The sequence below is a fragment of the Triticum urartu genome, chromosome 5A (genome assembly GCF_056163025.1).
Source record: "Triticum urartu cultivar PI428250 chromosome 5A, HENAU_Tu73, whole genome shotgun sequence".
Classification (NCBI taxonomy): Eukaryota; Viridiplantae; Streptophyta; class Magnoliopsida; order Poales; family Poaceae; genus Triticum; species Triticum urartu.
The window spans coordinates 518,207,200-518,279,288 of NC_141877.1; the positions used below are offsets into that span (position 1 = coordinate 518,207,200).

Here is a 72,089-nt window from a genome sequence, read left to right on the forward strand (position 1 = left end):
TAGCAGCACAAAGATTGAACTCAGATAGTACCGGTCAGTGTTGCCTAAGACACTGGCGTTGCGCTGTTTCCAAAGCGACCAAAAGATGAGCATGACTAGAGAGTCGAAGCTCGATCTTTAATTCTTTGGGATCCACATCCTTGATGTGCCCACCATTCCTCCAGCGTGTGGCCAGTACCTGGTATGGCATGTCGTTCTCAATCCTACAGGATTTGTATGAGTGTTTGATTGTGTCCAGGAAAACGTAGGATTCTTCACATGTTGGAGTGGATGAATTATTTTTCATAGAAAGTAGTACAAGTGAATCCGATGCAAAAAAATCCATATGGATTGCAATCATATGAATCAAACAACCCACAACCCCAAGAGAAAAAAATCCTAAGGATTAGAATCCTCCAAAATTCCTTTAGAGATCCTTTGAATCAAAGAGGGCCTTATTATGGTGGATGCTGTAAGTTTGGTTTTGTTTCCGCAATGAGAATGGAGCCGTGGCGGAGCGAAAGTCTCCTGCTGCCCCCGAGCTCAAATGAGCTCGGGTGAATAGTAAAATCGCAAAAACTTCAAAAAAAAATTAAATTTTTTTGTGACAAACATTGACAAAATTTTCAAATGCATGCAAAAATTTATCATGTAATCACATTCCTAGAAGGCGTAGCAAAAAAAAGTAAAATCAGTGCTCCAAAATGCTTTTAAAAGTAGCATTTTCAGAGTATCGATTTTTTTCTACGTCTTCTAGACATGTGAGTCCATGACGATTTTTTGCAAGCACGTGAAACTTTTGGCAATGTTTATAACAAAAAAAATCACATTTTTTTATTTGAATGTTCACCCGAGCTCGTTTGAGCTCAGGAGTAGAAAGTCCGCGTCCCCGTGGCGGAGCCCTTTTTGATCGGGGAACAAAGGAGATCAGATGTGCACTGCCACTACATGACATGCATACACCCTTCCGATGGATGTGCATTGCCAGGGCACCGGACAGGCGACGTGCCGTCTGGGCACTTATTTAGAGGTGCCCTGCTCCCCCAAAGGTTCGCATCTTCGCCTGGAAACTTGCATCCAATTGTCTAGCCACTTGGGCAAACAAAAAATCGAGAACACTGGAGGTTACTGATACATGTCCGCTGTGTGCGATGGAACGAGAGGATACGTTCCATGTCTTCTGCAGGTGCCCCCGAGCTGTGGAACTGTGGCGCGCCATGTCGAAGCATTGGTGCCTACTAGACCTGAACTCTCTCAGGCCCACCGGTGTCGAGTGGTTGTTCGACGTGTTGTACCCCATGCAGGCTGATGATCGCATGAGGGTCCTTTTGGTGCTGTGACGCGCCTGGCATATCCGTACCGAAATTGTCCATGGAAAGAGGCCACCCCCAGTGGAGGTCTCATGCCGGTTCCTGCTCAGCTATGAAGCGTCCCTAGCTGCTATTCAGCGACACCCGGACGGGGACCACGTGAAGGGCAAGATGGTGCTTGTGCCCGCTGCAAGGGCGGCACCGGGAATGCATCAGGACACCACGCCATCACCGGATAGCAAGTGGCAAGCCCCGGCACCTGGGCGGGTTAAACTGAACGTCGATGGGTCTTACTGTCCCGCTTCTGGTGGTTTGGGGGCAGGCATGATCTTGAGAGATAGCAATGGAATGATCATTTTCTCGGCGTGCAGAAACCTACTTTCTTGTGCAGATCCTGTGCAAGCAGAGCTGGTGGCTTGTCTGGAGGGCCTCAACTTTGCCATGCAATAGTCACCATTGCCGGTGGACGTGGAGATGGTTTGCCTAGTCGCCGTCCAGGCTATCCGGTCGACGACAGATGACAAATCAAAACATGCGATGATGATTAATGAGGTTAAGCGACTTCTTGGTGAAAGGGGAAGCTCGATTGCTCATATTAGTAGGAGCCAAAATTGTGTTGGGCATAGACTAGCTATGTTTGGTCGGGTAGAAGTTAGGACTGCCGTTTGGTTAAAATCTGGGCCAGCTAATGTATCGGACTTGTGTATGAAGAAGGATCTTCCTCCAGGCTGAGCAAAGAAATTCCGTTTCACCCCGCAAGAAAAAAAAGGCAGCGTGCCAGATGAAAAATTCAGTCCGGTTTGCGGTGTTTGGTCGATCCGGCGCGCGTGCAAAATCGCTTATGGCCTCCTTTGGTTTGGAGGAATTTTATAGGATTTTCATAGGATAGGATTTCTATAAGAAAAATTCCTTTAGAGCTCTTTGGTTTGTAGGAATGAAATCCTATTCCTATGGAGGAATTCTTCCTATCCTCCACATTTTATAGAAAAATAAACATTAGCCTAGACTCAATGAAAAAAATCCTATAATATGAATCAAAAGGCATCTTCTTTTTTATTCCTATGCATAGGATTTGAAATGTATGTCATCTCATTTTCTATGACTTTTCTATTCCTATGATTTTCCAATCCTATGAACCGAAGGAGGCCTATGCGTAGCGTAGCGTATCCAGCCGAGTCTCCACAGATATCTTGGTTTCGTTGGGGCCAAGCCAGGTCAACCACCCGATTCTCCCTCCTTTTAATACTCGAATCGCAATCTCATCAAAGGCACTTCACGAATCACCGGCATCGTCGCGCGCGCTAGCTAGCTTTGGTGCCATCGATAATTCGACTCCCCGCATTCACATGGCGCCGCCGGCCGTCGTGGGTTTCTCCGACCTGCCGACGGAGGCGCTGGACGAGATCGCCTGGCACTCCGGCCCTCTCGACAACGTGCTCTGCTCCGCCGTCTGCAGGTCCTGGCGCCGCGCGCTCAGGACCGCGCGCCTCGGCCGCCTCCAGGAGCCGAACCGCCCGCACAGCATATTCCTGCATACCGAGGCGCGCGAGGTCGTCTTGGAAGTCAGCTCCATCCATCGCCGCGTTCCCGCTGCCTCGCTTCACCGACTCGTCACGCAGCTGGAAGCAGCAGGAGGAGCTCCGGACCGAGCTCCTCTCCAATTACAAGGACACGTTCCACAAGGCGGCGCTCGCTCCGGGGCGCCGGCTCGGCACCTACGCCGTCATGCTCATCCACAGCGACGGCCGCGGCCTCTCGTTCCTGCGGCCCGGGGACAGTTCCTGGAGGACGGCGCGCTCCGCGAGGGCCACGCCGCACAGGTACCTCGACGTCGTCTTCCACAAGGGCGCGTTCTGCACGCTCAGCAGCTTCGGCGAGGTGAACGCCTGGACGCCCGACGGCGGGGGCGGCCTGCGGACGAGGCGGCTCACGGACCAGCGACCGGAGCAGCTGGCGTGGGCCGTCCTCGCCGAGTCCGTGTCGCGCCACGACCTTCTCATGGTGAGCACCATGGATAGGCCGATGTGCTATGAGCGCCGGCCGCTGTGCTGTCCGCGCCGTCGGCAGCACTTCGAGGTGTCGCGCTGCGACGAGCGCCAGCGAAGGTGGCTCCCCGTGAAGGACATTGGGGAGACGGCCATCTTGGCCGGGAGCCAGTGCAGCCTGTGCCTCTCCACGCGAGGCTCCCCTCGACTCGCCGGGAGCAGCAACCACATCTACTTTGCCTCGGACTGTGCGACGAGCAACATCAAGTGTGATTACGGAAACCCTGACTACTACCGGCTGCCGATTGCGGCCGAGAGCTTGGCGGGTAGGGAGATATCCGGCTGGACTTTTTTTTTTGAAGGGTATCCGGCTGGACTTGGTTTCTACCTTACGTTGCACGATTAGACTATGGAGCTTCTTGAGATGTCAAAAAGCTTGCCAGCGGACCGCGGCCAACTTTGCGCCAGCTCACTCGGTCGCGCGCTTGCTTTGCCAACGGTTTTTTTTTCTTTTTCTTTTGCGGTTGATCTGGTAGGAAAAAGCGGTCCGGTTTTAATTGTCATATCAAAAAATACTTACGGATTTTTGAAAAGTTCTAATTTGAAAAAGTTTGCAAATATGAAAAAGTTCATGAATTTGAAGATACTGTAGTTCATAAGAAAAGTTCAATTGAAAAAGAAGTTTGCGAACTCAGAAAATTTTCATGCACAAATTAAGGAAAAACATTGCGAATTTGAAAAATGTTCACAAATTTGAAATAAGTTAATGAATTTGAGAATGTTGAGGAATTTGAAAGAGAAGGTCATGAACTAGAAAAAAGTTCAGGCATTTAAAAAAAATCACGGATTTGAAAAAAATCATGACTTTTTACAAATTTTTAAAAAATCGTGTATTTAAAGAAGGAAAAAGAAAAAAAACAAAATTAAACCAAATAAAAGCAAAAGTAAAAAAACACTGAAAACTGACGAAACCTTCTAGCAACCATAATGTGAGAAGAAGAAAAGATGAGCATGTGGTATGAAGAATTAAATGGGACAAAGCCCAAGGTTTAACCGGGTTTGCACCTTCTTCCAAAACAATAGAAAGTAGCGCCTCAAGCGTTGATTAGGGTTTGCCTTCCTAACCGATTTGGTTCCTGTCCATTATCTTCTTTTCCTGTTCGAGGCAACTCGTAAACGGCGTCTTAAGCGCCCGTTTCTTCAATTTTCGCAAGCCGGCGCACCCCAATCCTCCTCCCCCCCCCCCCCCCCCCCCCGCGTGTGCACGCTGAGTCGGCCCATTTACTCCTTTTATGTTTTAAACTACAAGAAAGTTTGTGTGACGTGTGATTCGAACCCATGACTTCCTCGATCAGTGTAAGCCGACATAAAAAACCGGCCACGACAGCTTGTGTTATTATTTACATCTTTTTTCCTATTTAATCCTTTTCTTTATTTCCCAGTTCCTTTTTCTTTATTTCAAAATGTGTGAACTTTTTTATCAAAATGTATGGAGTTTATTTCAAATTGATGAACTTTTCTTTAAATTGATGATTTTCTTTTCAAAAACCTTTCTTAAATTTGATGAACTTTTTGAACATTGATGGTTTTTTTATTTGATGACCTTTTTTAAAATTGGATAAACTTTTTCAGAATCGATGAACTTTTTCAAATTTGATGACCCTTTTTCAATTTTATGAACTTTTATAGAAAATTGATGAAGTTATTTTCAAAATAGAGGAACTTTTCATGAATGTTGTGAAATTTTCTTAAAAATGATGACCTTTTTCCCAAAATCGATGAACTTTTTCCAGATGGATGAACTTTTTTCCAAAATCAATGAAATTTTCTTCAAATGGATGAATTGTTTTATAAAATCCATAAAATGTTTTTTATTTCACATTTTTTCATAAGTATTGAAAAAACAGGCAATTTTTCCTACCAGATCAACAACACAAAAATGAAAAACTAGGTTATTTACCGAGAGAGCGAAGCTAGCGGGGCATGGGAGCGAACTCTGGTGGGCTGCGGCCCCCTTGGGGTGTGCTTGAGCACCGACACACATTTCTGGCGCTGAAGGTGCCCTATAGGCCCTCGCAAAAAAAAGAAGGTACCCTATAGGAGCACCCCTTATTTGATTGGCCTAGTTCAGTCAATGATTGTTGGGTGTAGTTGGTTTGGGTTTGTTTGATAGTAGTTGTGCAGGGCATAAAAACAAAGAAAAGGACAATACATGTCATTGTGGAAAGAGAATATCAACGGGTCTAAAAAGGCCAACTAGTGGAAGGAGAATTGGGCCACCAAGGCCCAATAGGGGAGGCACCCCTTTTCCCTTGGTGGGAGGCCCAATTGGAGAGAGAGGGGGGGGGACTCCTTCCCCCCTTGGCTGGCGCAAGGGGAGGGGAGTCCTCCCCGCTCCCCTTGTGGCGTCCCTCCTCTCCTCTAACCTACATATAGTAGAGGTTCTCGACACTTTTGGATACATAAATTTTGGAGCCTCCTCTAGTCATAGTTCTAATTAATCTAATTAGGACTAGACCTAGATCCTCTAATATTCATAATTAGAAGCCCATTGTGGTTCTAATCTCCTCCCTCTAATTCTCTAGCGACGATTAGCTCTGGACAGCGAAGCGCTGCCTGATCATGAAGACCATACGCTTGCAACCAAATAGAGATGTCGTGCTTTTGGTCTTCCATTCGAGGGATCGTTCATCTATGGTTCGAGGGACTCCAAGTATGATCTACACCAACTCGTCTAGTTCTGCTACTACTCGAAGTCGGTAATGATCGTTATCCTAACCGTTAATGCATCTTCATATTGTTCCTGGGTGATCGTAAGACGAATTTTTCGTTTTCCACTATCCCAACAAAATGCAGGTTTGCCCTTCTCAGTTTATAGACAATATTTCTGGCGTTATAAATTTTAAGTTGTTATTTTTCCCTAATCCTGGTTTGTCAGGGGGTATTTGCTGGGTATGTATGTTGATTTCTTATCATATTTTGGAGGAGGATATAGGCAATTTTATGTTAGATCCTTGGTCATGTCTAAAATTACTAGTGAGTTGTGTACTTTTATGTCTGTGTATGGTGTTGCCCAGCCTAGAAATAAAGACATTTTTCTTAATAGAACTGGTCCATGTGCTTAACAGTAGAACCTTACGTTATGTGGTCGGGTGATTTTAATATCAATAGAAAAATTAGTGAGAGTGGTAGGAGGAAAAACTTTCTTAATTGTCTAATACAGAATAATGAGTTGAACGAGTTAGAGTTAGATGGTAGATGTTTCACTTAGTCTATTATCAGGAGAATCCCATTATGGAAAAATAACATAGGACATTAATTTCTATAGAATGGGGAATTTAATTTCCTATGGTATTTGTTAAGACCTTGCCTACAATTTTGTCAGATCATACTCATTTGGTCATGGATGTTAATACCACAAAAGTACAGAAAAATAATATTTTTCTTGTTGGAATTACGTTGGTTTTAGGCCTAATGTAGATGAAATTGTGATTAAATGTTGGAATACCATTTTTCGGCAGTACTAGATGGATAAATAGCAGAACAAGAAAAGAAATCTTAGGTGGGTGTTGAGAGGGTTGAATATATTAGAGGTAATATCACCAGGAGTCATAAAACTTGCGCTCAATGTTCAGTTTGGTGCTAAAACTTTAAAAATACGAATTTATGGTCACATAACTTGTCCCCGCGTGCATATACGGTGCTTCCTCTCGTATCCAGCCACATGGCGTGCCAGCCCGGTGATGGCCCACTTGTCAGTGGTTGGGAATGCACAAGGCACTAGGTGACCATAGCACGCTGGATTTTTTACAGAGAACTCCCTCACAATTTATTTAATGCGCACAAAGCCCTCAAATATAATGAAAAAAGATGGCACACATGGGGTTCAAACACGGGACCTGTCAATAAAATAGTCCGCCATACATCATTCCATCAGTGCCGATTGACGTTCAACATGATCAACTAAAATTCGTTTAATCACAAACAGAAGCCCCAACGCGAATTGAGTGACAAAAAAGGGTGGCCCAGCAGATTCAATCTCTCAACCTCAAGCGTGGACACACTGCAGCTAAACGCTACACTAAGTACCAACCAATGCCTGTAAAGAGAGAAGCCCGATTTTATATATTGTCCACGACCACTACTCGTATTCAGGTTCTTTTTCTCTCAGACCGAATTTTCGACAACTGATCAGTCCCCAGAAAATTTGGCGGTCCCCCGAAAAAATGTTGTCGCCCGAAATTTTGAATTTAAACAACAAAAACAATGTCAAATATAATAACTTTTGTGTGCATACAATATCCTAATGGCATAGTTAACTTAGTGGCAGGGGCCGCGATTCTATTCCTTGTATTGTGAAATATTTTTTTCTTTATTCATGCTCGTTTATAAAAATGGTCTCGAACTATAACAATGAATTGAACATGCAAACTTCTATATAAGAGAGGAGTTGAGCTGACCACTGTAACAGGCGTCACTTTCTTTTTGCTAAATTAAATATATTTAGATGATAAAAAGAATTGAATTCAAAATTCATTTCAAAATTTTGGTAGATAAAAACTGGAATTGCCAAGATATTTTGAAACCCGGATTTTTTCCAACCCTCTCGAAAAAAATGGAACAAAAAATTCTCGCTCATGACAAAGTTTTGTACGCTATGGATTAAACATTATACATTTTGAAACAGTTTTCTTAATTGCTTTTTGGTGAAAAAAGGTGAGATTTTCCGGTATCCAGTTTTTACTAGCCGAACATGGGAAAAACAGAATCTAGGAAGAACTGCGTCTAATATAAAATCAGGTTTACCTCTTTACAGTAAGGAATATGTAGTTGGTGTAGTGGTTTGCTTGTGCATGGATGTACCCGAGGTGTATGGAGTTAAAATCCCTGCGCGTGTACTTTTTATTTTCATTTTTCACACCACCTCATGCTGACAAGTGGGACACACAGAGGGGATTATGCTCAATTAAATTAATTAAATACAGAGCAAGGGTGCTTCTGCAAAGAAAAAATGCGGCGACCTGTTTCGGTCACTAACAATGGGCCGTAGCCACGCTGGGGTGCCACGTAAGCGCGTGATACGTCTGAGTATGACCAAAATGACCGTATTTGCACAAGAACGCAAGTTGAATGACCACAAATCCGTATTTTTAAAGTTTTAGCACCAAACTGAATATCCAACACAAGTTCTATGACTTTCAATGATATTACCTCAATATATTATGAGACGAAGGGAGTAGCTAGGGCCAAAGGGTAGCTTAGCAGCCATGAATTTGCAGCCCTAACTGATATGGACAGCGAAGTAGTTCCTGTAATAACCAACTAACTGATGTGCCCGCAGAGAAGCATGTGGAAATTTCGTGACCCGAATCCGGGTAGGATGCGATCGACACAAAGCGGTGGAAATAGTCGGCCTCTCCACGTTTCCACCACATCCATGTATTGCCGCGACGGCGACGCAAACCCAAAACGTGTGCTGTGCTTTTCAATCCACCGCACCCAGCCCTGCCCCCCGATCAATCTGCGGTTGTCAACGCTCATCGGGGGTACATATATACCTGCCGTGCGCCACCGCTTTCTTCCCTAGCTACTCCAGTTCGCTTTCTCCCAAAGTATTCTTTTCTTCGCACAGAGCGAGACAGAAAGAGAGGCCGAGATGAAGCTGGTGTGGTGCCCGGAGACCGCGTCCCAGGCCTTCATCGCCGGCGTCAGCGCGCTGTCAGACTCCGAGCACGGCCCCGCGGGGTCGGCGGGCGTCGCCGAGCTCGTCTCCGCCATGGTCGGGGGATGGAACGCGCAGCTCGTCGCCGAGGCGCCGGAGGTCTCGGCTCCCGACTCGGCCACCACGAGCCTCGCCCTCGCCGCCGCCGCCGGGCGCACGGGAGGCCGCTACGCCCGCGTGCTGCCGGACGAGGACGCGGACCGGTCCATGGCGGAGCTGGAGGGCGTGGACTTCTTGGTGGTCGACGCTCGGAGGCGGGACGGGGCGGCCGTGCTGGCGGCGGCCAGGCCTGGGCCGAGAGGGATGGTGGTGGTGCGCCACGGCGACGGGAGGCGGCCTGGCACGAAGGCGCTCGAAGCGTCCATGGCGGCAGGCACGAGGGTAGTGCGGTCCGTGTACCTGCCGGTCGACAAGGGCGTCGAGGTCCTCCACGTCGGCGTAGGCAAGGGGCCGAGCCTACAGTGCCGGCGCAGCCGGAGCGCGTCGAGCCGTTGGATCCGGCACGTCGACCACAAAACCGGCGAGGAGCACCTCTTCCGCCGGCCGTAAATTCAACCGCTAGCTTTCCTGTACATCAATCGGTGGTTGTAGACTAGCTAGGTGGCCATGGTCATGGTGTCCAGATTCTTTGAATCTGCCGGCATGTTTAAGCTAAGAGGGAGGGAAACTGCGGTGAGCCATCGTGTAAATAAATAAAAATAACCCGCCAACTGGCTGGTTTTCTAGCTCCAATGTGAATGATCTTCTTCTTGCTGCTCTAGAAGAGTTCCTTCGATGTGATACTGAATCATCCATCCATGTTGATGATTTCCTAAGTTCAACATCGTAGTTCATCGTTTGCTTTAAGTGTGTTCTTTGTGTTGAACTTAGTGAAAACATCTTCAAAACGTAGTATAACCGATCTAACTAGAAGGTGCCGCGCCACTCTTTATTCATAGTGCCGACAACGTAAGGGACCTCTCACTTCGACGAGCCAACATAACCCCCCCCCCCCCTCCCCCAACCCCACCCCATCCCACCAACCCACACACAGCGACCACAAAAATCGATAGAGACCATCACCGGCCCTTTCACACACATGCCAGCCATATACACATGCAACTCACCACATCCCAACAGTGCACATGTACTAGCACCGGCACGTAAGGCGCAAAGAACCTTTGACACACATGCTGACCATGCACATAGACAACTCATCACATCCCGGCAACGCACTCACACCAGTATTGTCACGTAAGACGCAAAGAGTCATACACACGCCACACATACTTGCAAGTAGGCACAACCCTACGGAGTTGATCATCCACTTACGGCCGGGGCCAGCGGTGCGCTAGCCCCAATGCACCCCAATCTTTTTCTAGGGGGCACTATAGTTCAATCAACATTTAAGAATTGACTAACTTGATGACTATGATAATAAATATTACCGTAATTGGCTAGCTTCTAGCTCCACTGTGAATCATATTCTCTTTGTTTCTCTAGAAATTAAGTGCATTTCTTCCAAAATTACAGTATAATTGATATGAGTAGAAAGTGGTGTGCGCTTTGCCGCACCGCTCTTCGTTCGGGGGCCCTTTTTGTTGTCATATGTTTTCTTTCTTTTTGTTTGAGAGGTGTTGATGACATATGCAGACGAGCAGAAGGTTGGCGACATAAGGCAACAACGCATGACCGCCATCCACCTACCCACCCAAAGCTGTAGAGATCAATGCCGTCACATTTTATACACGTATCAATCATGCACAGAGGCAACTCACCACGTCTCAGCAACACACTTGTACCGCCGCTGCCACCTTTTACACATGTGCCGAGCACAGAGGCAACTCACCATGTCCCGGTAGCGACACGTGAGACACAAAAAGCCATGCAAATGCGGGTGATGGGCAGGGTATATGGCATGCCACACATATCCGCACGTAGCCCATTGATACGTCTCCAACGTATCTATAATTTTTGATTGTTCCATGCTATTGTATTATCTGTTTTGAATATTTTATATGCATTAATATGCTATTTTATATTATTTTTGGGACTAACCTATTAACCTAGAGCCTAGTGCCAGTTTCTGTTTTTTTCCTTGTTTTTGACTTCTACAAAAAATGATTATCAAACGGAGTCCAAACGGAATAAAGCTTTACGATGATTTTTGTTGGACCAGAAGACACCTACGTGGCTTGGAGAGAGGGCCAGAAGAGTCACGAGGAGGCCACAAGCGCCCTAGAATCATCGTAAAGCTTTATTCCGTTTGGACTCCGTTTCATATTCCTTTTCTGTAAAAGTCAAAAATAAGAAAAAAAAATAAAAACTGGCACTAGGCTCTAGGTTAATAGGTTAGTCCTAAAATAATATAAAATAGCATATTAATGCATATAAAACATTCAAACCAAATAATATAATAGTATAAAACAATAAAAAATTATAGATACGTTGGAGACGTATCAAATAGAATTACAGATCCATACCTAGTAAGGAGATATTGAGAGTGAGAGAAACTGGCTACTACCATTGCTGACGGATGTGCGGATATTTAACAATAAGAATAAAAGCTTAGTGCAAAGGCTAAACTAACATCCAATGCTAAGCAAACTTATATATTGAATATTATTTTAAATGACAATATCTAATTAATAAGTTAGCATCACGACATAATATATCTATTTTGTGCAACATTCGGAATTTAGGGGTCAAGAAGTACAAGTGGGCCTTTGTGGCCAGGACTTGTGTGATTTTAGGACATGTGGCAATAATCCCAGAACTTTGGGAAATAAATCCTTAAGCTTGCAAACTCTCTCTCTCTCTCTCTCTCTCTCAATTTCCTTTTATAAATTACGAGGACACTATTTTGGAAACTATCAGTTCTAGTTGTTGACTTCCCCACACGAATATGAGAAAACATATTGTATCCACTCTAAAGAGTACGGAATTATCTTTTCCATTGTACTCCCTTTGTAAACTAATATAAGAGCATTTAGATCACTAAAGTAAAATAGTGATCTAAACACTCTTGTATTAGTTTACGAAGGGAGTACATGTTTCTTATTTGGCACCGCATGAGAAAACTGTGTTGGTCCAAAATTTAGATCTCTTGGCAATTTGGATTGAGTGCAAAACACTCTTGTATTAGTTTACGAAGGGAGTACATGTTTCTTATTTGGCACCGCATGAGAAAACCGTGTTGGTCCAAAATTTAGATCTCTTGGCAATTTGGATTGACTTCAACTCTTCTTTCCTTCAATTCTCTTGTTTTTTACGTCTCAACCCAAACTGTAACATATCAAAGAAGGCTTTGGTAGTCTCCTAATGGTCATGTGAAAGTAAGATTCCACCTACACTTGGGCTACGTGAGCTTAATTTCTCAGGTACACCAATTTCTGGTTGTTATTGAAAACTCCTTGTGCAATCGTCACCTCCAAAAACATTATTTCACAAGGTAGATCGTAATCATGCACTGTTTGTTTCATTTGATAGTAGACTCGTACTTTATAACTATTCATATGTCGGTGCTTGAATATGTTTGATGTTGCTACCGACCTTCCTCTCTCTCCTCCCGCTGCACATGACCACATGAGCATGCCTCATCTTCCCCTTGGGCGTGTAAAGGTCAACAAGTATTCTACAAACATCATAAAAATGTAGTAGATGTGCTCCTTCATATATAACATGTGTACCCCCTCCAATCCAAAATAAGTGTCCTGGTTTTAGTTCAAATGTTGTTGCAACATTTGAACTAAAACCACGACACTTATTTTGGATCGGAGGGGGTAGTAAACAAGTTTTCATTGTCATTAGGCTTAGTACAAGTTTTCAGCATATTTCTACTATTGAAGGGGGGGTTGGCAGTGTCGCCTCCACTTCCCACCTGATTTTCCTCCCACGTTCCCCACCCCCTTTGGTTTCATGTTGTTTTTTTTTAACCTGAACCGATGGCATACAAAGTAAAAAACTAACATAAATATATTCACTTGGAATAATCTAAACCAAATCGATACTTTCCCAAAACCTCCTGATGCATTAATTCAATCAAATCAAACCAAATTAATCTTACCAAAATCTCAACAAAAATCAAAATTTGCCTTGCCTTCTCCTACCTATACTCTCACCAAATTAAATATTACCAAAAGTGATGTAAGGTATATGTCGAACAAGATTGAAGTTGCACCACTAGAGTATGTGCCGGTTGCAACGCACGGACAATTAGCTAGTTATGATAAATGCTAGTGGACATGATTACTCCTGCATCAATGCTGTTTTTTAAATGCAAGGCAGGAGCTCTGCCAATTTCATTCAGATAAAAACCCCCAAAATACATTTGATGATACCTAAAAGGGGCATGCCAAAAAAATGCACCATTTTGCACACAATATCTCATACACGTGATACTCAACCATTTATCTGATACCTACGCGTACCACTCGATGTAGAGCTTGTGATACCTTTCTTTTGGTTGTGGCGGTGGGGGTGGGGAAGGGGGGGTATGTTTCTTCTTTCAAGCACTGTAATCATTCTTGCCAATTAAGCTCATGGTGAGCTCGGGTGCAAATGGCGGTTGTTCACATGGATGAAAATATGTTTAATGTTTATAACGTTCCAAAAAAATGAAGTATTTTATAACTTGACGACGAGGATAACCATGAAGGCATGAATGCAGCGCGTACCAACTCACAAGGATGACTAGATCAGGGTGTAAGTTTGTCTCGTTGTGTAAACAACTGGCTGGCGGCCGGCAGCTAGACTTTCCTGTCTTAGCGCCACATTTTCCTCCTTTTAATAAACTTCCAAGTTGCAGCTTACAATCGTCACAGGGAATCTTTCATAAACATATTACTTACTTGCTAGCCAGAGAGGTAATAACTTGTTTGACCTCCTTATAATACAGAGACGTGTTACCAATATTAAAATTTCCATTCCTTCTTCTTTCAACTCTTTCGGCAGCTGCTTGATTGGCATCTTTAATTTGTCCTTTGATCCCTTCTTGTGATAAGCGCTTGTACGGACAGCATTGCTGCTTAAGAAAAGTTGGCGTGAGGAGCGTCTTGGAAGTCAATACATGCTGGGTCCTTGTTTTGGTGTGGCGGTCAGCATATATAGAGTACTAGATTGATACGTACACCGTTACCACGATACGTGCACTGCATTATTCTAGAGCTAATTGAACAGGGACATATATAGTAGACTAGCTTTTAGTTGACCTTGGAAGACAAAGACATGAGAAACACACGTTCTTGGTTGGCTCCATATCACATCCCGTCCGGCATCTGGTTAAGATAAGTACGGCATCGGCATCACGCCCTGGATAGATACTCAAATGAACGGCCGGTTTCTTTGTTCCTATCTAAGGCACGTAGTGAGAAACAGGAGATGAGCAAGCGCGTGGCCTGCAGATGTCTGCCGCGGTTTATATGCAGGCGCCTAGACGTGATCGAGAAGAGAAGACAAAGAAAAACACATACACATAATCTGACTAATAAAACCGCAAGTACACACGTGATGGAACACAACCGATCCAACGGACACGGCGCTCACCACTGCAGGCAATCTGATGCAACGGAGGCCCGATCGAAAGATGAGAAGGGGAGAACTATCGATTTGATGAATGTTGACCTTGATGGTCCGGCTATATTTTACTCGACAATACGCCTTGTCAATAGCTAAACCGATCTCTGGTGATTATTGATTTCATATCATAGACACGGTTAAACTAAACGACGAGGTTCAAATTCCTACAAACCATTAAAAACCTGGCAAAAACTCTAATATTGCAATCTGAATTGTTGAATATAGATTATGCATACGATATTGGTGGGGGGTCCTGGTAGAAAATCTGAATAAGGCGATGCTAGAACCGGTGCTACTCGTGATATAGAGTTGTTGAGTTTCCCCGAAAAAAAAGGAGTGAAGCAGTATAGTAGCAGAAATACTATTTCTCTCGGTTAAGAACCAAGGTTATCGAATCAGAAGAAAGCAACACACGAACAAAGTAAACGGTACTTGCACACACACAAAGCAAATACTTGCACCCAAAAAAGGCAAGGAGATCGTCACTCCCCTTGTTCGTGCCAGCTGCAAAATTAAATCTGGCAGCGGAAGTAAAAACAATAAAATAAAAAGTAAACAAAATAAAATAGAAAGGTAATTGTAGGATTATTAGTAATAATTGAGAATGGACCCGGGGCCATTGGTTCACTAGAGGCATCTCTCTCATAAGCATAACATTGGTGGGTAGATAAATTACTGCTGGGTAATTGACAGAATTAAACATAGTTATGATGATCATCCATGCATAATTAATATATAGGCATTACGTCCGTGACAAGCAGACCGTTAATCCAATTGCATTTACTACTATTACTCCACCCCAAGACCGCTATCCAGGATGCATCTCAAAGTAATAAGTTGATGAAAAATAAAGTAACACATTAAGCAAGATGACATAATGGAGACTAAGTAAGACCAATCAATATGACTGAACCCCGTCGTTTTATTCTTAGTACCAACAATACAATACGTGCCTTTATTATTGCGTAGGATTTTTTTTTTAAATTACTACGTTCCCCAACACAACATACGTTGTTTCCTTTGTCATCGGTATGTTACTTGCCCGAGATTCGATCGTCGGTATCTCAATATCTAGTTCAATCTTGTTACCGGCAAGTCTCTTTACTCGTTCTGTAATGCTACATCCCGTAACTAACCCATTAACTACATTACTTGCAAGGCTTATTGTGATGTACATTACCGAGAGGGCCCAGAGATACCTCTCCGACAATCGGAGTGACAAATCCTAATCTTGATCCATGCCAACTCAACAAACACCATCAGAGACACCTGTAGAGCACCTTTATAATCACTCAGTTACGTTGTGACGTTTGGTAGCACACAAAGTGTTCCTCCGGTATTCGGGAGTTGCATGATCTCATAGTCATAGGAACATGTATAGTTATGGAGAAAGCAATAGTAACAAACTAAATGATCATCGTGCTAAGCTAACGGATGGGTCAAGTCAATCACATCATTCTCTAATGATGTGATCACGTTAATCAAATGACAACTCATGTCTATGGTTAGGAAACATAACCATCATTGATTCAACGAGCTAGTCAAGTAGAGGCAAAACTAGTGACACTCTGTTTGTCTATGTATTCACACATGTACTAAGTTTCCGGTTAATACAATTATAGCATGAATAATAAACATTTATCATTTATCATGATATAAGGAAATATAAATAACAACTTTATTATTGCCTCTAGGGCATATTTCCTTCATGTTGTTATGTTGTTTGACCGATAAAGATCTTCCTAGAATATGTAGGAACCAATATGAGCATCCAGGTTCCGCTATTGGTTATTGACCGGAGATGTGTCTCGGTCATGTCTACATAGTTCTCGAACTCGTAGGGTCCGAACGCTTAACGTTCGATGACGATATGTATTATGAGTTATGTGATTTAATGTACCGAAGGTTGTTCGGAGTCCCGGATAAGATCACGGACATGACGAAGAGTCTCGAAATGGTCGAGACATAAAAATTCATATATTGGAAGGCTACATTCAGACATCGGAATGGTTCGGATCGTTTCGGCTAAGTTTCAGAGTACCCGGACCCCCCGGAAGTTATTGGGCCTCATGGGCCTAATGGTGAAAGAGAGGAGACATGCCAAGGTGTGGCGCGCGCCCCCTAGCCCAAACCGAATTGGACTAGGGCTAGGGGGGCCGCCCCCTTTCCTTTTCTTCTTCCTCTCCTTCCTTCTTCTCCTACTAGGACTAGGGAAGGGGGAAACCTACTCCTACTAGGAGTAGGATTCCCCCCTTGGGCTCGCCCCTTGTGGCCGGCCCTCCTCCTTCTCCCCTCCTTTATATACGGGGGAGGGGGGCACCCCATAGACAGAAAAGTTGATATTTTAGCCGTGTGCGGTGCCCCCCTCCACAGTTACACACCTAGGTCATATTGTCGTAGTGCTTAGGGGAAGCCCTGCGTCGGTAACTTCATCATCACCGTCGACACGCCTCGTGCTGACGGAACTCACCATCGGCCTCAGCTGGATCAAGAGTACGAGGGACGTCACCGAGCTGAACGTGTGCAGATCACGGAGGTGCCGTACGTTCGGTACTTGATCGGTTCGATCGCGAAGACGTTCGACTACATCAACCGCGTTACTAAACGCTTTTGTTTTCGGTCTACGAGTGTACGTAGACACACTCCCCCCTCTCGTTGCTATGCATCTTCTAGATAGATCTTGTGTGATCGTAGGAAAATTTTGAAATACTGCGTTCCCCAACAGAAGATTGCCTCCCCAATGGTTCCCCCCTTCGGTAGAGCATCGAAACAGCGCCGCATATGGAACCGCTTCGGAACAAAGGCTTGGAGTGGCGGAAGAATTGTTTCGGATCTCACTTCGAGGGTTTCGAAATATATGAGAATTTATAGGCCAAAAATTAGGGCAAGCGAAGCTACGCGGAGCCGCATGTCAGGGGGTGCGTCGAACTAGCTTGTGGGGCCCACATGGGTCTTCTCGTCCTTCCCTGAAGCCTACAATGTCTCTTATGTTTTAGAAAAAGTCATCGTAAAGTTTCATTGTGTTTGAATTGTGGTAGGTATGATTTTTTTTACGAAACAAAAAACATGCAAAAAAACAGAAACTAACACTTGGCACTAAGTTAATAGGTTAGTCTATAGAAATAATATATAACATATAAAGCTCAGACGATGTTTTGACTAACCCATTAACTTAGTACCAAGTGTTAGTGTCCCGGATGAACAATACCTCAAATAAAGTGGTAAAATATTTTTTAAAAATTTAGATTTTTTTGTGGATATTCGTGTTAGTGTCGCAAGCATGCTTGACATTTTTCCGCATATAAAGCATACAAAACAGATAATATAATTACATAAAACAATAAAAAATTGTATATAGGTTGGAGACGTATCAACCAACGCTGGTTGAAGTTGTGCCCGACGCCTATCGGGGCTAGAGAAGACGTGTCCGAATGCCGTTGTGCTACAACCTGCACTCGCCGTTGTTGAGATGGTGGACACCATTTGTTGCAACCGGTCAGCGTTGGCGACGACGACACTGCATGCTGGAACCGACCATCACCCTCGGCAAAAGCAAAAAATTGCAACAATTGACGGCCAAAGCTGCACCCTTTCGACGGCGACGCTGAAACTGAGCTAAAGTTGTGTCGGAACTCGGGACTGCCACATGTAAAGTGACACAAGCTATATGGGGCAGGAGATGCAAACCTTCCATGATTGTGCTCCAATCATTGGCGGCCACGTTCAAGGGCGACAGCTGAAATGCTACCATGAGGTTATGCTGAAACCAGCGAGGATGGGTGCTACGAGAGCGGCAAGCCGGCGTGCTTCAAGGGCAGTGTCGCGCCCACTGTTTGCTCTCTCCCTGCATGCTTTGTGTGTGAACTAATAGTTGAGGCGCCACCCGGTGACGCCGTTTGAAAGGAAGTTGTGCACATGTTTTCATTTAAAATATACGTGGTCATCACCTCCATCTAGAAAAATATTTAAAAAATCATCACCTCCATCTAGAAAAAGAAGTAAAAAAAAATCACAAATGTGGCCTACCAGAGCGCCACTTTGTGTATCTGTCCATTTAAAAAAATATGTGGGATCATCACCTTCATGTAAAAAGAAAAAGCATTTTAAAAAAGTTCCTCACCTCCATCTAAAAAATATATTCTAAAAGCTTTTTCACCGCGGCCAACCAGCTTGTGCCATGTGGCATAGCTAGTTGGCCCCCTTCGTGCGTAGCTTAATGGCTTTAATTTTTTTGGCAAAAAAAAAAAGATGTGGGGGACTGATCCGACGGCTGGGAAACAACGCAATCGGCTCACGGGATGCGACCGACCGGGAGGCTGGCGCCGCTCGACCGCCGCCTAGCACCGAGACAGGCTTCGGACGCGAGCCTTTCCCCTCTTCCTTCTTCTGGCGATTAGGGTTGTCCCCAGCGCCGCCGACCAGCTGCTGGCACCGGCGCGGTACCTCGTTCCCGCCGGCCGCTTCCACCCCCCATACACCTCCGTCGCCAGAGCCTGCCCGCTCCGCCGCCACCCCTCATCCTGAGGACTTCCTGCTAGCCGCCGCCGGCAAGAAAGCCCGAGGACCACCACCTTTTCGCGACGAGGCCACTGTCTCCGCATCGTCCACTGTTTCGTTACTGCTACCGCCTGTCTGTCATCTGCGTCAGCGGCTGCAGGTTTCGTGCTCCAGCCTTTCTAGTTGATTTCTTGGTGATGAACTGTATATGCAATTGTTGGTATCTTAGAAATTTGGTGGACTTTATGGCTTGATGCTTTCTTTTGAACTAAATTACAAGCGCGCAGATCCTCTAATTTGAGTCACCAAAGCATCTGCTTGTATTGGGTCGTTTCATTAGTGCCTAGTCAAATGCCAGTGTAAACTGAACACAAGCACATAAGTTTACCTGGAAGCCAAGCGGGGCCTTCATCGCGAATTTATTTACCTCACGAATTGTTCTGTGTGCATCTAGATCCGCCCCGGCATCATGTCTTCAGAGGAGCTCACAACAAGCTTGTCAGATTTGGCGGTGGCTTCGCAGGCCCCGACGGCCAGCCAAATCGGTTCTTCAGGTGATCTGTCCTCTGAAGGTGGGGTGCAGGTCACTTGTTTCAGTGAGGACCTGCACGACGTCACGCTCCATTTCCAGATCATAAGGTTCCCTAAACAGGTAACCACAAGTTTCACTTGTAACTTATTGCCAAAATACTCACAACTCACAAGGTTTGTTGGGGCTTCCAAGCAAACTGAAGTCGCGTAAGTTCTGAAATGTGAACAACGTTTGGTTGGTGACTCTCGTCTACAGTTTTAGAGCTGTTTGTGTCGTGCTGTCTAAAACTTTCATTGTTTGTGTCGAGCTCTGGTGAAACTTATCTAATTGAGACATTGTTTGGTTTGTGTCCCCAGTTCCTCACTTCTGGATTTGGGCATTGGACCAAACTTTGCATCAAAATGTAACTCAAACAAAGACATTGGATTAGAAATCTTACCTACGAGACTGGGGGTGGGGGGGTCTTGCAAGGCTGTGTTTCTTGGGATGCAGTTTTCAGACAGTCTATCGAGGTGGCGAAGAAAAACAAAACATGTCATAAGCAGTGGAAGGGATGTTCTACTAGATGTGCAATTCAGTTAGTTGATGTCATGGAGAAAAATCATATCATTTGTAAAGCTGCCAAAGGAAGATGTTCTAGCAGTTGTCCATGTTCAGTTTCAGTTAGTATATGTAAATTTTTAACATGAAGCTAAACTTGCCTTGAGCATTTGTTGTAACATGATTACATGAAGTATGCAAGTGTATGCGTTTGTTATCATCCCCGTGTGAGTTAAGCTTGATTCATTTCTACACAAACTGGGAATATGGGTAGCCATATTTCAGATGATTATTTTTCTTTGAATCATATACATATTTATCCACAATGTGGTATGATCTCCATTCTGCTCTTTGTCAAACATTCATGTGTTATCTTTTTTAAGCCCCTCTTTTTTTTTCAATGCAGATCTATGCATGGATAGGATGCAACAACTCGGCAAAGTTTGGCCATTTATATGCTGCTGCAACCACTAGGCTGGTAACATGCAATCGATATAACCTTAAGAACCGGTGTATATTTATTTCTTTTGAGACTGATCACTGTACCATCATGGTCGTTGCAGGGTGATGGAGTGAGTGTCACATCTGTACTTGGAGGAACATCTGATAACACTGGATCAAGCATGGCCCGCCGCTTAGGTACTTCAATTTCTGCTGCAATTGACCCACCTTTCATCATATTGGTATGAAAAACGGCAAGCTCATGCCACCTCATGTTTCAGTGCTGAAGACAGGCCTAAATATAATTTTAGCATGTAACATTCCGAAAGACAGCCCCATGCTCGAGGTACTAACTGGAACATCTTTGTGTTAGAATTGCCAAGTTTCTGTATCTGATGGGAGCACTGTTTTCAGGCTGCTGCAGAGAGGAAACTTGTGGAGAAGCTGAGAAGTTTAGGCTATATCAGATCTAAGACAGGAGAGGCTAACGCTTCCACAGCTCCTTGATCCACAAAACGCTGATGGATACTTGTGAACTGTCAAGTCAATCGTAGAAAAAGTCACTACTCTTAATGTGTTTGAAACATTTTGAATGGTTATGAAAGCTCAGCAGGGGCTTACTGAGTGTAGGCATGATGATCTGAATTTTTTGTGTGCGACTGTGAACTGCTCCATGTTCAATGAATTATCAAACATGTGGCAAGTATCACATCTGCATCTTCAGAGGTTGTGCGCCATGTACTATTTCAGTGTCTCACGTGTGGAACCCTACATTGAGGTGTTTGTTGCTCACAGAAATGAACTTTGCTGGTCTTATTTGAGCCGTGCCTTCATTGAATTGGCAATGTTTCTAAAAATTCTTGATTAATTTCTTCAGTACTGTCTTAAGTATCTCTGTTATTTGATTTCCACTATAATTGCCGCCAACCTCGGGGGCCTCGGTTTTATTAAGGGGATCACGAGTATATTTTGATGCAATATCCTCGCCTTTTACCCCATACACATTATGCTTTAGAAGAAGAGCTTAACATGGATATGTAAGTTAGGTGTGGTAATTCTATATAGTGGAGTGTGCTATTAGGCATAAATTAATGTTCTATTCTTTCCCGCAAAAAAATCGTAAAGTGGTAGTTTTCTGTCACGTTTTCGTGAAATGTGGTAATTTTTGATTAAATACTCGACCGCTCATCCTAAGCACGTACTGTATGTACATGGCGCCGCCAGCCGTTGTGGGTTTTGCCGACGGAGGCGCTGGACGAGATCGCCCGGCGCGTCGGCAGGGGCGGATCCACTATTGGTCATGGGTGTACAGATGTACACCCAAAATTTACTGCAAAAAAATTCCTACATATAGTTATATGACCGAAATACTTTGTTTCAAAAAAAAAAGACCGAAATATAAGAGTACTACTTTGAGAGATTACGCAGCAGCTCTCCTGCTGGCAAACAGGCCAATAGTAGCCCATCGGCAGCAGTGGCACAGCCCACTAACCAGCAGCCCAAGAGCAGCAACGTTACCTCTCCGCTCAAAAAACAAAAAGCAACGTTACCTCTGCCCTCACGCACGACTGCACGAGAGATGCTCGGCAGCTCAACTCAAACCACCCCTAAAAAAAAACTCAGCTCAGTCCAAATGCCCCTTGAAAAAAAGAAACTCATTCCAAATTCACCAAATACACTGTTGATTTAAAAACAACAAATGAAGTATCTTTGGATTGATTTCATTAGTAAAAAATAAACAAATGATTTATCTTTAGATTTAGAGATATATAGCTCTTTGTAATTTTCTTCGTCTTTTGAGATATTGTTGTTATTGTGAACAATTTGTATTGCCGTGGGCTAATGGACTTCTGTATTAGGGTGAATTTTTTCTAAAACACTCAAAGTTGAATTTCTGGATCCACCACTGTGCGTCGGGCCCCTCAACAACGTCCTCTGCTCCGCCGTCTGCAGGCCCTGGCGGCGCGCGCTCAGGACCACCCGCCTCCGCCTGCTGGGACGACGGCACGGCCGCCTGCATCACATGTTTGAACTAAAACCACGACAAGTAAATCAGAACGGAGGGAGTACATGCTTGAGAAACTAGAGCTACGCCCCGTCGTGAAGCTCAGCCCCTACCCCTACCACATCGACAGAGCCGACAGACACTACACCCAACGATGCCCCGTCGAGACCGTCATGGACGACGAGGTGGCGCGGTCGCGGATCATCGGCTGCTCCCACGGCTGGGCCGTCACCGTCGACGACGACACGTGGGCCATGTCCCTGCTTGACCCCTTCACTGGCCGGAGCCTCCCGCTACCTCCCTTCACCGACACCCTCGCCCAGGCAAACAGCGGCGGGAGCCCACGGGCGGGACCACCCGCTTCTGGAGCAGGGCCGGCCCTGTGTTTTGGGAGGTCCTAGGCGAACTCAACGACATGGGCCCCTGTGTTTTAGATCACTTTTTTTTCAGCACCCGACAAATGATTTTTCTTAGGTAAGATGGCAGGCTAATGTCCTAAAATAATGAAGAAAATAGAATACAAAGAATTAGAAATCTATACATCAGGTGATTGAAACCCTAGACATGTACTCCCTCCGTTCCAAATTACTCATCGTGGTTCTAGTCCAAATTTGAAACAGAGAGAGTACACAGCATGACAGAAAATTAGGATGGATCATGGATGAATAGTTGAATACGTACTAAAGAATCAAAGAAACTGCTGAAGTTTAGCTTTGGATGGAATCGGGGGATGGAACAGGAATATGATACATGGATGGATACGTACTGTATTGCCGTCTTGCCGGATGCCGGATGGCTGAGCAGTGCGCGCAGCGCCGACAACCAGCGGCGGTCGACGAGAGGATGAAGTCAAGAAGACGAACCGACGAGGAACGAAGGCACAAGACCAGATCTTAGATTGATTTGTTTCACAGAAGCGAAGCGAGCGGCCGTGTGGCTGGCGTGACGCTTCGCGATCGCTACCTAGGGCACCTAGCTATGGGTCTAGCCCATGTCCTTCCGTTTCTCTTGTATAGTTTTTTTCTTATGTATTTTTTGCTGGGCTGTATAAGATGTATCCTAATCATGGGCCCCTCCCAGCCTGGGCCCTGGGCCATTGCCCCTCCGCCATACCCCCAGGGCTGGCCCTGTTCTGGAGGCACATGTTCCGCGAGGCGGCGCTGGCTCCCGGGCGCCGGCTGGGCACCTGCGCCGTGATGCTGCTCCACAGCAACGGCCGCGGCCTGTCCTACCTTGCTCGCGGCGCCACGTCGTGGGCGACGCTGCGCCCTCCGCCGGGCATGCCGCACAAGTACATGGACGTCATCTTCCACAAGGGGGGCCTTCTACACGATCAGCTGCCACGCCGAGCTGAATGCCTGGGTGCCGGACGGCCACGGCGGCCTGAGGACGACCTAGGCGGCTCACGAGCCCGCTGCCGGGGAAGGCATGGGCCGTGCTCACCGAGTCCATGTCTCGCGATGGCATTCTCATGGTGACTAGCACGGAAACGCGGGAAAACAGCTACAAGTACCCAGGCACACGTCGATAACTACTGCCGACGAGAGTACGAGGTGCACCGCTGCGTGGAGAGCTAGCGTAGGTGGCCTCCAGTGAAAAACCTTGAGGAAATGACGATCATGATCGCGGAAGGACGCAGCTTCTGCGTCCCACGCAGCTACGGCGTCATGGGCGACTCTGGCTATCCCAAGTGTGTGCAAATATCTACTCCCTCCGTTCCTAAATATTTGTCTTTCTACAGATTTCAACAAGTGACTACATACGAAGCAAAATAAGTGAATCTACACTCTAAAATATGTCTATGTACATCTGTATATGGTAGTCGTTGAAATCTCTAAAAAGACAAATATTTAGGAACGGAGGGAGTATTTCTCATTGGTTTGTTCCTTACGTTGCCAGACTAGCTCCAGCCTTTTGATCCTTCCTCTTGATAAGCGCTTGTATACTGACAGCATTGCTGCTTCAGCTTGACAATTGTTGCTGCAAGAAGTAGACCCAATGCTAAATTTTCACTAAGCTCATTCCTTAGAGAAATTCCAAGGGAAGTTTCATCAGTCATCATTGTTGGGTTGTATGCTGCAGGTTGTACATGCACATTTGTACTTGGGAGCAGGTTAGAGTTGGTATCTTCGGGAGATGTTTTTTTTCCTCCTTCTCCATTAAACATGCATTAAGCATTGCATTTTAAGCCTGGAGAACCTGCATAGGACTCCATTTTCTTCTGTTGAAAAGGAGATCATTTCTGACTTTCCATATGTTCCAAAGAATTGTGAAAATATTATCGAGTTTTAGCCCTTGTTGAGAGGACACAATCATTTCAATGATATCAACAAGATATAAATTGGAGTCCAACATATCAGTTTTGAGGCCAAATTTAAACCAAATTTATCTAGATAAACTGCATTGAAAGAAAAGGTGCAAATCCGATTCTATGTGACCACATCTATATCATTCTTTTAGAATGCCTAGAAGCTCTCAATACCGGTGCAACAACTCTCCTAATGAACCCCCAAGCAGAAAATTTGAACCTAGGGTTCATGGTTTTGCTTTTCCAAACCCAATTTGGGACAGAAAATTCTTGATCCGAAGTAAGTGCTCGTCTTCGAAAAGAGCTATCTCTGATTTCCCGCACAAAAGTTTTGTATGCATTTTTTGTTGTACAATCTGCATTAGGAGTGTGAGTCCAACAAATGGTATCTTCAAGATTAGCATTGATAACTGAATATTCAAACTCTCATTCTTAACAGAATCATCAAATAAGCAATCATTTTGTCTTCATCACAAAGTTTGGAATTGGACTTCCAAAGATCACTAATGATACTAGGGCAGGGTCCCTCTAAATTAGGCTTAAGATGATCATAAATATTCTCCCAATCTTTACACCAAGTACTAGTCCATATGTAAGAGTTGCCTTTAGCAATTTGAAGCTGACTAGCCTCCAGCATGAATGGCAGAACTTTTATGACAGTGGTCCAAAAAGCTGACTAAGAGAGCTAGGTTTCCAAATAGAAGAGTTACCAAAATATTTAGCTCTAAAAATATTTTTCCTAGCTACTAGTAGGACCAAAGGGTACCCTAACATCCATCAATTATATTACTACTTTTTCTGTTTTTAAATATAAGTCTTTTTTAAAGATTCTAATGCGATACGAAGCAAAATAAGTGAATCTATACTCTAAAATATGTCTATATAAATCTGTATATAGTTTTTATTAAAAACTTTAAAAAAACTTATATTTATGAACAAGAGGAAGTAATTGATATGGCCGGAGAGAAACATATGGAAATTGGTGACCCGAATCCGGGTGGGATGCGATGGAGACAAAGCGGCGGAAATAGTCGGTCTGTCCACGTTTCCACCACACCCAGCCCAAAACGTGTGATGTGCTTTTCAAGCCACCGCACCCAGCCCTGCCCCCCGACCGATCTGCCGTTGTCAACGCTTATCGGAGTACATATATATCTGCAGTGCACCGCCTGCCGTGCACCAACCCTTTCTTCCCTAGCTAGTTCGCTTTCTCCAAACCCAAAGTATTCTTTTCTTCCAAGAGCGAGAGAAAGAGAGGCCGAGATGAAGCTGGTGTGGTGCCCGGAGACCGCGTCCCAGGCCTTCATCGCCGGCGTCAGCGCCCTGTCAGACTCCGAGCACGGCCCCGCGGGGTCGGCTGGCGTCGCCGAGCTCGTCTCCGCCATGGTCGGGGGATGGAACGCGCAGCTCGTCGTCGACGCGCCCGAGGTCTCGGCCCCCGACTCGGCCACCACGAGCCTCGCCCTCGCCGCCGCCGCCCAGCGCACGGGAGGCCGCTACGCCCGCGTGCTGGCGGACGCGGACCGGGCCATGGAGGAGCTGGAGGGCGTGGACTTCTTGGTGGTCGACGCGCGGAGGCGGGACGCTGCGGCCGTGCTAGCGGCGGCCAGGCCCGGGGCGAGAGGGATGGTGGTGGTGCGCCATGGCGACGGGAGGCGGCGTGGCACGAAGGCGCTCGAAGCTTCCATGGCGGCAGGAACGAGGATCGTGCGGTCCGTGTACCTGCCGATTGACACGGGTGTCGAGGTCCTCCACGTTGGGGTGGGCAAGGGGCCGAGCATACAGTGCCGGCGCAGCCCGAGAGTGTCGAGCCGTTGGATCCGGCACGTCGACCAGGAAACCGGCGAGGAGCACCTCTTCCGCCGGCAGTAATTCCAACCGCTAGCTTTCCCGTACATCAATCGGTTGTAGTGCCGGCCAGGAGAATTAGCTAGGTGGCCATGGTGTCTGGCTTCTTTGAATCTTCCAGCATGCTTAAGAGATGGAGGGAAACTGTGGTGAACCATGGTGTAAATAAATAAATATCGTTCAACAATCATGATACTGAATCTTCCTAGCATCATTGTGAATTTGAGTGCCTTTGATATGATACTGAATCATGCATCCATGTAGATGGTCTCTTAAGTTCAACAATCGCAGTGCATCCCTTTTTTTAATGCAACATTGCAGTACATCGTTTGATTTAAGTGTGTTGCTTGTGTTGAAATTAGCGAAATCATCTCCAAAAATATGGTATTCCCTCTCGTCCATATTAATTGACGCACATTTAGTACAACTTTAGTAAAAAGGTATAATCAATTTGAATAGAATGTATCACGCTCGTTGCCATGCCGCTCTTCGTTCATAGGCCCGTTGTGTAGGGGACCTGTTCCTTGGGCGACCCAAAGCCCATCCACCCACGAACAGCGGCAACAAAAATTGATAGAGACCAACGTCGCCCCTTTCACAAATGTGTCAGCCACACATAGAGGCAAGTCATTGGTCCCAGTAGCGCACTCGTACCAGTATTGACATGTGAGACACAAAGAGCCACACATATGCCATGAGCACTGACACGTGAGACGCAAAAAGCCATACACACCACACGCATAAGTAGGCACAAAAGCCCTACACAACCAGATCCATTTCTTTGGGGGGGGGGGGGGGGGGCGTAATAGTTGTATCAACATTTGAGAATTGACTGGCATGACTGCTATGACAATAAATATCCCCGTAACCGGCTAGCTTCCTAGCTCCACTGTGAATGATATTCTCTTTGTTGCTCTAAAAAGTTAGCGTATTTTATATGATGATCATACATCCATGTAGATGATTTCCTAAGTTCAACATCAAAGTCCATTATTTGCTTTAAGTGTGTTCCTCATGTTTAAATTAGTGAAAGCGTCTCCAAAATTGTAGTATATATGACCTGACTAGAAGATGTCGCGCCGCTCTTTGTTCATTGGACCATTTTCTATTGGTGTTTGTGTTTCTTCTTTTCAATGTAGATAGAGGCATTGACGATATCATGTGGAAAAGAAAAAGGTCAGTGACATAAGGAGCCCTTTCGTTCGGCAAGGCAACAACACGCCAACCCCACCCATCCAAAGCGGCAACAAAAATCAATAGAGATCCGCACCGCCCCCTTTCGCACAGGTGCTGGCCATGCAAAGAGGCAAATCGCCACATCCCAACAATGCACTTGTACTAGCACCGACAAGTGAAGCGCGTCCACGTCACACCTACCCGCAAATAGACCAAACAGACCTACACAGCCGGAACAACACCCACTTACAGCCGGGCGCAAGCGGTGCCGGATCCCCAATGCACCACAAGGCTCCCTTTCTAAGGAGCCTAGTAGTTCTAGTGTTATGTTATTTGGGTTAGAAGATTGCTATGGTGTCCTCTTCCTTCAAATAAAAATACAAGGACACTATTTTGAAAACTGTCATTTATAGTTGCCGACTTCCTCAAGCCAATTTGAGAAAGAAATCACATCCATCCTGAAGAGCAGGGAATTATTTTTTCAAACATACTTATTTTCCTTATTTGGCATTGTATGTGAAAGCCATGTTGGTTCGAAATTCAGTTCTCTTGGCAATCTGAACTGACTTCAACTCTTCTTTCCTTCTATATATTGTCTGGTGTATTCCGTCTCGTGCTAAGTGTAACCCATCAAGGAAGGCTTTGGTAGTCTCTAGATGGTCGTGTTGGCGTAGAATTCCACCAACAGTTCGTACACGAGAAAGTACACCAAATTATTTTTAGGGGAAGCACACCAATTTCTAGATGTTATTCGAAACTCCTTATGCAACCATCACCTCCAAGAATATTATTTCACAAGGTAGATCGTAATCATGCATCATTTGTTTCACTTGAGAGTAGACTTGATATACTTTACAATTATGCGTGACAATGCTTGAATATGTCATTTTTTTGCTACCACCCTTCACCCCCCCCCCCCCCCCCGCGCCCCCGCCCCCGCGTTGCAAAGCTCAACTACTGTTATGCAAATAATCATATAAAATTTAGATTGACTTTACCTAGTTGTTTATCAATCAGACTTGTACCACTTTGCAACATATTATGATAAATGCTAACGGACTGGTATTCTTGCATCAGTGATGAGATCTAAAGGCATGTTTATATCCATCCAACATGTTATTTTAGGTAAGACATGTACTCCCTCCTTCCATCTATATAGAGCCTAATGCGTTTTTCGAGACTAACTTTAACCAAATGTTAGAGCAATAATATATGACATGCAACTTACACAAAGCACAACATCAAATTCATATGTGAAAGGAGCTTTCAATGATATAATTTTCACATTATGCATGTCATGTACTATTAATTTTGTCAATAGTCAAAGGCGGTCGTGAAAAACGCATTAGGCCTTATATAGATGGAAGGAAGGAATATAAAAATTCAACAATTTACACACAATTTTACTCATACACGTAAGACTCAACCATTTGTTTGATGCCTACATGTACTTTATGCATAGCCCCGGGATACCCCTTTCCCGGGCGAAAATTCTCAATCAAGTTCATTGGTGCAAATGGTAGCTGGTGGTTGTTATTGTTAACTTGTATAGTATGAAAACATATTTGAAATGTTTATAACGTTCCTCACGAAAAGGCGAATTTTATATAACTTGACGACGAGGATAACCGTGAAGGCATGAATACAGCGGATAACAACACACAGCGATGACTAGATCAGGGTGTAAGTCTGTCTCTTTGTGTAAACAACTGGCTGGCGGCCGGCAGCTAGACTTTCCTGTCTTAGCGCTACATTTTCCTCCTTACAATAAACTTCCAAGTTGCAGCTTACAATCGTCACAGGGAATCTTTCATAAACATATTACTTACTTGCTAGCCAGAGAGGTAACTTGCTTCTCAGCTCAATAGTTTGACCTCCTTATAATAATACAGAGACGTGTTACCAATATTAAATTTCCGTTCCTTCTTCTTTCAACTCTTTCGGCAGCTGCTTTATTGGCATCTTTAATTTGTCCTTTGATCCGTTCTTGTGATAAGCGCTTGTACGGGCACCATTGCTCCTTAAGAAAAGTTGGTGCCAAAAGTTGTCAATACGTACGTGATTGGTCCTAGTTTTGGAGTACTAGCTAGATTGGTATGTACACTGTTACCACGATACGTGCACTGCATTATTCTAGAGCTCTTGGTTGACAATGAGAGACAAAGACATGAGGAAAACACATTCTTTGTTGGCTCCATATCACACCCAGTCTTGCGTCTGGTCAAGATAAGTACGGCATCCAGTTGTTGGAGACTTGGAGTACTTGTCGTCCCAATCCTGGATATTGAAATGAGCAGCCAGTTTATTCGTTCCTATCCAAGGTATGCAGTGAGAAAAAGAGATTTTTTTTTTGAGCGAGTGAGAAAAAAGATGAGCAAACAATCCAAGCCGTCACCGCAGTTTATATAAGGGCCGACCCTGGGCCAAGGCAAAGAGGGCGACGGCTCAGAGCCTAGCCTGACTAGGGCCCAGACCATGTGCACATTTGGTCTCCCATAAAAAAATAAGTGCACATTTGGTCTCATATTAAAGGCCCAACTTGCATGGAAACGAAGACCCTATGAAGAATAAACGCGGCCGCCGTTTCACTTTTCTTTTCCCCTTCTCAACTTCTTTTCCGATGGACTGCAACTTCTTCTACAAGCACTCCCATCCTGGCGAGCAGCAGCGGCAGTGTGGCACATTCTACATGCTGCCGCGTGTCACTGGGTCAACCGGTCAAGGACTTACTATAATTCTCGAATTATATAATACTCCCTACAAAGTTAATACAAATTTGAGTCATCTATTTTGAAACGGAGAAAGTACCTGATGGACTCGACTATTCACGGGCGCGGACGAGCGCGCCTGATCACGGAATCAATAGGGTTGGTTCACATTGGGTTTGCATTCAGTTCACGGACTCGAATATTCTGTACCAACGGAACATTTGCACCTTTTGCCGTGGTAGCATCGTCATGACAAATGAGATGTGGAAACAAATCAGAAATTTTTCCTGATATCCGCTTACATTGTTTTTGAGGCACTTATAGAAACGCTCCCCGGCGTTCTGCCCCCGTCGTGTTTAAGTAGGTGACAACGTTCCTGCCGCAGTCCGGGCACCGAACAATTGGTAGGACGGGCGGATTGGACCTTGGTTCCTGTTCGCCGTCTGTTGCAGCTAGGGAACAAAGTGGAATGAAATGTCATGGTTCCGTTCCATTAGAATGGGTCGGTTTTATCCCCGTGTTTGGCAGGGAAAATTCCGAGGAATGGAATGGTTACACTTTAGTTTTTGGTTTGAGAGACGGAATGGAGTGAAATTGTTCATCTCACCACTTGCATGCTTGTGATTATGTACAATGTATTGAACTTTGGCATCAAACACAAACTGAATGCAAACGGACACTTGATCGCACTGATTCAGAGAACAAAGGCACAGCGTGCAGACAAATAATCGTGTGTTTGAGAAGCTGCAGTACATCAGTTACTGAACCAACCTTCTGACTATGTCAATCTACTAACTGAATTACAACGTGAAGGTGTGCAAAACCTGTTATGCTTAACAGATTCCAGTCAAACAAAAGAAAATGCCGATTTCAGTCAAAATTGCCCAGCATCAACGCAAGAGCGGTGCAGAGAAACCTGACCGCCAGCCCTGAGCCTCTCCACCACGTCCTCGCTTTTCCCCTTGAGGCTATGTTCGGTTCCAAGGGATTATATCCACTTGGGGATCTAATCCGTGTAGGGTTTTGGTGTCGCCACCCAATCCCCACGTGGAACCATTCCACCGGAGGGATCACCTAATCTCTGTTCGGTTACACCCACCAGCAAAAACACTTCTAAGTATACAGCAGTATACAACGGCACATCAGCACAACAGAAGTAATACAAGTCTTGTTTAGTAGTAGGAGCAATCAGTGACAATTACAAGTGGGAATCAGTAGCAATCAATTCATTGGAAGCCAAAAAAGAAACTTGTGGTTTGTTCAAAAAAACAAAGGAGAAATTACATTGTACAGTTGCAGTTCAGCAGATGAAATTACGATCAGTAGATAAAATTACGATCAGTAGATGGATCGTTTTGGGGCTAATAGCGCCTAGACAACGAGCTGATCAATCGGAGCAGCTGAACTGCGCCACTGCAGACGCCGGAACTGCAGCCGGAACGCAGGGCCGTACCTGCACGACCGACGGAGGAAGCAGAGGGACCTTTGGATCTTGGGACTGACGGACGTCGGAGGGAGAGGGCCGCTGCCGCCGGATCTAGAAGGGCCGTTGCCGCCATCAGTTAGATCCGTGTCGCCGCCGAGCTTGAGCCGCTGCAACTAGATGCGGCGGCGTCAGTTGGACAGGTGAGAGGGAGGAGGGCGGGGTGGTGGGAGCACGCCGCCGCAGTCTCCTCCAATAGCGCTGCTGCTGCTGTCCCTCCTTCTCCGGCGCCGGCGTCGGCGTCGCCGCGACACGAGAGAGATCGGGCGAGAGAGGGTGTGGCATTTCGAGCGAGAGACGGGGTTTGCTTCCACGAGTCGGGACGCGTGGGTCGTTTCCCGGCGATTTCCACGCGGTTTGGGAGGTGTTTAATCCCGCCCGGGTCTAAACGAAGGCTGTTAGAAGCCAGACTGGGATCCGACCCCAGCCAGGGCGAAACCCACGGGGATCAGCGGGGTTTCGGCCCGATCCCGGCGAGGGTGGGGATAACCGAACAAAGCCTGAAGAAGAGCTCCGTCGCCAAACCCCGACGCGTCATAGGTCACCGTCACCCGCGCGGACCCGAGCTCCTTCGTGCCGACCCACACCATGGCCTCCACGGCTGCCTTGGACTACGCGTAGCCACGGCGCAGCGTCACCGCCAGTGCTGAGCACACGACCACGATTCGACCCCTGCCGCCTGATCGATCGAAGAAAGAGGGCTGGCAGCTGCTGGAGGGAGGCTGCGATCTGTGATGGGTAGGCCAAGCCAACTCGACTTCCATCCACCACGACGTGATGCTGTCACGGCTGGACGTTGCGATCCGTCGCTGATGGATGGACGTCCGTTGCCCCGACCCGTCAACCATCGACGCCGCTCCCATCGGTACTACGCATCTATTATATTATATTTAAATAAAAGCTCCCCACTACATGATTTCTCTTGGCATGCAATCCATCCACATCATCAAGCCATGTCAGCAACATCATTTTTATTTTTTTCAATCGGCTTTCGTGACATATCACATCATTTACGTTATTATTTTGCCCCTTCCTTCTTGGGCACCCACCGCTTCATTTTCTGCAGAAGCCCCGCTACGCTGGGCCTAATCAAAACGCCTCCTCCGCTTCAGTTTCTTTCCCGAGCAGTTTTAACATGGTCCCTCTTACCCTCTTTTTTCACATGAGAGGTAAGAGTATAAAATAGATCCTAGCCGTTGATCTCATCAATGAATGGCTTGATTGACTCTTACTTTCTTACCTCACATGTAAAAAAAGAAGATAAGAGGGACCATGTTAAAATTTGCGTTCTTTCCCAATGAATTCCACATCAAAGGCGCCCGATGGTTCCCTCGAAAAGAAAAACGATGCCCGATGGCGCTTCTGTTTCTTCGCCATATATTCTCCGTCGCTGCCTGCTTCTTCTCCAATCTCCACAGCAGCTCTCCCCTTGCTGCAACTACTAGCGCGTCGCCCACCGCGCCACCCATGTGTGGTGTCTTCGCTTGCCGCCACCCGCCAGCCCACCTCATCGCCAACCCAGCAGCCAGCCCACCTCACCTCCTCAGGGCCTCCTCACCACCATCACACGGGGGCGCAGTGCCGGAGTTCGTCCTTCCCTGGAGCACCGATTGTCCAACAGTTTCCACATCCATAGTACTAGCTGATAGTCTCATAGCAAAGAGGATGGACGAGAGCTCAATCTCAGTATAATCTGCCATCACAAAAAGTATTACCCGGTCTGATTCCTCTCTCTCTCTCTCTCTCTCTCTCTGGACTGTTATGATGTTCTGTGATTACTCATCTCCTTATTTGTTTGCAGAATTAAATCAGCTTTGCAGAGAGAGGTTATCTTGAAATAACGCAGAAACTAAAATGCAGTGAAATTAATTAAAGGTATTCAAACGTCACTTATCGTTCCCTTATTCTCCCCAATATTCATATTCCATCTGGGTCCTTACACTCAAGAGTATTGTTTCTTGATAGTGTATTATTCTTCAGTTAAGTCATGGCCCCTTAACAGTTTTGTACTTTATTTACTTATAGGATTCCTCCTTAAATTGTGTTTTCTACTATCCCTGCAAACTTTGGTACATAAGTTCCCTGGTGATCTACTACCTTTGAAAAGTTGTATGCCTTTGGTAATAATTTATTACTCTCATGGTCTCACCCTTGAAAAATATAGGTGTGTTGCAGGGCACAAACGTCGACCACTTATGTATAAAAAATAGGAAAAAAAAGGTTAGCTAAGATCATTATGCCGATTCAAAACTTCCATATCCATTGTTATCTTTCTAACTAATGTTATACACATGTTCTTTTATTCATATCCCTGAATTCAGGTCTTTTGCAGTCTGTTTATTTCTGAATAATATTTTTTTATGTAAGTCGACAAGATGTTTGTCATATAGTTGTTGTAGTGGCAGTAAATGTCATATTGCTCACCATGAAGGCTTAAAAGTTTGCATTTGTTGATTTGTGTTTGCTATATTTGATCTAGATTTTACTATAGAGGTGCAAGCCCACAGACAAGAAGAGAGATATGTAACTTATCTGTGCGTAGCATTTTACTTTATTCCCATGCATATCTTAGGTTATTGTTATCCATCAGGTATGTCAAGGAAAGGGCCATCTGCAAGCACTTGCCACGGCACAAGGATTGCACATTGGATTCTAGATCGTTTACTTACTGTTGTATATAAACATACATATTACGTCACCTCATCAAGAACTTCTATCCAGAAATATATGTAATAAATTTTGTAAGTAGCTGCTAATAGTGCTGTTTGCTATCGTCATAATTGTACTCTATCACTATTACATTTATGATTTAATTTTGAACTTTTACATGTGCTTAATTATGAAGTCCCTCAGCAACGCGCGGGGTACCGTCTAGTTAAATAAGAAAATCGCAAGTAGAGCAGGCCTCCCATATCCCCAATGCGAACCAACGCCTATTGATTCCATGATCATATAGGCCGCTTACTTTCTTCCGGGAGAAGAAAAGAAAGGCGGTCGCCTCCTGCCGCCAGGGCGACTTCCTCCGCCGCCGTCCTCCGGCGGCTCTCCTTCGCTGACGACCTCGGTCGTCGGTGGTGAGGGGGGTCGCCGGATCCACGCGTGTGGATTATTTTAGGCCTTAGTTTCTTAGAATTTTGGGTTGTTCATCATCATGGCTTCGACGATGGCGATGGTGGCGCCGACTAATAAGGCGGGGGTGCCAGATCTGGAGTTCGATGGCGTGTCCGGGGTGTTGCCCCGGTCCGATTCGTTCAACGGCAATGGCTTCGTCTTTATTGGCGAGCCACTTTGGAGGTCCGCAAAGCTGCATATCAGCGATGGAGTCGCGTCGAGCTCGGGTGTGGTGGTGATCCGTCATTTTCTACTTTGGTGGCTGCTATGGTGGTGCCAGAGACATGTGACGGGCGTTGGTGTCAAGCTCAGAGGATTCTTCAGTCTTGTTTGTAATTTTACTTCCTGGCTGGTGTTTCTGTGTGCAAAGGCTAGCGGTCTGCTGTCTTTTCAGTATTATCAGATCGGTATGTACATGACTTATACTATGGTCGTTATGATATAAATGAGACACGTGTTACCATGCAAAAAAATAATATTGATTTCATGATTAGCCGCGCTCGTCTGCGCCCGTGAATATAGGTTGCATCATTAGATGAAGCTTTTTTTTAAACATCAGTACAGACACAAGCGCACCTCCGAAAGACTATGCCGGCATATCATCTTGAAAAATCCTAAAATAAATTCAGGAGTAAATGCGAGCACCAGGATTTGAATCCCGATGAGCTAGGAAAACCATAGTTCCTCTAATCATCTAATCACAGTTTGGTTGGCTTAGATGAAGCTTCTTGATGTATATATGTGGCTGCTACAGCCTACATATACATGCATGCATGTGCACTTAGCTTCACACATTCTATATTTATCCAGTTAGGATATACTCCCTTTGTTCCATATTATGGCGCGCATGCAGTTTTTGATCATATTCCAGATCGTAGTGCGTATAAGCACATTTTGACGAAGATAGCCCCTAGGTTGGATCACTGCAGTAAACCTGCATGCACCCACGTGAGTGACAGTGTGAGCAGATAGGGGCAATTCCAGTCTAAATAAAAGTGCCAACCTCATGTCTTGGTATAGGCGCTGCAAACAAGGCGCAATATAAAAGGGAACAGAGGGAGTATTGCTTAGAGCATCTCCGCATCCTCCTCTGCGGACGAGATATCGTCCATCCACGCATAGGGGTCGGACTCACGAGCGGCAACTCAGTGGCATCTGGGATGTACTTGATGATGATGATGATTTATTTATTTTGCATGACGGATGGCATGGCCGCAGCACTGAGGTGTACCTTGGTCCTTGGACATACGCGAAGAAACTCGGTGCCCGGATGAAGAACCTTGGATGTACAACATCATGTGCATCCATCATGTGCAACATTATTAGATATGTAATGCTAGCTGACGACGAATGTTAGCTGGGAAGAAACTCGCAGCAAACACACTCACAGCCGTTTGATCAAGATCAAACGATGATAGAATTGAGAATTGTCATATGCTAGTCAGAACAAGTTGCTATCCCTCTTTTAACTAATACAGCCATGAAAAATGTTCGCAAATGCCAACCTTCAGCGAACGTTCGCTAGCTAAAAGGGTCCTCTATACAGTATTTCAAATTTAAGGACAACTGATTCCAGCCAGTCCATGTATTGATGTATGTATGTTCAGGTTTCGTTGCGGGCAAGACAAGGCAATCATCCGATCCCCTTTTAATCCGGGCGCTTAATTAGAAATCACAACTTCGCCAAAATCGGTGTGGCGCCGATCGATCATCCCACTAGGCATGTATAGATGGCGCCGCCGGCCGTCGTGGGTTTCTCCGACCTGCCGACGGAGGCGATGGACGAGATCGCCCGGCGCTCCGGCCCCCTCGACAACGTGCTCTGCTCCGCCGTCTGCAAGTCCTGGCGCCGCGCGCTGAGGACCGCGCGCCTCCGCCTGCTCGGACGACTACCCAACCGCCTGCACTACTTGTACATGCTGCCGCCCCCCTGGCGTCCATCACGGGGGGATGCCGCACAGGTCACCCCTGTCCACGGCGATCGCGGTGCCGTCACCGTCCTGTCCGCCCTCGACGACGTGATATCGGACACGCGCGTGATAGGCTGCTCCTACGGCTGGCTCATCACCGTCAACGACGACATGCTCTCCCGCGGCCTGTATCTGCTCGACCCGTGCACTGGCAGGCGGTTCCGGCTCCCTCGCGTCGTCGACACGCCCCGTGCCCTGGAGAAGCTTCGCCAGATTTCCCGGAAGCTCGGCGCCAACAACCACTTGTACCATAAGGCGGCGCTGGCTCCCGGGCGCCGGCTGGGCACCTACGCGGTGATGCTGCTCCACAGCGACGGCCGCGGCCTGTCGTATCTCAGGCCCGGGGCCGCGTCCTGGACGACGCTGCGCCCGCCGAGGGGGATGCCGCACAAGTACATCGACGTCGTCTTCCACAGGGGCGCCTTCCGCACGGTGAGCTGCTACGGCGAGGTGAACGTGTAGGTGCCGGACGGCGGGGCCGGCCTCCGGACGAGACGGCTCACGGAGCCGCGCATGGATCATCCATTGGTGCAGGCCGCCCTGGTCGAGTCGGCGTCCCGGGAGGAGCTTCTCATGGTGAGCTGCGGCATGAAGCAGCAGTACCAGTACGAGGTGTTCCGCTGTGACGAGCGGCAGCGCAGGTGGCTCCCGGCCAAGGACCTCGGGGAGACGGCGATCATCATCGGGAGAACCTGCAGCCTGTGCGTCTCGACACGAGGCTCCGATGATGCTTCGCCGGGTTTGAAGTTGAATCTGATGACTTCAGCTACATGGATGCCTTATGTTGCAGGATTAGACCCGACTTATTGATAGCAGACGGTCCTGTGAGAAGGGAAACTTCAAACATCGTATCACTAGTCTACAAATCATACACTCCGATATTATATACTCCCTCCCTTCCTAAATATAAGTCTTCTTAGACATTTCAAATGAACTACAATATATAGATGTATATAGATATATTTAAAATGTAAATTCACTCATTTTGCTTTGTATATAGTTATCTATTGAATTCTCTAGAAAGACTTATATTTGAAAACGAAGGGAGTACTATATACTACCTAAGAGAGTCACCCATGAATTTATTTATCTCAACATGCAAACATGTCACCTCACCATACAATTATGATTGAAAAAGGACTCACTACACCATTCAACCATGCAACGCGCAACATTTAAAATTTTCATAAACCAATTCCCGCAGCAACGCGCAGGTCTCCTCCAATACTAGTAAAGCCATGCTTGGAAGCGGTGCAATCTAATATGAACGTATTTATTTTCACTTTTGTTTCGATACAACCATAAACACATCAACGAAGAAGATCTCTCCACAGCCCTTCATAATAAAGAGTAGGATTGTCTTTTTAAAAAATATCCATGCCGAATGCGCCGATACGCGACATGTGTATGTATCATCCGTACACGGCTTGGCGTACATAGCACATTTTACCTTTTCTTTTACATTAACCTGCAAAAAATGTGCAGGACGTGATTCGAACGGGTGACCTCCTTGTCAAGTCATTCAGAAAACTCACGTGATGTGAATACTTACATCATTTTTCTTCTTTTCTTATTTCTTCGGATCGTGTCCCACTCAATGAGGAGGTCGGGAGTTTACTTATTTTTTTCTTTCTAGTTTCGTTTAGCTGAGGAGGTCACATGTTTACTTTTTTCGATCATTTTTCTTGTTTCATTTGGTAATTTTTCTTTTTGTTTCTCTTTTTCTTTTCCTTTAATTTAAACTCGTGAACTTTTTAAAAAATTGACAAACTTTTTTCAAATCCGTTTGACAACGACCGGTTTACTCTAGCGAACCGGTCTTTTTCTCACTATTATTTTACCTTTTGTTTCTTTTTTCTTTTTTCTTCTTTTTTCTTTTTTCTTTTTCACAAAATGCTCGTGCTTTAATAATTTATTCATGTATTCAAAAAATGTTACTTTATCAAATTATGATCAAACATGCCAATATTCACATTTAAAAAATTATATAGACATTAAAAAAATGCACGTGTCTTTCAAAACTGCTCAGAATGCCAAAACGCAAACATTTTTTAAAAAGAGCAAACACTTATATCCTTTTTCTTCTTTCTTATATTCGTGTCCCATTGAACAAGGAGGTCGTGGGTTTACTTTTTTTTTTCTAGAATCATTTGGCCAAGGAGGTCGCGGGTTTACTTTTTTTTTTCATTTTTTCTTGGTTTCTTTGGTCTATTTTATCTTCTCATTCTCTTTTCCTTTTATTTAAATTCATGAAATTTCCTAAAAATTGACAAACTTTTTCAAATATGTGTAACAGTGATCGTTTATTGTAGCAGACCGGTCTTCTTCTCATTGTGCTCACTCCATTGAATACTTGACTATGGTTTGCCTAATGTAGTCTACCTTTCGCTGCATGGTAATAGGTTTATTTCTATCGTTTGTCTTCGAAACTTCCACGTTTTGAAGACTTACATAAAAATCGCCTATTCACCCCCCCTCTAGTCGATATAACGCACTTTCAATTGGTATCAGAGCGAGGTACTCCCTTGTTCTGTGTGATTCGGTTTAACCACCTGGAGTTTTAGCTATGTCGACTGCAGGGATAATTAAAGTCTCCGCCGCGTGCCCCGTCTTCGATGGAACTGAATATCCCTACTGGAAGAATAAGATACGCATGCATCTAGAAGCCATTGACGTCGACCTATGGTATGTCGTCAAGAACGGCATTCCCAAGGCTGGAGAAGGTGTCACTGCAGCTGATGTCAAGAAGTTCGTTCAACTGGACTCTACTGCCAAGAATATCATCTGTGGTCATCTGACCAAAGGACAGTATGGCCATGTGAGTGCTTTGGAAACATCTAAGCTAGTCTGGGACTGGCTCTCCAAGGTCAACGAAGGCGTCTCAACCCAGAGAGATCAGAGAATCAGTGTCCTTCGCAACCTCTTCAACCGCTTCAAGCGAAATGACAATGAGAATGTCCAACTCACGTTTGATCGACTCACTGACATCACGAATGAGCTTCAAGCCCTCGGCGCTACTGAGATCACCAAGCATGAAGTCGTCAAGACACTACTGAGATCACTTGACAGTTCGTTTGACACCCTAGCCCTGATGATTCAAGAACGACCTGATTTCAAGACACTCGATCCGTCCGACATACTTGATAGGCTCAACACACATGAGTTTCAGCTTTTTGAGAAAAGAGATATCTACGGTCCAAACTATGGGCGAACTCGTGCCTTGAAGGCAAAAGCTGTCTCCTCATCTGAAGAAGAATCTGACAGCAGTTCTGATGATCCTGAAGACATTGGAAAGGAACTTGCTATGCTTGTGAAGAAGTTCCAAAAATTCACCAAGAAGAAAGGCTTCAGAAAGTCTTCACGATCAAGCTCAAGGAATGATGAAGCTTCTGCTCATGACTACAAGAAGAAAACATGCCACAAGTGCAAGAAAACTGGCCACTTCATCTCTGAGTGTCCGCAGTGGGACAATGAGAACAGAAAGAAGAAGAAGAGCAAGCAATATGACTCTGACGACAAGAAGAAGAAGAAATACTCAAAGTCTTCTTCCAAGTCTTCCTCAAAGTCTTCATCACACAAGAAGAGCTCATCTGGCAAGGCACGTGCGTTTGTTGGCAAGGAAATGGATTCAGAGGAGGAGTCCGCTTCTGAGGAGGCGGAGGTGGAGTCTGAGGAGGAGTCCGATTCTGGCGTTGCAAGTCTGGCTACAGCATACGTTGCCAAGTCCATCTTCAACACTGAAGACAATGACTTCACCACCAATACCGATGCAAATGACAAGGACTACTCCGCTCCTACCTACTGCTTCATGGCACGCGGTGCCAAGGTAAACACACGCACTACTCACTATCAAACATCTAGTGACGATGACTCTGATTGTGGGTCAAGACCCAGCTACAAAACACTTGCTAAAATTGCAACTGAACAACAGAAAGCCATGGAACATATTCAAAAACTGTTAGACAAAAGCGATGATCTGTTAGGCGCTGAAATGACTCGATCCGAGTCCTTAATTGAAGACATAAAAATCTTCACGTTAAGTATGAGGAACTTGAAAGTCGTCATGAAATACTCTCAATAACTCATGAAAAGCTTTCCTATGATTATTTTCAAAGGAAGCAAAATCTTGAGAAATTGAGAGCGGCTCATGAAGATCTTCAAAAAGAAAATGAGTCACTTCACGCCAAACAGATCAGTTCCGCTCAGGAAGGATTTGAACCACCATGTCTTAAATGCATTGAGCGTGATAATGCTACTTCTGTTGTTGAATGTTCAACTGCTGCTACTGTTGCAATATCTTCAACTGTTGATGTGGGAACTAACCCCTCTGCTGAGGATTCCACTGCTATTGCTGATGAGAATGCTAGGTTGAAGACATTGCTTGAAACAGGGATGTACAAAAGTCTCAAAGGGCATCAGACACTATGTGATGTCCTCAAAAGACAGATCCTGAACCAAAACCCTTCATAATAAAGGGTAGGATTGTCTTTTTAAAAAATATCCATGCCGAATGCGCCGATACGCGACATGTGTATGTATCATCCGTACACGGCTTGGCGTACATAGCACATTTTACCTTTTCTTTTACATTAACCTACAAAAAATGTGCAGGACGTGATTCGAACGGGTGACCTCCTTGTCAAGTCATTCAGAAAACTCACGTGATGTGAATACTTACATCATTTTTCTTCTTTTCTTATTTCTTCGGATCGTGTCCCACTCAATGAGGAGGTCGGGAGTTTACTTTTTTTTTCTTTCTAGTTTCGTTTGGCTGAGGAGGTCACATGTTTACTTTTTTCGATCATTTTTCTTGTTTCATTTGGTAATTTTTCTTTTTGTTTCTCTTTCTCTTTTCCTTTAATTTAAACTCGTGAACTTTCTAAAAAATTGACAAATTTTTTTCAAATCCGTTTGACAACGACCGGTTTACTCTAGCGAACTATTCTGCTTATTCTTATGAGTACTATTGTCCGCCTGTAAGACTTTTTGCTAGGGCTCCAAAGCCAAAGTTCTCAGATGCTGCACTTAGACTTATTGCTTCTAAGCCACCCTTGAAGATATGGGTGGCTAAGAAAGTTTAACTCTCTTTTGCAGGGAAAGGTCTCCAGCAGAAAACCAAAATCGTCTGACGCTATTGCTCGGGACCTTGAACATCTTGTAGGGCGCAAGATCAAATGCCCGAATGGTCTTACTATGTACTTCGTTCCTGAATCGCTTGCTACTCTCCCTATTAGTCCTAATCTGGATCTAAGCTTTCATAACCCACTGGTTCGTCAAATGTTTTTGCTTTCTTGAACCAGCGTCTTCAGAATGGATTATTGATAGTGGGTGTACCAATCACATGACTGGCAAAAGAAGCCTTCTTATGGACTCAACCTTACGTCCATCCGACAAGAGTCACATCACATTTGCTGACACTGGCAAAAGTAAGGTATTGGGTCTAGGTAGATTTGCAATCTCAAAGGATCAACACATGGATAAAGTCATGCTTGTTGAATCCCTTGGCTTCAACTTAATGTCTGTCTCAATGCTTTGTGATTTGAACATGATCGTAATATTTGGAAAATATCGCTGCCTTGTTCTAATGGAATCTGACAAGTCTCTAGTGTTTGAAGGGTATCGGAAAGATGATTTGTACGTGGTAGATTTCTCAGCAGGACCACAGCTTGCCGTATGTCTTCTAGCAAAAGCTTCAGAATCCTGGCTCTGGCATCGGAGGCTAGGGCATGCTGGCATGAGGAACCTCCACACCCTTGCAAAGAAGAAGCATGTCATAGGCATCGAGGGCGTCAAGTTCAAGAAAGATCACTTATGCGGTGCCTGTGAAGCAGGAAAGATGACCAGGGCCAAACATCCCTTGAAGACAATCATGACAACCACTCGACCCTTCGAACTGCTCCACATGGATCTTTTCGGTCCCACTCATTTCTCAACTCTTACTACTACTGCTTGTCTCTATGGCTTTGTCATTGTTGATGATTATTCTAGATATACTTGGGTGCACATAATCCTCTACAAGACTGAAGTGCAGGATGTCTTCAGACGCTTCGCCAATCGAGCAATGAACAACTATGGCGCCAAGATAAAGCACATCAGAAGTGACAATGGCACTGAATTCAAGAACACTGGCCTTGATACATATCTTGATACTTTGGGCATCACACATGAATTCTCAGCTCCGTACACGCCACAGTAGAATGGTGCCGTCGAACGCAAGAACAGAACACTCATTGAGATGGCCCGAACGATGCTTGATGAATACAAGACTCCAAGAAAATTCTGGCCTGAAGCCATTGATACTGCATGCCATACAATCAATCGTGTTTATCTTCACAAGCTTCTGAACAATTCATCTTATGAGCTCCTTACTGGCAAGAAGCCAAATGTCAGTTACTTCAGAGTATTTGGCGCCAGGTGCTGGATCAAGGATCCACATCACACTTTAAAATTTGCACCAAAAGCACATGAGGGTTTTATGCTTGGATATGGAAAGGATTCGCACTCCTACAGAGTCTTCAATCTGTTTCATTATAAAGTGGTTGAAACAGTGGATGTGCGGTTTGATGAGACTAACGGTTCACAAAGAGAGCACCTCCCAAATTTGCTAGATGAAGTTCCATCCAGCGAATCAATCAAGCTAATGGGAACTGGAGAAATCATACCCTCTGAAGCTCAACCTGAAGAGGAACTTATCATCTCCGCACCTGATCAACCTGAAGATAATGCTCAGCCTGAAGACAATCCCACTAACAATGACAATGATCAACAAGAGCAAAACCTTCGCCCTGTACATCCTTGTGTTGCCAATGAAGTGCAGATTGAGAGAATAATTGATAGCATCAATGCCCTTGGTCCGCTCACTCATTCAAGGGAAACTCAGCTAGCAAATTTCTGTGGGCACTTCGCATTCGTCTCAATAACAGAACCCAAGAAAGTTGAAGAAGCCTTCATGTAACCTGAATGGATTCAAGCTATGCAAGAAGAGCTTCAACAGTTTGAGCTGAATAATGTATGGGAACTGGTTAAGCGTCCTGATCCTTGGAAGCACAACATAATAGACACCAAATGGATATACCGCAACAAGCAAGATGAGCATGGTCAAGTTGTAAGAAACAAAGCTCGTCTCGTTGCTCAAGGATATACTCAAGTGGAAGGCATTGACTTCGATGAAACATTTGCTCCTGTGGCTAGACTGGAAGCCATACGCATACTGCTAGCCTATGCAAATCATCATAACATACTTCTATATCAAATGGATGTGAAGAGCGCCTTTCTCAATGGCAAGATTGAAGAAGAAGTGTATGTTGCACAACCGCCTCGCTTTGAAGATCCAAAACATCCTGACATGGTATACAAGCTCAACAAGGCGCTGTATGGCCTCAAACAAGCCCCTCGGGCTTGGTATGACACACTCAAATACTTCCTGAAGAGCAAAGGCTTCATACTTGGTTCTCTCGACCCCACTCTCTTCATGAAGACATATGATGGTGAACTGTTTGTGTGCCAAATATATGTGGATGACATCATCTTCGGCTGCACCAATCAGAAGTACAGTGAAGAGTTTGGATATATGATGCAAGAGCAATATCAGATGTCCATGATGGGAGAGCTGAAGTTCTTCCTCGGTCTTCAAATACGATAGCAACGCAACATCATCTTCATATCTCAAGAGAAGTATCTCAAAGATTGCCTGAAGAAGTTCGGTATGCAAGACTGCAAAGGCTTCACGACGCCAATGCCAGCCAAACATCATCTGGGTCCCGACGATAATGGTAAAGAGTTCGATCAAAAGGTATAATGCTCCATGATTGGTTCTTTACTTTATCTATGTGCATCTAGGCCAGATATTATGCTTAGTGTTTGCATGTGTGCTCGATTCCAAGCGGCACCAAAGGAGTCGCATCACTTAGCTGTGAAGCGAATTCTTCGATATTTGGCTCACACCCCAACTCTAGGATTATGATATCCAAAGGGCTCAGAGTTTGATCTGGTTAGATTCTAGGATGCTGATTATGCTGGTGACAAAGTGGATCGCAAGTCTACATCAGGCACATGTCATTTTCTGGGACGATCACTTGTATGTTGGTCTTCAAAGAAGCAGAACTGTGTATCTCTCTCCACTGCTGAATCTGAATACATTGCTGCTGGATCTTGCTGCGCTCAGCTTCTGTGGATGAAGCAAACACTCAAGGACTATGGCATTCATCTGAAGCAAGTGCCACTCTACTGCGACAACGAAAGCGCCATCAAGATTGCCAACAACCCAATTCAGCACTCGAAGACAAAGCACATTGAAATTCGTCATCACTTTCTCAGAGATCATGTTGTGAAGGAAGATATTGATATCATACACGTCAACACTGAAGAGCAATTGGCAGATATCTTCACCAAGCCCTTGGATGAGAAGAGATTTTGCAAGTTACGGTGTGAGCTAAATATCTTGAAATCCTCAAATGTCCTGTGATCAGGCACACATCCTAACACTTATGTGTATTGATGACTTAGATGTGCAACACACGAAGTAAAATATATCTTCAATCAGTGAAGACATACATTCTAAGTGTGAATACATAAATATGGAATTTGACTTCGGAGCGCCACGATAATTGTGTGCCGTGTCTGGGTTTAATACTTCCTATACGGTGGGTAACGCCACCACCAAATGTTCTATTTGAAGTGTTTCACTCATGGCGTTACATTTGCTATGTCTTCACATTTGGTTTGGCTTCAATCTCAACATGTCTTCATGATTATCTTCACTATGTTGATTATATATATATATACTAGTGTTCTGTCCTCTACAGCATTCACTTATAGCTATGTCTTCTTGTTGAATCTTTTGAACTAAGTGAATGTGATCGGACCCTAACCTCTCTATGCTTTCTATCTCAAACTCTATATCTCCAAATCATATGCATTCTATTGAAACTGTCGAATGTCTTCTCTGCATCCTTGTCAGCAGAAGATACAGAGACAAACATTAAGTCCGTTTTCAATGCTCATTCCTTCACCCGAAACCCGGAGAAGTGGGAATGACCACCCAACAATCCAGGCGTGCGTGGGACGTGGAACAACCTCCAACATGCTGCATGATTGCCACGTGTTCCTCAGATGTGAATCGCTAGGGGAACCTGTGTAATAACACTGAGCCGCCCCTGTCCCTATAAATACACGCCTCACCGCAGTCATTATCTCTTCTTCCACACTCGCACGAACCCTAGCGCCACCGCTAACTCTCGACGACGCCGGCGACGAAGCGCTTTGCTGCCGCAACCTCTCCGACGCCGTCCTCACGCCGACCGCGGACATCGTCCTCTCCGCCGTCGCCGTAGGTGTCCTCCGTCGCCAAGTTAGGGCACGGACGATCGAACTGCTCGGCCTCCTCTTCCACTCCGTTTAGCAGCTCTTCGTGTGAATTCTTACAGCATCACATAAATTCTCCCGAAGCCAGTTCCTGTTTGTCCAGCAAGCGAAAGCCTTTGAAGCCTTTGAACGTATTGAAGCCTTTCAGTTTAAAATTCATGGCTTCAGAGAAAGCTGCAAGGAAGGGAGGCAGACAGCGTCGTGGCGGAACATCAAGAGATCTGCCTGATGACCTCTCAGAACTTTACAAAATAGATCCTAAAGAGGATTATAATCAGTGCAAGACCCAAATCCAGTGGATTCGAAGATATTGGGCAGAACAGTGGTACAAATACAGATTTGTGACCAAGGAATATGCTGAGAGGAGCGCTATCAAAAGTCCTTGAGGTGATATTCGCTTCCGAGGCCTTCCACCTAAGAACAAAGCTGAAGCTATTGCTCAGGGTTTCTATCCATGTATGGTCCGTGGACCTCAGCCTGAAGATGCCGACCCATCATCACTGCTATGGTGTCGTGACGACAATCTCTTCAAGCGCAACTTCCAGCACGCAAAGGCATCGGCCAAGGAGAACAAGAAGTCATTGGGACTGGACTTCAACCCTGGTCCCTTTGCTCCCGTGACGATGGCACCCGAGAAGCTGAACCCAATCTTGTTGGGCCCTTCTACAACCTAGAAGGTCTCATCACTCACATCGTGGTTCAAGGGACTGTCATGAATGAGCCTGCAGATGACGCTGAATCAGATGAAGCGCCTGTAGCGCCGAAGCCAAAGAAACTGAAGCAGCCAAAAGTTTCAAAGCCTTCCTCTGCGCGAAGGATCTCACGGGCGAAGCCATTGGCCACTGCACCTCCTGAAGACAGTGTGCAGTCTGAAGATTTGTCACGCATCTCCAAGCCCCAGAAGGTCAAGATGCCTTTGCCACACACCGGCCAAGAACTCACTGCTGCTGCCATTCTGCGCAATGATGCCATTGATCTGTCCAGTGATGAAGATCTGGCAGATGACGCTCTTGAGCAACTGATCAAGAGCAAAGAAGAAGCAGAAATCTTCAACAACTTGCCTCTCTTTGACGTGGCAATCATCCATGACTTCATCAATGAGTGGTTTGACACGCCCAACATCAGCTTCGAAGATCTGCAACTACCCATTGGCCTCAGTGTCGCCTTCCATGGCGCCATTGCTTCAGAGCTAGCTCTAGCTCACCGCATCGTCGAACTGAAGCAGAAGATTAACTTTGAGAAAGCTCAGTTCAAGAAGCACATGGCCAAGCTCAGCGTACAAGAGGTCAATAACTTCAAGCTCATGCTGCACGAGCTTAAAGAAGCTTTTCTCAAGAAGCATGAAGAAGCTCAAGGCTCTTGTGAGCGCATGAAGAGCCTGGCTGACAAGTGTGTGCAAGCCTACAATGAGGCTGAGAAACGCAAGGCCCTTGGGCGTCCTGGCATCGACCCCAGGATGGCTGCAAAGAATAAGAGGAAGCCTGCTATGGCCGAACCCGACGCACCAAGGCAGGAAGCAGATCCCATTGTCTTCCCAACTAGCATGACTGGCTCGAAGCCAAAGGCCCGGTCAACCGCTTCAGAGCTGAAGAAGACGAGGACTGCTGAGGCTGAAGCCTGGAAGAGGAAACATCCTAAAGCCTCTGCTACCGCCCCTTCCAAGAAGAAGAGGAAGACCAAGAAGGAACGAGCTGCTCCCACAGAGCCCTTGATTGTTGAACCCATCTCCATGGTTCACCCTGACGCTGAACCGCAAGAACGTCAACTGACTGTCCATGAGCCTACTTTCACAGAGGCTCATGAAGCTGAAGACTTTCCAGCAGCTGATCCCATCACTGCTGAAGACATTGGTCATCATGACAATGTTGAAGATGATGCAGTTCTTCCTCAGCTCGAGCACCAATAGGTATCATCGCCTGTGCTAACACACAACGAACTCATCAGCATTGGTCGTCCTCTGACGCCAATTGCTCAGGATGCTTCATGGGCTGATCGCCCACAAGAGGAAGAAGACTTTGAGGCCCAGCCAACTCCAACTCCACAGGCGTCGCCAGCGTTGCGTAGGCTTCGCAAAGGACCAAGGCCTCCAGTCTCTGTGTCTGAAGCTAAAGCTGCTGAAGACATTCCGGCTGCATCAGCCGATGAAGAAGCCCCAAAAGCTGCTACTCCCCTGTCCCACCAAGAAGCTGTTCTCGAGGAGAACGTGACTGTGACCGACCCTCCAGCTCGTCAAGTGGAGGTTGAAAATCTTGAGGCTGCCACCACCAACACCAATGAAGCCACTGACGTTGTCATGGCTGAAGCTAATGTGGAGCCTTCACCAACCCAAGCACCAGAAGTCAGCGAAGCCACTGATCCCACTGCTTCTGTTCCTACGCCTGCTGCCGGTCCTCAGTTCGACTATCATGTTGAGCACAGGCCTCAGGTACAGAAGCCAATCCCAAGATTGCCCAAGTTTCCAGGTCCTGCATCAGCACCTGGATCCTTCAATGTCAATGGCTTCAGAGCAGACAACACATTCTTCAATAGCTTCAGGAACCCCTACTCAAGGGAAAGAATATCATCTGATCGGTTCTGGAGCTATCGGCAGCGAAGCTATTACTCCTGCATTCTATACAATCAAGGTCGCATCTTCCCACACAAGCGTCTTGACATTGAAGCAATAGCTGGTCTGCCCTATCTAGAAGAAGCTCTGGATTGCTTCAAAGAGGTTGGATTGCTGCCGTTTGTCACCGACCAAGAGCACTGGAATAAAGAGTTGCTGCCCCAATTCTATGCCACACTTCACATCCGTGGGTACAACAGAGATCCGAAGACTTGGGTCCTGGAGTGGATGACAGGCAATGTTCATCACGAAGCCAAAGCCTTTGACATTATTGAACTCACTGGTCTACCCACTCCTGGCGATCTCTATGAATCTGGCTATCAACTTCACAGTGAAGCTGTGGAGAGCATCTTTCAGAAGCCTGAACCTAACATGAGTCAGATGCTCAGTATGATGAAGCCATTGCCCCAAGATGCTACATATCCCAAAGAATTCTTTGTTGAAGACCTAGAGTATCTGCCAAGGACTATTTATCACATCATAAGGCGAACTCTCTGGCCCATCAAAGGACACTCTTCACATGCCAAGCTGGAAGGTGCAATGAAGACTTTGTTCTTCTATATTCTTCATGGCAAATGCTTCAATACACAGGACTTCTTCATTCGCCAACTTGCTGCATCAGGCTCTGATCTTTTTGGCTTGAAGTTCTACGCCCCATGGGTAATGCGGCTGATCAAACTTCACTCCGCTATCTCATATCAGCCATCTGCTCGCAATCATCGAATCTTTCTGCCTGATGTGGATATGTCTATTGAAGCCATTTATCCTGAGCCTGCCAAGGAACCTCTAAGTCTTCAGAATGCAGAGCATCAAAGTTTTTCTCAGAACATTGAAGGAGTTGAAGCAGTCACTCGTGTGTATCCTTTGGCTGGCACTACACGTGCACCACATCATGCCCTTACTGAAGCCACCGACAGCACAACTGCCCAACGACCCAAGAAGCGTACTCATGTTCTTAATGACCGAGAGCTTCTGGTGGCTCTTCATCAGAAACAGGATAGGCATCATGACTGGCTGAAGCGCCAAATGCAAAGCCTCCTGGTGGATGTCAACCGCATTCGCAATCTTGCCACCAAGAATGCTTTCGTTGCCCATGAAACCTCTCGACGCACATGGAAAGGGCTGACGCTGATGTGCTCTGAAGACGATCTTCAAGAGGATGGCTTCTCTGAACGCTTCAAGTTTGACTCCACACCTCCTCAAAGGGCAGTGCTACGACGAACTCCATCTCTTGAAGACTCTGAGTTCTCCTCCTCTGCTGCAACTGTGAATGCCAGAGTGATAGAGGATGAAGACGATGCTACTTCACCGCCACCTCCTTCAGCACACTTCGACACTGCTCCCAGTTCTTCTGCACCACCGAACACCACCGACGACCCTGCTGCTTCACCTACTCTTCATGGGAACGAGTAGATGCTCTATGTCTTCAAACCTTTTTGGTCCTTACTAACAAAGGGGGAGAAGCATATGAGTTTGATAGTCTTCAAGCGGGTCCATATGGGCGGGTGCTTTATATTTTGCTTCGTGTTTACAACTCTCGTTTTGACACATTTGGTTCTTTGAGTTGTAACACTTAAACTCAATGGTCGTCTGCTGCTTATTTGCCACTTTGTGATGCGATGATAAATTCCGCATGTGCGACGATAAATTCCGCACTTAGATCATTTTGCAGGCGTCCATTTTCCATTATGCATGTCATTATCTTCATATATCTTCACATGCATAATGAACTGTCATCATAAGTTGAAGAGGATCTCCACAAGTACAACCTGCCATGTGCATTTGCATTCCAAAAGCAAATTACTTATATGCACATCTTCAGGGGGAGCCCTTGCAACTTATGAAGACAATTCCTTATCCTTTACAATTTCACATATTATATTCCCCGTTGAAAACTTCAACTAGTTTGTCATCAATCACCAAAAAGGGGGAGATTGTAAGTGCATCTAGTGCCACGCCTAGTTGGTTTTGGAGTATTGACGACAAACCTAGGTGAGGGACTAATGTGTTTGTGAGAATTGCAGGATAACACAGGTAGAAGTCCCTCATTGATTCAGTTTTCCTACCAGAGATGACCCCTAAAAATGTATGAAGACATTGATGTCAAAGGTGGTATGTGAAGATACTCACATTGAAGACTATGACAAGAGAAGACATCGCATGAAGCCTATGGAGCTCGAAGACTTAGATCTTTTGTAGTTCTGTTTCTTCTTTGTTGAGTCATAGGAACCACCGTACTGTTAAGTGGGGTCCAAGTGAACCAGTCAGAATGACTGAAGTGATGCTTAACCAAAACCTATGTCTTCGAGTGAAGACTATGAGAGCGAAACTTGTCCAGAGTCGGACAAGTCAGCTTTGCTTGTAGCCCAAGTAAAGTTGCCGTGTGAGTTTGAAATCTGACCGTTGGAACACGTGTCAATTCCTTAATGATCCAGGGTCATTTTGGACATATCAGGTCGCGTTGCCTAGTGGCTATAAATAGCCCACCGCCTACAACCATAAACGGTTGGCTGCTCAGAGTTAGAGTACGACTTTTGTCCTTTGAGAGCAACCCACCTCGAAGCCTTTGAGAGAGAATTCCTTGCGGGGATAAAGCCCTAACCACCCAGAGCCAGAGAGAATTAGGCATCACTTAAGTCTTCTTGTCTGTGTGATCTGAACACTTATTACACTTGAGGACTGTGAATCCTCTAGCCGGTTAGGCACCGAGTTCTGAGCATCCAAGAGACATTGTGGATCGCCGGTGAACGAAGTCTGTGAAGGTTTGGGAGTCTACCTTGAAGACTTACTAGAGTGATTGGGCGAGGTCTGTGTGAGCTTAGCTCAAGGGGAATACGGTGAGGACTGGGTGTCCTGAGCTGCGTGTTCAGGACTGGGTGTCCGGGACTGTGTGTCCTCAGGTTTAAATACCTAGCCGCCCTAACCAGACGTACAGTTGTCACAGCAACTGGAACTGGTCCAACAAATCATTGTCTTCAACGAGTCACTGGTTTCATCCTTCCCTTCCCTTTACTTACTGTTACTCCTTGTGAAGTCATTGTATGTTTGCACTATCTTTTGTCTTCACTGAGTGACTGCGTGTTCTATTTGGCTTCATAATATCTTCCTACCTGATCCTTACTACATTGCTGCTATTAGTCATTGTGCTCTCACTCCATTGAATACTTGACTATGGTTTGCCTAGTGTAGTCTACCTTTCGCTGCATGGTAATAGGTTTATTTCTATCGTTTGTCTTCGAAACTTCCACGTTTTGAAGACTTTCATAAAAATCGCCTATTCACCCCCCTCTAGTCGATATAACGCACTTTCACTTGGATGTCTATGCCAAGAAGAAGATGGATCACAACTCTATGGCAAACATGTACAAGGAGATTCATGAAGATGATCTTGAGACTCACCAGTTTGGGTCAGTAAAACACTTGCTGTCAGGGCTGCCTACAATCAATTGGATCCTTAGGCACACTCTCTTGCCCAAGTCTGGTGATCACAGAATGATCAGGCCATGCAATTAACTTGCTACATATATTTGATGTGCCACAGAAGTTCAAGGTCATGAGCCTTATAGTTGAGACTATCAAGAGGATTGCAGCTGACCAGAAAAGAAGTTGTGGATATGCCCCACAGATCCAGGAGTTGATAAACTCAAATATGGGCACAGGCACATACCTGTTGGATAAGGAACACTTGCCTATCTATCCTGACTTTGAGGACAATCAAGTTGTGATGAATGAGAATGAACCATCATCAATACAAGCTCAAGAGAAGAAAAAGAAAGCAAAGAAAGAGAAGGCTGCCAAGATGCCAACTCAAGAGGAGGCATCTGAGTACTTTTTGAAAAGCAAGCAGGACCAGCTTGGTTATTTGATAGCATCAACTCTGAGGATTGAGAAGAGGTTGGCCACCCTAACTCAAAACCAGGAGAGCCTGGAAAGAATCGTGGAGCAAAAATTCTATGATTTAGATGTCAAAGTAACTAAGATTCAGTCAGTTGTGGAGCAGCTACAGGATGACATGCAGGAGAGGAAGGGCAAGACAACCACTGATGCATTTGCCAGAGTGCCTAGAGCTCAGAGGTCTGCTGCAGTGCCTGTTCCAGACACTAGAGTCACTTCATCTGCACCAGCTACAGCTCCAGCGCAACCAGCTCCATCACCAACTCCATCAGCTCCATCTACTTCAACTGAAGCCTTCGTCCTTGGCGTTCTCCGGACACCACCACCTGAAGACCAAGCCTGAGAGACGTTCTAGTGCTATGCATTTTCTATGAACTTTTTGGTAACTTGTTGCCAAATGGGGAGAAAAATGTATAGATCATAGGCTTTGAGAGAGAGTGTTGCTTTTTATTCTCTCTTGCTTTGGTGGTTGAACTTTGTTTGTCTTTTGATTGCTTGAGATACTATGCATTTATCTGTGATACATTGATGATCATGTGGTTGATCATAAGCTACACTTATGCTTGTTAGATGATATTATCTTACTTATCCTTATATGATCATTCACTTTGCTTGGTGATGAGTGCATGTATTTAATTCTTATCATTTTGAGCGCTCCACCAAGATCTATGTGACATGGAAGAGTAACCCATGATCCTAACTCATTGTGCATTTGCAGTCCAAAGCAAATCTTAAGATATGCATAAATTTAGGGGGAGCTCTTGCTTTTCACATACTTCTCAAAGCGACAATATCTTTCACTCTTATTATCATTTGTCGAAGCTTTGATCTATATGTTGTCATCAATTACCAAAAAGGGGGAGATTGAAAGTGCAACTATCCCTGGGTGGTTTTGGTAATTCCTAACAACATATAGCTCATTGAGCTAACATTATTCCAAGATTAATATTTCAGGAAAAGCTCAATGAATGGCATGGCATGTATGAGGAAAGTGGATCCCTCAAAATTCTAAGGACAAAAAGTTTGGCTCAAGCTTCAAGATCAAGACTCTACATTTTATATTTTAGTGATCCAAGATCACATTGAGTCTATAGGAAAAGCCAATACTATCAAGGAGGGATGAGGTGTTGCTTAATGGCTTGCTTGCTCAAAGTGCTTAGTGATATGCTCCAAAATCCTCAACTACCTTCCCACATCCACATATGACCTAAACCAAAAGTCAAACTCGGCCCCACCGATTCTTTCTATCCGGCGCCACCGAGTTTCAAATGCCATAGCCACTGCCACAAACCCTAGGCAAATCGGTCTCACCGATAGGGATCTCGGTCTCACCGAGATGGGATTGTAATCTCTCTGTTTCCCTTCGTAACGTTTCGGTCTTACAGAGATGAGCGATTGGTCCCACCGAGATTGCAATGTAAACTCTCTGTTTCCCTTTTGTAACATTTCGGTCTCACCGAGATGAGAGAATCGGTCCCACCGAGTTTATCTGACCAACTCTCTGGTTAGCTTATTACCAAAATCGGTCCCACCGAGTTTGTGTAATCGGTCACACCAAGATTACGTTATGCCCTAACCCTAACCATATCGGTCCTACCGAGTTGCATCTCAGTCCCACCGAAAATCCTAACGGTCACTAGGTTTGCTGAATCGGTCCGACCGAGTTTAACCATTCGGTCCCACTGAGTTTGGCAAATTGTGTGTAACGGTTAGATTCTGTGTGGAGGCTATATATACCCCTCCACCCACTCTTCATTCGTGGAGAGAGCCATCAGAACATACCTACACTTCCAATACACATTTTATGAGAGAGAACCACCTACACTTGTGTTGAGGTCAAGATATTCCATTCCAACCATATGAATCTTGATCTCTAGCCTTCCCAAGTTGCTTTCTACTCAAATCTTCTTTCCACCAAATCCAAATCCTGTGAGAGAGAGTTGAGTGTTTGGGAGACTATCATTTGAAGCACAAGAGCAAGGAGTTCATCATCAACACACCATTTGTTACTTCTTGGAGAGTGGTGTCTCCTAGATTGGCTAGGTGTCACTTGGGAGCCTCCGACAAGATTGTGGAGTTGAACCAAGGAGTTTGTAAGGGCAAGGAGATCGCCTACTTCGTGAAGATCTACCACTAGTGAGGCAAGTCCTTCGTGGGCGACGACCGTGATGGAATAGACAAGGTTGCTTCTTCGTGGACCCTTCGTGGGTGGAGCCCTCCGTGGACTTGCGCAACCGTTACCCTCCGTGGGTTGAAGTCTCCATCAACGTGGATGTACGATAGCACCACCTATCGGAACCACGACAAAAACAACCGTGTCTCCATTTGCGTTTGAATCCTCCAAACCCTTCCCTTTAAATTCTTGCAAGTTGCATGCTTTACTTTCCGCTGCTCATATACTCTTTTGCATGCTTGCTTGAATTGTGTGGAGATTGGTTGACTTGTGCTAAGATAGCTAAAATCTGCCAAGAACTAAAATTGGGAAAAGGCTAGATTTTTATTTGGTCAAGTAGTCTAATCACCCCCCCTCTAGACATACTTTCAATCCTACAGCCCCGCACCATTTGCCCCTGCTCCGCTCCGCCCTGACCTCGCCACAACCACCGCCGTCGCCCGCGACTACCGCCTGCTGCCATCGCCGTGGCCTCCGGCGCTACCCCCACCCCCGCGTGCTCGCCGACGCTCTACTCCCGCGCCTACTCGCTGCTTTGGCCGGCCCTGCGTGAGCTGGACACTGGCCGCCGGCGCTCGCTGTGAGCAGCCGCGCGTGTGTGTCCCAGCCACGACCTTGAGCCACGGCATGATGGGGCCGGCCCTGTTCTTTTGGGATTAGCCCTGTTGTTTTAGTTGTAGAGTAGTAGATGCCCTATGACTAGTGGCCCCCAGTTTAGTTGTTTTTTACTAGTTTAGTTAATTTCAATGAACACTTGTGTCTATTACATGTGGGACCGATGACCCTGTAGACTAGTCAAAGCAGTCTGGTCAACTGCTGTTGAATGGACCCACTGGTCAGCCCATGTGTGCACAGCTGGGTGCAGTGCACCGGGTGCACCTAGCAATTTCACATTTGATTTCCGAATTAAATTTAAATACAAAAAATGTTTAAAACTTTGAAAATTAATATAAAATAATCTGTAACCCGGATGAAAATACTTTGTACATGTAAGTTGCTCAGAATGACGAAACGAACCCGAAAACGCAGCCCGTTCATCTGCCACGCATCCCTAGCATAGCGAACACGCAACTTTCCCCCTCCGGTTCATCTGTCCGAAAACGCGAAACACCGGGGATATCTTCCCGGATGTTTCCCCCCTTCACCGGTACCACCTCACACCGCGTTAGGGCACCCCTAGCACCGCTACTTGACATGTCATGCATCGTCATGCATATGTTTGCTTAATATTTATTGTTTCTTCCCCCTCTTCTCTCGCTAGACACTGAGACCGATGCCGCTGCTACCCAGTACGACAACGGTGTTGACGACCCCTCTCTCTTCCCAGAGCAACCAGGCAAGCCCCCCCTTGATCACCAAATATCGCCTACTCTTCTCTATACTGCTTGCATTAGAGTAGTGTAGCATGTTACTGCTTTCGTTAATCCTATCCTGATGCATAGCCTGTCCTTGCTACTACTGTTGTTACCTTTACCTGCAATCCTAATGCTTAGTATAGGATGCTAGTTTATCATCAGTGGCCCTACATTCTTGTCTGTCTGCCATGCTATACTATCGGGCCGTGATCACTCGGGAAGTGATCACGGGTATATACTTATACATATATACGTGCTATACAGGTGGTGACTAAAGTCAGGTCGGCTCGTAGGAGTACCTGCGAGTGATTCCGATGTTGGGGGCTGAAGGGGCAGGTGGCTCCATCCCGGTAGAGGTGGGCCTGAGTTCCCGAAGGCCCCCGACTGTTACTTTGTGGCGGAGTGACAGGGCAGGTTGAGACCACCTAGGAGAGAGGTGGGCCTGGCCCTGGTCGGCGTCCGTGGTTATTTCAAAATAACACGCTTAACGAGATCTTGGTATTTGATCCGAGTCTGGCTACTGGCCTATACGCACTAACCAACTACGCGGGAACAATTATGGGCACTCGACGTCGTAGTATCAGCTGAAGCCTTCTTGACGTTAGCGACTGAGCGGCGCGCGCCGGATTGGACCGCAAGCCTGCTCTTGTATTAAGGGGGCTAGTTCTACTTCCGGCCGCGTTCGCAACATGCATGTGTGCAAAGGGCGATGGGCCCAGACCCCTGCGCCATAGGATTTAGACCGGCGTGCTGACCTCTCTGTTGTGCCTAGGTAGGGCTGCGACGTGTTGATCTTCCAAGGCCGGGCATGACCCAGGAAAGTGTGTCCGGACAAAGGGGGTCGAGCGTGTTGGGAAATGTGGTGCACCCCTGCAGGGAAGTTAATCTATTCGAATAGCCATGATCTTCGATAATAGGACGACTTGGAGTTGTACCTTGACCTTATGACAACTAGAACCGGATACTTAATAAAATACATCCTTCCAAGTGCCAGATACAACCCGGTGGTCGCTCTCTAACAGGGCGACGAGGAGAGGATCGCCGGGCAGGATTATGCTATGTGATGCTACTTGGAGGACTTCAATCTACTCCCTTCTACATGCTGCAAGACGAAGGCTGCCAGAAGCGTAGTCTTCGATAAGACTAGCTATCCCCCTGTTATTCCGGCATTCTGCAGTTCAGTCCACATATGATAGCCTTATTCCATTTGACACCAATGCATACATATGTAGTGTATGTCCTTGCTTGCGAGTACTTTGGATGAGTACTCACTGTTGCTTTCTCCTTCTTTTCCCCCTATCTCGTCTACCTGGTTGTCGCAACCAGATGTGGGAGCCCAGGATCCAGACGCCATCGTTGACGACGACTCCTACTACACCGGAGGTGCCTACTACTACGTGCAGCCCGCTGACGACGACCAGGAGTAGTTTAGGAGGATCCCAGGCAGGAGGCCTGCGCCTCTTTCGATCTGTATCCCAGTTTGTGCTAGCCTTCTTAAGGCAAACTTGTTTAACTTATGTCTGTACTCAGATATTGTTGCTTCCGCTGACTCGTCTCTGATCGAACTCTTGTATTTGAGCCCTCGAGGCCCCTAGCTTGTAATATGATGCTTGTATGACTTATTTTATTTTTAGAGTTGTGTTGTGATATCTTCCCGTGAGTCCCTGATCTTGATCGTACACGTTTGCGTGTATGATTAATGTACGATTGAATCGGGGGCGTCACAAGTTGGTATTAGAGCCGACTGCCTGTAGGAATCCCCCTTCCACACTCCTTGGCCGAAGTCGAGTCTAGACATTGCAAAACTTTTACTAACATGGTTGTGTGGCTTACAGGCCCATGTCGCCATTTGGGTGGTATTTGAATCTTTTACTCCTCGATCCTTACTCTGGGACTGTGATCTCTCTTCTATTCGGGTTAAAAGATTTTGCTAACTCTAACTCTAGGTTCTCGTAATTACTTCCTTCCGGAGAGCCCCTTATTACAGATGATCGTCTACTGCGCCAGAGGATTCAGAAGATACTCTCCGAAGTTATCCCGAGAACTTGTGCTCATTGCGTTTGCAATTCCCTTCCACCGTCAACCCCTATAGATAACTACATGCAGTTGCCATTCTTACCTTAGTCCCGAGTTGCTCTTGTTATTACGAGATACCTCAAAATACTCATTGTTGTTTCGAAAATCCTTGTGCCTACTGCCTGACAGTTCCTTGTCACCTGAATACACCTACTAATCAATCCTCACACACACCAAGGATTTGTTTCTCCCCAGTTGTTCATGTGGTTCACCAAAGTCTTCGAAATACTAATTGATCTTCAAAAAAATCCTCAACCGCCAGTTGTTCTTGAAATTCTTGCTTGCTTGCATTATGATTAATACCATAAGTCTAGTAATCTTACTGTCATCCTTTGTCATTATCATTTTGAGTCCGTTGATACAATATGTTGCGAATGCTCGCAATCATTAGTTGATCCATATAAATTATCTTCCCGGCTCAGATGTCCTTTTGGAACATGAGCTGGTTCTCGACCAATCTATTTGTCGTCGATTGTACCCTTAGGTCTATTCAACTTGTCCACCCTTGATCAGAGCGTATGCTTATGATCCTTCATTTTGGAAATCATAATTCCTTTGATATCTAAGCATTGAATTATTCAGATTCTCTATAATCCGATGCCTTTGCATTCTTTCTTCAACTGGTTGTGTGCCGATGCTCACATTAGCTCCGCTATAGACCGCCAGATCCTTTGTTGGATTTCATCTGACACTGCCCTTCATATTCAATGACATTTTGAGCCTTTCCATGGGTATATAATGCCTTTGGTAAAATTGTATCCTTGCTTTGTCAACCGTGCTCTACTTCCGAGCTTGTGCTATTTACTCCTGAAGTTTGTGGTATATGTTCCTAAGATGCCCCGATGGGTTGAACCAATGCCTTCCCTAATCTGATTGAACCCGTAAGATTTCACGGGCCATACTTATCTGGTACTGCACCAGGTAAAACTTTGAACAACTAATGCCATTTTTGAAACACGAGAAGTGAATGGAAGGTTATACCTTGAAGAAGTGGGGGTCGACCTTGAACTTTGTGTTCATGCCCATGGACACGATGTAGATCCTATCACAGAAGCTTCTTGTAATAATAACTAATTACTTGATATAATATCATCTGGTATCTGTGAATTGATCCTTTTCCCTCGTGGTTCCAACCATGATTGTTCTCCTTTGATTCCATTTCTCAGACAAGATGAAGTACTTGTCTTCTGCAGATCATTTCACGTGTCCACCCTCTACTCTGCTCTACCGTCGAGTATTACACTATGGTATCTCGGGAATATCATGGAACTTCATAACTTCTTATGAGTTCTTCATCAAGTACTACATTCTCACTTATTACAATTTTTCCTGGGCTCTGAGTCATTAAACACTCAAAGACACCGATAACTGAACCAAGTCCGCGCTACGGTTCAACAACTCTTAGTAATCTTCTTTAAGTACAAGTTTGTACCCGATCACGCCATTCCTAGCCTGTTTGGCTATATCATTATCGTGCTAAATTTTAACCGTGCTACCTAGTCGTTATTCCCGGAGCACAACTTTCGACGATGAGCTAAGCTTACGGCGATCTTCCTTGGCATATCATTTTGCCTTGAACAACAATCTTTGATTCAAGTTTGTATTGTACTAGTGGTTTCAATAAACTTGCGCTTCATCATTCCCTTGACTTGATGCCATCGCTGATTATTACATCTTCATGAACTCTCTCGACGAATGTGTCGTGATCATCGTCAACATTTTGACTCCTTCTAGGATATCAACCAAATTCATGATGGTAAGTACCATCCTCGTCCCTTGGTAATTTGAGTTACCATTGACAACATCCTTATCTTTCTTTCATCATAAACTTGTTCATGTTGTAGATGCAACTTGCTATTGAGCTTGTATTACGTTCTACCTTGAAGTATTACCACCTTTTATGTCAAGGATGTTGTGAGAATTGCTCCACCTCTTAAGAATTCTTGGTATAGTGATACCTCTCACCATCACCATTCTTTCTTGTGTTATTTCTAACCGGGATACCAACAGGTGAACGGTGCTGTTTGGCTCTGCCCTTCTATCAACACTATTGCCTTGGAGTTAATGGTCAACATTACATCCTTAGGCCATTGATTATCGAATCACCATTCTAACATTGATCGTACTACCTAAGCCCATATTTCAGGTGCACTTTTCAGCCAATGTTTAATTGTGTATGTTTTTCCTCTAGCATACATCATTATATCATTTGGTCCGACAAATGTTATCCCCTTGTTCACATAAGTGTGAAAATCCATCTTTTGTAAATCTCAATGAATTGTCGCTGAGTAAATTAGCCACCTCCTCACCTCTCCTTCATTTAATGATGGACTCTTGTTTTGGAACTTGCTTCCATAGTTCAATTCCCGAAAATCTTACAATGTCGTCTCAACAATTTGTGTTGCACCTTTCTTCTCAGGCATCATGAGTCCGAGGTATCCCGACTCCAATCTGATCCAAATCTTGGTCGGATATGATGGTTGAAACATATTTCCAAGAGTTATAATGTTGGTCTTATATGACCCAGTAAGGTGATGTCATGCCTGGCACACGTGGCTGGAGGACCTAATGTTATAGTTTCCTTTTTAGCAAGGTTAGCCATTCTTCCATGAGGAAATTGTAAGACTTCTTCTACAAGTTATTCCTGATGAATCCTTCGTGTATCCAAAGTCCGACATTTTCTTGAAGACCATGTCAATGCTATCTCGAAGCATGTCTGTGGTACACCGATTTTTCAACAAGAACATTTGAAGCCCAATGCTAAATGTTTCTTGCTCAATTATCCAAACACCGTTGTATTGGTAATGACATGAAATTTCTCTCCCCTTACCTAAAGAGTTTTCTACATTATATCATGTCATGGATATCATGCTCTGCTTAACCTTGGGAAGGATATACCCTTGAAATATGTGTTTAAACACATTTTCCTTTCCATTGTTCTCTTTAATCTAATAATCATATTTTTCTTTCCATTGTTTGGTTTAACCTTTCTTGTGAGCTATATGAGCTATCTAGTAATATTCTCCTGCTTACGTAAGCACCTCGGTGTACAATTCTATCAACAAGACCCTGTTACTATTGTTGATGACATTCCGATAGCCATCGATGGACGACAACTTTGCCTATTGGTCCGCCTCGTTCAACGAGCAGGAAAATGATTCTCTTCGTCCCTCGCCCTTGGTACCGACGTTGTTGCCTACATAACTGACATGCTACCCTCTGACATGTCTTGCTATCATGACCATGCAAGATGTCACCGCTCCTACTTTTAACCCACATGGTGGGCCCATAACCCACAGTTCCACATGATCGAAACCTGACTCTCCTATTCAACCCTATTTCTAATGGTTATTCCTCACACTTGGCTTCGTATTTAGTTCACGTGCCACCTTCCTAGTGCTCTATTCTGGTATCAGACGCAATACTTACTCTCGCTGCTCTGAACCCCTTTCTCACTCTGGTTCAGACTTTGAGCAACTATCTATCCGCTTGGAACCTCTTATTGTGCCTTCGTACCTTACTCTTGATGTATTTTATATGTTCAACTCGAGAGATAATCTTATGCTCATTCATGGGTTAACCCAGATTGTTTCCCTCCTAAACATTCTGTCGTAGCCGTGCTGCCCCTTACCTATTCGTAAGTACGTTGGAGTTCCTGAAGAAAAGGACGACTTCACCATGATGACCTGAAGCGGAGAAATGAAGGCGTCAATGTAATGGATCGACCTCTTCGAGAAGAGCAACCAATATCGAGAAGGTCTGTTAGAATTTCGTAACTAGACTTTGCCCCCCCCTTCTCTACCTCTTAAATCTCGGGACGAGATTTCTTGTAGTGGAGGAGAATTGTGACGACCAGATAATTAATCTATACTGACCCCCGCTAATGATGCCACATCACCTCGGTTAGTGTCGATAAACTCGTGTTAGTTCGAAACCTAGTCCGAATTTCAAATTTAAAACAATGGCAAACAATAAAAGTTTTCAAACGTTAAAACTAAAATGTTCGGGGTGAACTAAATATTGATAGGTAATTATGGTGGAGAAACCACACATTTATAAAATGTTTAAGTATTATAAGATGAATAAAACAACAATAAAAACAATTATTTAAATACCTTTTCTAATTAATAAAATGTCAAACTAATTTATTTGAGGACTATACTTTTTGTGACTATGGACTAAGTTGAAATACTAATTTAGATGCTACGTGTATATTTTACTAAAACTAAAATAATAGGAAACAAAGAGAAAACAGAAAAGAAGAAATAAAAGAAAATAGAAAATAGAAAAACAGTAACTAAACTAAAACAAGAGAAAGAAAACCCCCCTCCCCTGCTGGGCCATGGCTCAGCTGGCCCCTGCCAGGCAGGCCGGCCCACCTACTCACGTCTCCCCTTTCCTTTGTTCACAGAACAGAGGCGTGACAGACATCCATGGCGTCCTGGCCATGGATGGCCTCCACGTCGCCCTTCTGGTCCTATAAGCACGCCCCCGCGAAACCCTAGACCGCTCTCGTCCATTCCCCCCAGGATCCCCCATCGCCCCCCTCCTCTTCCGCTTGATTTCGAGCTCGATTTGCTCCGCTGTCACCACTGCCTCGTCCTCTTGCCGCGGACACCGTAGTCGTCGTCTCTCGGGAACACGTCCTGGAGGATCTCCGCGCTCGGCTTCATCCGTTTAGGGGACCATCTTGAGCCGAGGAGCTGCGTAGCCGACGCCATCGCCGTCTTCTTCAACTGGCCACCACCAACTCGCAGTCGATGCCGTCGCTCTGGTCCATCCCAACCCTCCCCGAGCACGCCGATGAACTCACAGTGAGCTTCTTCCTCGGATCCCCCTTCCCCCTTTCGTTTTGGACGCCGTAGGCTGCCTTCACCATCGTGCCCGAGCTCCCGCGCACGCGTACACATACGTGTGTGCCGCGCTGCTGCTGTTGTTGCTTGTGTTATGGCAATGTTGCTGCTTAGAGCCGTATCTGCTAGCTGTGCTCCTGCTCCCTTGCCACGGCAGCCGTTGCTAAACCGTCGCTCCTTGCCGCTGCTACTTTGCCTTACTATCGCCCCCGGTTATTGTCGCGCTACGCCGCCGCTACCCGCGGCTCGCCCGAGCTCCGGCGCCGCGCCCTTAGCCACGCGCCCGCCCGCTTCTGCTGCCGCCGGCAGCCGCCCCGCACCATTTTCCCCTGCTCCGCTCCGCCCTAACCTCGCCACAACCACCGTCGTCGCCCGCGACTACCGTCTGCAGCAACAGCCGCGGCCTCCGGCGCTACCCCCACCCCCGCGCGCTCACCGACGCTCTACTCCTGCGCCTACTAGCTTCTTTGGCCGGCCCTGCGTGAGCTGGACACTGGCCGCCGGCGCTCGCTGTGAGCGGCCGCGCGTGTGTGTCCCAGTCACGACCTTGAGCCACGGCATGAAGGGGCCGGCCCTGTTCTTTTGGGATTAGCCCTGTTGTTTTAGTTGTACAGTAGTAGATGCCCTATGACTAGTGGCCCCCAGTTTAGTTGTTTTTTTACTAGTTTAGTTAATTTCAATTAGCATTTGTGTCTATTACATGTGGGATCGATTACCCTGTTGACTAGTCAAAGCAGTCTGGTCAACTGTTGTTGAGTGGACCCACTGGTCAGCCCATGTGTGCACAGCTGGGTGCAGTGCACCGGGTGCACCTAGCAATTTCACATTTGATTTCCAAATTAAATTTAAATACAAAAAATGTTTAAAACTTTGAAAATTAATATAAAATAATCTGTAACCCGGATGAAAATACTTTGTACATGAAAGTTGCTCAGAATGACGAAACGAACCCGAATACGCAGCCCGTTCGTCCGCCACGCATCCCTAGCATAGCGAACATGCAACTTTCCCCCTCCGGTTCATCTGTCCGAAAACGCGAAACACCGGGGATATCTTCCCAGATGTTTCCCCCCTTCACCGGTACCACCTCATACCGCGTTAGGGAACCCCTAGCACCGCTACTTGACATGTCATGCATCGTCACGCATATGTTTGCTTAATATTTATTATTTCTTCCCCCTCTTCTCTCGCTAGACACTGAGACCGATGCCGCTGCTACCCAATATGACTACGGTGTTGACGACCCCTCTCTCTTGCCAGAGCAACCAAGCAAGCCCCCCCCTTGATCACCAGATATCGCCTACTCTTCTCTATACTGCTTGCATTAGAGTAGTGTAGCATGTTACTGCTTCTATTAATCCTATCCTGATGCATAGCCTGTCCTTGCTACTACTGTTGTTACCTTTACCTGCAATCCTAATGCTTAGTATAGGATGCTAGTTTATCATCAGTGGCCCTACATTCTTGTCCGTCTGCCATGCTATACTATCAGGCCGTGATCACTCGGGAAGTGATCACGGGTATATACTTACACATATATACATGCTATACAGGTGGTGACTAAAGTCGGGTCGGCTCGTAGGAGTACCTGCGAGCGATTCCGATGTTGGGGGCTGAAGGGGCAGGTGGATCCATCCCGGTAGAGGTGGGCCTGAGTTCCCGAAGGCCCCCGACTGTTACTTTGTGGCGGAGTGACAGGGCAGGTTGAGACCACCTAGGAGAGAGGTGGGCCTGGCCCTGGTCGGCGTCCGTGGTTATTTCAAAATAACACGCTTAACGAGATCTTGTTATTTGATCTGTGTCTGACTACTGGCCTATACGCACTAACCAACTACGCGGGAACAGTTATGGGCACTCGACGTCGTGGTATCAGCCGAAGCCTTCTTGACGTCAGCGACTGAGCGGCGCGCGCCGGATTGGACCGCAAGCCTGCTCTTGTATTAAGGGGGCTAGTTCTGCTTCCGGCCGCGTTCGCAACGTGCAGGTGTGCAAAGGGCGATGGGCCCAGACCCCTGCGCCATAGGATTTAGACCGGCGTGCTGACCTCTCTGTTGTGCCTAGGTAGGGCTGCGACGTGTTGATCTTTCGAGGCCGGGCATGACCCAGGAAAGTGTGTCCGGACAAAGAGGATCGAGCGTGTTGGGAAATGTGGTGCATCCCTGCAGGGAAGTTAATCTATTCGAATAGCCGTGATCTTCGGTAACAGGACGACTTGGAGTTGTACCTTGACCTTATGACAACTAGAACCGGATACTTAATAAAATACACCCTTCCAAGTGCCAGATACAAACCGGTGGTCGCTCTCTAACAGGGCGACGAGGAGAGGATCGGCGGGTAGGATTATGCTATGCGATGCTACTTGGAGGACTTCAGTCTACTCCCTTCTACATGCTGCAAGACGGAGGCTGCCAGAAGCGTAGTCTTCGATAAGACTAGCTATCCCCCTCTTATTCCGCCATTCTGCAGTTCAGTCCACATATGATAGCCTTATTCCATTTGACACCAATGCATACATATGTAGTGTAGGTCCTTGCTTGCGAGTACTTTGGATGAGTACTCACGGTTGCTTTCTCCTTCTTTTCCCCCTATCTCGTCTACCTGGTTGTCGCAACCAGATGTGGGAGCCCAGGATCCAGACGCCACCGTTGACGACGACTCCTACTACATCGGAGATGCCTACTACTACGTGCAGCCCGCTGACGACGACCAGGAGTAGTTTAGGAGGATCCCAGGCAGGAGGCCTGCGCCTCTTTCGATCTGTATCCCCGTTTGTGCTAGCCTTCTTAAGGCAAACTTGTTTAACTTATGTCTGTACTCAGATATTGTTGCTTCCACTGACTCGTCTCTGATTGAACTCTTGTATTCGAGCCCTCGAGGCCCCTAGCTTGTAATATGATGCTTGTATGACTTATTTTATTTTTAGAGTTGTGTTGTGATATCTTCCCGTGAGTCCCTGATCTTGATCGTACACGTTTGCGTGTATGATTAGTGTACGATTGAATCGGGGGCGTCACAAGTTGGTATTAGAGCCGTCTGCCTGTAGGAATCCCCCTTCCACACTCCTTGGCCGAAGTCGAGTCTAGACATTGCAAAACTTTTACTAACATGGTTGTGTGGCTTACGGGCCCATGTCGCCATTTGGGTGGTATTCGAATCTTTTACTCCTCGATCCTTACTCTGGGACTGTGATCTCTCTTCTATTCGGGTTAAAAGACTTTGCTAACTCTAACTCTAGGTTCTCGTAATTACTTCCTTCCGGAGAGCCCCTTATTACAGATGATCGTCTACTGCACCAGAGGATTCAGAAGATACTCTCCGAAGTTATCCCGAGAACTTGTGCTCATTGCGTTTGCAATTCCCTTCCACCGTCAACCCCTATAGATAACTACATGCAGTTGCCATTCTTACCTTAGTCCCGAGTTGCTCTTGTTATTATGAGATACCTCAAAATACTCGTTGTTGTTTCGAAAATCCTTGTGCCTACTGCCTGACAGTTCCTTGTCACCTGAATAAACCTACTAATCAATCCTCACACACACCAAGGATTTGTTTCTCCCCAGTTGTTCATGTGGTTCACCAAAGTCTTCGAAATACTAATTGATCTTTAAAAAAAAAATCCTCAACCGCCAGTTGTTCTTGAAATTCTTGCTTGCTTGCATTATGATTAATACCATAAGTCTAGTAATCTTACTGTCATCCTTTGTCATTATCATTTTGAGTCCGTTGATACAATATGTTGCGAATGCTCGCAATCATTAGTTGATCCCTGCAAATTATCTTCCCGGCTCAGATGTCCTTTTGGAACATGAGCTAGTTCTCGACCAATCTATTTGTCGTCGACTGTACCCTTAGGTCTATTCAACTTGTCCACCCTTGATCAGAGCGTATGCTTATGATCCTTCGTTTTGGAAATCATAATTCCTTTGATATCTAAGCATTGAATTATTTAGATGCTCTATAATCCGATGCCTTTGCATTCTTTCTTCAACTGGTTGTGTGCCGATGCTCACATTAGCTCCGCTATAGACCGCCATATCCTTTGTTGGATTTCATCTGACACCGTCCTTCATATTCAATGACATCTTGAGCCTTTCCATGGGTATATAATGCCTTTGGTAAAATTGTATCCTTGCTTTGTCAACCGTGCTCTACTTCCGAGCTTGTGCTATTTACTCCTGAAGTTTGTGGTATATGTTCCTAAGATGCCCCGATGGGTTGAACCAATTCCTTCCCTAATCTGATTGAACCCGTAAGATTTCACGGGCCATACTTATCTGGTACTGCACCAGGTAAAACTTTCAACAACTAATGCCATTTTTGAAACACGAGAAGTGAATGGAAGGTTATACCTTGAAGAAGTGGGAGTCGACCTTGAACTTTGTGTTCATGCCCATGGACACGATATAGATCCTATCACAGAAGCTTCTTTTAATAATAACTAATTACTTGATATAATATCATCTTGTATCTGTGAATTGATCCTTTGCACTCGTGGTTCCGACCATGATTGTTCTCCTTTGATTCCATTTCTCAGACAAGATGAAGTAATTGTTTTCTGCAGATCATTTCACGTGTCCACCCTCTACTCTGCTCTACCGTCGAGTATTACACTATGGTATCTCGGGAATATCATGGAACTTCATAACTTCTTATGAGTTCTTCATCAAGTACTACATTCTCACTTATTACAATTTTTCCTGGGCTTTGAGTCATTAAACACTCAAAGACACCGATAACTGAACCAAGTCCGCGCTACGGTTCAACAACTCTTAGTAATCTTCTTGAAGTACAAGTTTGTACCCGATCACGCCATTCCTAGCCTGTTTGGCTATATCGTTATCGTGCTAAATTTTAACCGTGCTACCTGGTTCTTATTCCCGGAGCACAACTTTCGACGATGAGCTAAGCTTACGGCGATCTTCCTCAGCATATCATTTCGTCTTGAACAACAATCTTTGATTCAAGTTTGTATTGTACTAGTGGTTTCAATAAACTTGCGCTTCATCATTCCCTTGACTTGATGCCATCGCTGATTGATTACATCTTCCTGAACTCTCTCGACAAATGTGTCGTGATCATCGTCAACATTTTGACTCCTTCCAGGATATCAACCAAATTCATGATGGTAAGTACCATCCTCGTCCCTTGGTAATTTGAGTTACCAGTGACAACATCCTTATCTTTCTTTCATCATAAACTTGTTCATGTTGTAGATGCAACTTGCTATTGAGCTTGTATTACGTTCTACCTTGAAGTATTACCTCCTTTTATGTCAAGGATGTTGTGAGAATTGCTCCACCTCTTAAGAATTCTTGGTATAGTGATACCTCTCACCATCACCATTCTTTCTTGTGTTATTTCTAACCGGGATACCAACAGGTGAACGGTGTTGTTTGGCTCTGCCCTTCTATCAACCCTATTGCCTTGGAGTTAATGGTCAACATTACATCCTTAGGCCATTGATTATCGAATCACTATTCTAACATTGATCGTACTACCTAAGCCCATATTTCGGGTGCACTTTTCAGCCAATGTTTAATTGTGTATATTTTTCCTCTAGCATACATCATTATATCATTTGGTCCGACAAATGTTATCCCTTTGTTCACATAAGTGTGGAAATCCATCTTTTGTAAATCTCAATGAATTGTCGCTGAGTCAATTAGCCACCTCCTCACCTCTCCTTCATTTAATGATGGACTCTTGTTTTGAAACTCGCTTGCATAGTTCAATTCCCAAAAATCTTACAATGTCGTCTCGACAATTTGTGTTGCACCTTTCTTCTCAGGCATCATGAGTCCGAGGTATCCCGACTCCAATCTGATCCGAATCTCGGTCGGATATGATGGTTGAAACATATTTCTAAGAGTTATAATGTTGGTCTTATATGACCCAGTAAGGTGATGTCATGCCTGGCACACGTGGCTGGAGGACCTAATGCTATAGTTTCCTTTTTAGCAAGGTTAGCCATTTTTCCATAAGGAAATTGTAAGACTTCTTTTACAACGTCCTCTGCTCCGCCGTCAGCAGGCCCTGGCGGCGCGCGCTCAGGACCACGCGCCTCCGCCTGCTGGGACGTCGACCCGGCCGCCCGCACCACATGCGCTTACAGAGACACGGTTACAGGTACAACTGGGACAGCCCCGTCGTGAAGTCAGCCCCTATCACATCGACAGATACTACGACAGCCGAGGCAGACGATGCCGATGCCCCATGGAGACGGTCGTGGACGACGAGGTGGCGCGCTCGCGGGTCATCGGGAGCGCCTATGGCTGGGCCGTCACCGTGGACGACGACACCTGGGCCATGTCCCTGCTCGACCCCTTCACTGGCCGGATCTTCCCGCTGCCTGCCTTCACCGACTTCCTCCCCGGCAAGCAGCGGCCGGTGCCCACGGGCGGGAACTCCCGCTTCTGGAGGCACATGTTCCGCAAGGCGGCGCTGGCTCCCGGCCGCCGGCTGGGCACCTACACCGTGATGCTGCTCCACAGCAACGGCCGCGGCCTGTCCTACCTTGCTCCCAGCGCCACGTCGTGGGCGACGCTGCGCCCTCCGACGGGCATGCCACACAAGTACATGGACGTCATCTTCCACAAAGGCACCTTCTACACGATCAGCTGTTACGCCGAGCTAAATGCCTGGGTGCCCGACGGCGACGGCAACGGCGTCCTGCAGATGAGGCGGCTCACGAACCTGCAGCCGGAGTAGGTCTTTTTGTTTTTGAAAAGGGGATTCCCCGGCCTCTGCATCAAAACGATGCATACGGTCATCTTATTAAAAAGAAACATAAGTCCAGCTGGAGCAGGTATGGGCCGTGCTCACCAAGTCGATGTCTCGCGATGGCATCCTCATGGTGAGCAGCACGAAAACGCATGAGCACGGCACCAACAAAAACGTTCAAACGATCGAGCGGCATGTCGCATAATCGTTTGATTAGTTCCTGGATGTAAATGTAGAATGTGTGGTCTTGACCCTATTTCGCTGCAATTTATCGAATCGGTTTTGCTAGAAATTGAAGGACACGGATATCTAGTCTAGGTGACTATCGATCTAGGTGACTCCAATGATTCGTTCCCTAGAGGGAGCGATCGTTTCGATCCAACGAAAACGTTCGATCGGTCCCGAACAAGGAGCGTCCCTATGTCTTGCTTATAGCGAGATAGGAACCCTTGCGTTCTTCTTCTGTTTTTCTAACCAAACATTCTAAAGAAATAAACTACAAAACACTATACATACTTATTTAAAAACTTTAAGCAAGCATTTTAATAATTTGTTTCTCTTGTATAAAAAATACAATGTGTATGAAAAAATTTGATCATGTATTTTTTTAAACGAGCATTTGAAAAAAAGTGAATGGAGGATTTAAAAAATGTTAATCAAGAATTTCAAAAAGGGTAAATGTGTATAGAAAAAATGTTCACGGTGTATTAAAAAACTTAGATCTTGCATTTGAATTTGTTAGATCAAGTATTTGATTTTTTTTAATATTGTAAACTTTTTTTATTAACCATGTATTATAAATTATTAATGCTTTATCAGAAAAATGTTAAAATGTGTATATAATTTTTTTGACCGTGCATTAAAAAATGTTAAACCTGTTAAAATGTGAAACGTATATTAGAAAAATGTTGCCGACGTATACGAGAATGTAGAATGAAAACCAAAAGAAACAACGAAAACAAAAAACCAATTAAAACCAAAAAAGAAACAAAGAAACCCAAAGAAACAAGTGCAAAGGAATGGAAAACAATGAATACCGATAAAGATATGAAGAAAAACAAAAAAACTCATTGAAAATTAAGAAAGAAAAGAAAAAAAAAGGAAAATGGGAAGAAAAATCACCAGGCTCTATTCAACAAATTTGACAAGTTTCAAAAATAAATTACAGGAAGAAATTATGGTCTTCTCTGTGATAGAAATTTCCATGGTGGTGTAAACATGAAGATGTAACAATAAGTTTGCCATGGTTATACCATGAATAATTATAGTTATAAATATAAATATTGTAATTTAGTCACTGCCCAACTATATTTTTTTACCAAGCCACTTGCTTGTTTTCGAGAAAGATATAACTAGTGAACCTATGGCCACCTAGGTCTATTTTCCATTACTGAAATCTCTATCACAATTGCTACTTCCAATTTGTTGTGCTATTTTTCTACCAACTATCTCTCTCACTTGCAGTTTTATCTTGTAACTAGCAAGGCAAGGGGCTTGACAACCCTCTTGTCGTGTTGGGGACGAGGATGTTTTGTGTGCAGATGTTGTTCACTTTGTTAGCTTGGGGACTCCTTCTAGATTGATAACCTTAGTTCTTTGACCGAAAGAAACACTTACTGCTGGGCTACTTGGGAATTCCAACAACTCCTGCGGGAGCAAGCATATGGTCAGAAAAAAAAAATAACTTTGTCATGGCTAAAATTAAATTTTCCATGGTACAAAATTATTTTTGCCACGATGTAGTATGAGAAAGAGGATGATCTCTAAAAATAATGGCAAACATGAAAATGTTTATGTCATGGTAAATTTTAAACAAAGTATGGAAAAAATATTTCTCTAGCACATGGAAATTTTTTAAGAGAGACAATGCCATGGAAAA

General features: G+C 45.4%; 3 protein-coding genes and 4 pseudogenes across 3 annotated transcripts; all 7 read left to right on the top strand.

Moving 5' to 3' along the window:
- Positions 1–2,569: 2,569 nt before the first annotated feature.
- On the top strand, positions 2,570–3,919 carry LOC147972397 (uncharacterized; annotated as a pseudogene).
- A 4,922-nt stretch (positions 3,920–8,841) lies between these two features.
- On the top strand, positions 8,842–9,728 carry LOC125556454 (uncharacterized). The gene has a single exon (XM_048719182.2). The coding sequence runs from the start codon at positions 8,931–8,933 to the stop codon at positions 9,543–9,545; it is 615 nt and encodes a 204-aa protein (XP_048575139.1). The 5' UTR covers positions 8,842–8,930; the 3' UTR covers positions 9,546–9,728.
- A 9,128-nt stretch (positions 9,729–18,856) lies between these two features.
- Positions 18,857–21,400, top strand: LOC125510141 (proteasome assembly chaperone). The gene is made up of 6 exons (XM_048675233.2): positions 18,857–19,209; positions 19,504–19,701; positions 20,528–20,599; positions 20,685–20,760; positions 20,844–20,908; positions 20,977–21,400. Exons 2-6 carry the CDS (start codon positions 19,519–19,521, stop codon positions 21,067–21,069), a joined length of 489 nt encoding a protein of 162 aa, XP_048531190.1. The 5' UTR covers positions 18,857–19,209; positions 19,504–19,518; the 3' UTR covers positions 21,070–21,400.
- Positions 21,360–24,538, top strand: LOC147972398 (uncharacterized; annotated as a pseudogene).
- Positions 24,539–26,038: 1,500 nt separating this feature from the next.
- Positions 26,039–26,913, top strand: LOC125556455 (uncharacterized). The gene has a single exon (XM_048719183.2). The coding sequence runs from the start codon at positions 26,139–26,141 to the stop codon at positions 26,745–26,747; it is 609 nt and encodes a 202-aa protein (XP_048575140.1). The 5' UTR covers positions 26,039–26,138; the 3' UTR covers positions 26,748–26,913.
- A 9,912-nt stretch (positions 26,914–36,825) lies between these two features.
- LOC147972399 (uncharacterized) lies at positions 36,826–38,138 on the top strand (annotated as a pseudogene).
- Positions 38,139–47,795: 9,657 nt separating this feature from the next.
- On the top strand, positions 47,796–70,415 carry LOC147972400 (uncharacterized; annotated as a pseudogene).
- The last annotated feature ends 1,674 nt before the right edge of the window (positions 70,416–72,089 follow it).

Coding starts and splice junctions, on each gene's coding strand:
- LOC125556454 (XM_048719182.2), top strand. CDS start 8,931: ATGAAGCTGGTGTGGTGCCCGGAGACCGCGTCCCAGGCCTTCATCGCC.
- LOC125510141 (XM_048675233.2), top strand. CDS start 19,519: ATGTCTTCAGAGGAGCTCACAACAAGCTTGTCAGATTTGGCGGTGGCT. Junction 19,702..20,527: donor TCATAAGGTTCCCTAAACAG/GTAACCACAAGT, acceptor TTTTCAATGCAG/ATCTATGCATGGATAGGATG. Junction 20,761..20,843: donor AAGCATGGCCCGCCGCTTAG/GTACTTCAATTT, acceptor CTCATGTTTCAG/TGCTGAAGACAGGCCTAAAT.
- LOC125556455 (XM_048719183.2), top strand. CDS start 26,139: ATGAAGCTGGTGTGGTGCCCGGAGACCGCGTCCCAGGCCTTCATCGCC.